This window comes from Clytia hemisphaerica, unplaced genomic scaffold (assembly GCF_902728285.1).
Source record: "Clytia hemisphaerica strain Z4C2 unplaced genomic scaffold, Clytia hemisphaerica genome assembly, whole genome shotgun sequence".
NCBI classification, from domain to species: Eukaryota; Metazoa; Cnidaria; class Hydrozoa; order Leptothecata; family Clytiidae; genus Clytia; species Clytia hemisphaerica.
The window spans coordinates 292,060-364,148 of record NW_027103283.1 but is presented as its reverse complement, the minus strand read 5'-3'; the positions used below and the strand labels follow the sequence as shown (position 1 = coordinate 364,148).

At 35.8% G+C, this 72,089-nt stretch overlaps 4 protein-coding genes across 7 annotated transcripts in view; 2 read left to right on the top strand and 2 right to left on the bottom strand.

The window, feature by feature from the left end:
• LOC136805329 (PHD finger protein 3-like) overlaps positions 1-563 on the bottom strand; it is a 13,699-nt gene extending 13,136 nt beyond the window's left edge. Inside the window, exons 1-2 of the mRNA XM_067061920.1 lie at positions 313-563; positions 2-49 (exon numbers count right to left, since the gene is read on the bottom strand). Of these exons, the coding sequence (XP_066918021.1) occupies positions 2-49; positions 313-495 (231 nt within the window). The 5' untranslated portion in view covers positions 496-563. The remainder of the gene's footprint in view (position 1; positions 50-312) is intronic.
• Positions 564-10,026: 9,463 nt separating this feature from the next.
• Positions 10,027-12,058, top strand: LOC136805081 (uncharacterized). The gene is made up of 2 exons (XM_067061648.1): positions 10,027-10,613; positions 10,726-12,058. Exons 1-2 carry the CDS (start codon positions 10,027-10,029, stop codon positions 12,056-12,058), a joined length of 1,920 nt encoding a protein of 639 aa, XP_066917749.1.
• Positions 12,059-28,925: 16,867 nt separating this feature from the next.
• On the bottom strand, positions 28,926-71,640 carry LOC136805301 (arf-GAP with SH3 domain, ANK repeat and PH domain-containing protein 1-like). Of its 4 annotated transcripts, XM_067061895.1 has the most exons (36): positions 71,594-71,640; positions 64,333-64,542; positions 59,179-59,251; positions 57,078-57,164; positions 56,496-56,530; positions 54,883-54,909; positions 54,583-54,654; positions 51,320-51,369; positions 51,112-51,175; positions 50,871-50,927; positions 50,392-50,477; positions 50,023-50,098; positions 49,709-49,795; positions 49,054-49,157; positions 48,855-48,924; positions 48,696-48,743; positions 48,449-48,494; positions 48,107-48,155; positions 47,844-47,916; positions 47,629-47,731; positions 47,358-47,491; positions 46,782-46,870; positions 46,531-46,618; positions 40,992-41,084; positions 40,738-40,823; positions 40,184-40,299; positions 39,739-39,806; positions 39,511-39,573; positions 39,087-39,170; positions 38,728-38,961; positions 34,212-34,552; positions 31,511-31,765; positions 30,993-31,069; positions 30,751-30,812; positions 30,345-30,470; positions 28,926-29,997 (listed from the first exon to the last, which is right to left on the bottom strand). In XM_067061895.1, the coding sequence occupies exons 2-36, from the start codon at positions 64,447-64,449 to the stop codon at positions 29,923-29,925; spliced, it is 3,315 nt and encodes a 1,104-aa protein (XP_066917996.1). In that variant the 5' UTR covers positions 64,450-64,542; positions 71,594-71,640; the 3' UTR covers positions 28,926-29,922. The 4 variants fall into 4 exon arrangements, with proteins under 4 accessions (XP_066917996.1, XP_066917988.1, XP_066918004.1 ...); XM_067061887.1 differs by lacking the exon at positions 71,594-71,640 and having other exon boundaries at positions 39,081-39,170; XM_067061903.1 differs by lacking the exons at positions 38,728-38,961; positions 71,594-71,640 and having other exon boundaries at positions 39,081-39,170.
• On the top strand, positions 36,635-37,991 carry LOC136805291 (uncharacterized). Its single transcript, XM_067061875.1, has 2 exons — positions 36,635-36,852; positions 37,090-37,991. The coding sequence occupies exons 1-2, from the start codon at positions 36,693-36,695 to the stop codon at positions 37,896-37,898; spliced, it is 969 nt and encodes a 322-aa protein (XP_066917976.1). The 5' UTR covers positions 36,635-36,692; the 3' UTR covers positions 37,899-37,991.
• Positions 71,641-72,089: the final 449 nt, after the last annotated feature.

The window sequence follows — 72,089 nt, the reverse complement described above, 5'->3', positions numbered from 1 at the left end:
CCTTTCTTATAGCTTCGCTGATTTTTGCAATCTTCTTCAAGGGGGATTCCTTAAAATCATTAAAAAGTAAAATCTGAAGCAGCTGTAAGACTTGTCCAAGAAAGTTGTGCACTTTTTTAAAAAGTTGACCGACTAACTTTGAGGTTGGTGAATGTCACCTTCAAAAGTTTATAAGATCTTCAGGACTCAAAAATTCTAACCTTTAAAATGTAAGAGAAAACAATTTTAGACGAAAGATTTAAAAAAAAAGGCAAGTGAGTGGTGATATTTTTTTGCAATACTTTCTTTTATAAATTCATTTGAGCATTTTACCTTGTTAGTGTTGGTTTTACCAGCAACTTCACTGTCCTTTTGAATAACTTTCTTTAAAGGGCTTTTTGGAGCTGACCCCTTTGCAATGTCCACATTGCTTTTCCTGTTCAATACTGCTTGTCGCTTTGGACGACCTTCAGGTAAAGGTTGTTGTGGAGTTCGCTTGCCAAGGGGAGGAGACATTATTTAAAATCAAATTTGCATTCTCTTTTTGCCAATTATACCTTTTTATTGTTTGATAAATTTCTATTCTGAAATGAAAAAAATTGAAAATCGATTAGAAATTAGTGTGACAAAAATGAAGGTTTGACCAGGTGTGACCAATGCCTGATTATGTGATAACTTATATTTATGTGGTTTTGTTTATTTTGTATAATGACCTGCAAAACGAGTTCAGTGTTGGAAAGAACAAACGTTAAAAAAAATCTTTTGCATAACCTTTGGGACAGGGGGGAATCTCAGGTTATCATTTTATACTGAGTTTTCAAGAATAAAATCTCTGACACAGAGACTACCCTTTTTGTCTTCTAAGGACAAATTTTGTCTACTTGCTGATTAATTGCTGATTTTTGCAGAAAATTGATTTTTTTCACAAATTTATACCTTAAAGCAATGCTATTTTATAAATTGACTGAATGCAAAATAATGTTGGAAAACATTTCAAAATGAGAAAAAATTTTGAATTTTTTTTGGAAAATTATTTTCTTGAAAACGACAATAAATTTTGAAAAAGATTCAAAAAATAATAAAAATTACTATGGCAATTACTTTTTTATTTTCTGGTTTACGGAATCGCCAACGTTTTTTTTGCAAAAATAAAATAAAAATGAAATTGAAATTCATAGAAATTTTATTTATTTTTGCACTTCCGATTCTGTTTAATCTGCCATAAAATGGATTTTTTTAGAAAACTTCATTTTATAAGAGCAGGAAAGATAAAAGGGTATAAAAACAGTTATCTCTTTTTCCCAATATGCTTCCTCCAATGGCGCTCAACACAATTTTCCAGCTGAAAAACTTTCTTTTATTTTCTGCTGTGTATGTAAGTTTCCTCAAAACACATTTTATTTTCTCCAACATTATAAAGTTTGAAAACAACAATTTTATTTTTTTTTTTTCCATCCTCCGCTCCAAAAGATCATCTCCAAATGTCCGTAAACCAGAAAATAAAAAAGTACTTGCCTATATACTAATTTTAGTACCACTATGAATTTCTCACATTTTTGTCGGAATGGTGCTAAAGAGATTTTAAAACCTTTGTGTGCAAAAAAAATCATGTTGATGCTAAATGTAAGTTTATCGTCTCCCATATATATGGAAATTTTCGTTTATCAGTACTCAAAGACCACGAGTTTTCAGCTGTTCAGGCTATTTGTGAAAAAGAAATCTCAGAAGCAGCTGCCACAGTTATTTCCTTACCTCAAAGATGAGCTGAGTTAACAGTTCCACTAGGGTTGGATATTGCTACAGGTTTACTGCATATGGAAAAGAAGACAAAGATACTTGAAAAACTGCATGGTATAGCTTTTAACATTGCTTTGCAAGGCCTACTGTACCGTTTACCACAATGAAACATCAGGTGAAAATAGAAAAACTACATGGTGTATGATTTACAGGAGGTTATGAATCTACTGCACGCAAAACATTTATATTTGGGATTTTTGAGTGGCTGTCTGGAAGAAAATATTAGGGAAAAACCCTTGTTGGAAATTTTTATTGCAGTTTTGTGTGACTGGTGAACGGACGGCAAGAGTGTATTTATGTTGACCCTGAAACATGAAATTGTTTGAAGTTGTTGCAACTTCTAAAAGTCAACATGTACCTGGGTTAAAAAAGCCATTAGGAACGCATTTCAAGCTCATTCACTTTTTATATGTGCTTGAAAAGATGGTGGTATTTTTAGGCTATGTTGTCGATTCTGGAAAGAACTCAAGATTGATAACACTCTTTTGAGGAATTTCCATGGCTATCATTTATATGGTGCTTCAGTCATCAGTTGAAGTTGGTTTTAAAAGATTCGTTGAGCAAATTTATGAAGCATCACTATTGCACCTTTACCACCTTTACCAAAAGCCATCTAAAAACATAGAAAACTGAATAAATTGTATAAACTAATTGTGACCAATTCGATATGTATAGCACAGGGGTCTGCCCTCAAAATGTTAAGATCCTGAGTGGATCAATCAAAAAATTTTACAGGTCAATTTACTGAAAAGCTCTTGAAGGCAAATTTAAGAAATTTTAACTGATGTTAAAGTTTTACTTTGTTGCACTTTATTCAGAGATGTGCTGGCGGGTGTGAAGCCTTCAGATTGGTTACACAGAAACAAGATTAACAAATCAGCCAAAATCGAAAAGGTACAACAATTTTCAATGGAGAAAAAGTTTATTGGATAATTGGCTTAAAATCAGTCATTGAATGGCAATTTTTACGAAGAGGAATCCGCTGCAATCTATGGGTGACAATGAACATGACTGATTCTCTAAAATACTGACTTGAAGAAAAAACCTTACTTTGATCACTGCTTTTTTCCTCATTATTTACGTGTAGCCTGTATGACTGGCTGGGCACACAGGGGCACATACAAGTTTTTATGTCCATAAACTAAGCAATAAACAACACTAAATGAGCCAACATTTCTGCAAAAGAGACCATGGCTGGAGGAGAGACCATGAATTGTCACTGTTAGCGCGCTCTTTTTAATTTTTTGTTTTCCTTCAAAATGATCAATGCTGATTGGAGAATTAGAGAGCACCCACCGCCAAACCGCCTTCCGCCTGAATATAATGAACAAATTATGAGGGGTGTAATTTGCTGCACGGATGATGTCATGTAAAAATACTTATATACTGAACCTGATTGAGAGAACCCCGATCTTGTCCTGCATTCAGAATTTTGAAACCTGGCCAACTATATAATGCTAAAAAAGTCTCCTAAAGGAGGGGCTCTTTCTAAAAGATCCTGAATTACTAAAAATAAAAAATAAAAACTGGCAGGTACAAAATGCATAAACCATAATGCATAACAGTATTGTGTAGATACAGAACGATTTTATATTTTCTAAAACTCTCCTTTGTAGAGGCTAAAACTGTGAACTTTTCGAATCCAAACGAAAGAGAAAACATTCTAATCATAACGGTTTTCCGTCAGCATAAATAATAAGAAGATGGAACAGATCAGAAAAGGTTTTCCCCTTTCTTTTTTCTCAAAAAAAGGTAAACACATAAACATTCAAATGTAAATATATTCGAAGTCTATTTTCTTTGATCTAGCTTTCCCATGAAGCTCTTTAATTTATATTGGCTGGATATTGGCTTATCTAACAAAAAGCATTCACATGGTTAATGCTTTGTAAGAAGGAAAACCCGTTGAAATTTATTAGCAATAGTTCGAAAAGATCTCTGAGAAAACCCAGAATAAAGATCTTGCTACAAAATTTACGTTTTCGAGTTAGAAAAGTAATATACAGAGGAGATTTTTTGGAGGTGGAGGAGGTGTTTTTTCTACACTACAGTATACTACGTTATGTAACATGGCTTCACCCCCCCCTGCTCGCAGGGGGGGGGGGGTTAAAAGGTCTCAGGGCAACTGGTACCTACAAATAGTCTTTGGCCAGGGGCCACCTACTGAGCTAGGGTGGACCTAATTTTTTTTCTTTTGTTTGCCTTTAAGTAGCTATTTTTAAAACTGTTGTATTTAATTACACTTGACAAAAAAGAAAGTTTTTCTAAAAGTATATCTACGATTTCAATTTTTAGCTGTTTTTGATTTTTGAACTTTTAGGGGCCACCTAGAATATTTTTCAAATAGGGGCCACCTAAATCCTAGGGGGCACCTAAATTCTTAGGGGGGACCTAGGACCTGCTTATAAGCCATGTGTAAAATACAACTATATGAAAATCAAAAAGGCGACAAGCATTTTCAGTGGATCATGGATTTTCTTCATCCAAAATTCAAATTTACAGCTTCCTACCCTTTTTTTTCTGATAGCAAATGGTATATTCGTTGTGTTGAAAGTATTATCTTTCAAATTATCTTTATTATAGCCTCTAAAATTGACATTTTTTTTCAAATATTATGCATTATGCATTATGCAATATGCATTATGTTTTATGCATTTTGGACCTGCCACAAAAAATTAGAAGCTGAAAACCAACTTTCCCTAACCCCTTGCAGGCAAAAACGCGTTCGTTTACCTCCCAAACAATTTTATACACAACGGTGGAGCGCACATTTTCCCGGGCCATTTCTGAGAAGTTTGAATTACAGGAAAGAGGTGTATTAACCTGCTATTAACTACATGTGGTTTAAAAGAACAAAAAATTACGCATGCAGGTTATTTATGCAGGAATTGCAAGACAAACCTACTGGCGGCTGGTGGTAGACTAAAGAGTCAAGTCACCTGCGCACGAACGGCCCCAGTAAACGAACGAGCATCTTTAAACTTGAAAAGAAAAAAAACCAAAAACAAACTTCTATTGAACTTCCTTTGTGCAGCAGAATCCTTAAACTTTTCCTTGCAACCTCTCCAAAAATTAAAATAAATGGAGCACTAGAACAACACTAAACCGATTTTGATTGAGGCCAAGTAAAAGAATTACGAAATTCGGGTAAACATAGCTGATCGCGAGAGGAAGTGTTTTTAATAAGAAAATTTGTGCAAGAAACGTTCTGAAAATGACTTTCCTCTTTTAAGAACCTGTTATCTTCCATCACACAAAATTTCATTGAAACATGGTAGCTCTTTAATTCAAAATCAATAGAAACATATCACCAGTAGTTGATATAAAAAAGGTTCCAGTCCGCGAACGATCCGAGCACCATATTCAAAATGAAGACATTGCAACGTCAAAACATTCGACAGCGTCGGTGATCTCAATTAAAAAAGAAGACACTACATTGCGGCGCTTTTCGATGAGCAAAACTTTAAAAAGAAAACAAAAAAAATGGACGACAAGAAAATATTTACAAAAAATAAACAGGTTAGTAAAACGCTAAAGTTCTTATAAAAAAGACGCTTTTTTAGTAAAAAAGCGCGTGGTTTTGAAAAGTTCAAATACCCCTGTATCATCTTGGAAGAAAGTTAAAGTATTACCTGCGATTGGAGCTCTAATTTTTTCCTTCAAAAGATCGTTTGCACACTGGTTGTAATGCGATCATTGAATGAAAAAGTTATTTCGTTTGATTGTTTTTATTTAATTATCACATAAAAAATCGTGCAATAAAAAAATTATACTTTAGCTAATTACTTATAAATAGATTACGTCATTATTCAAAGTCTCTCGGGTATTTGAGAGACTCATAAATCCGATTCACTTTTTCTGATCTCCAATCCAAGTTTTTTATCATTCTCTATGAGAGAGAAGTGCGAGGAGATGGGTTCGTATACAAAATTTCAACATCAATGAATTTTCAACTTCAACAAATTTCAACTTTCAATTTCATCAATTTTCAATTAAATTTCAACCAATTTTCAAGCTCATTCAGGGATATTCATTTGGGCTAACTTGGTAAGATTTTATTTATTTATCATATTTATCAAAAACACTTTGTAAAAATTTATTTATAGACTTAAATGACACATGGTTTTATCAATATTTCTTTTTCTGTTGAATTCTCAGTGTGCTATTTTCTTGCGAGTTCATGTGTCATTTTTTTCTTTGTGCGTCTCATTTTGCTCATTTTCTGTTTGTTCAATCACATTTTTCTCAGTTTTCATTTGCGTCATTTCAGTTTAAGTATTTTATAATTTCAATTTTCAAATTTTCAAATAGTCAATCCTTGTCATTATTTACTTTTCAATTCAATAGTTTGAACCTGTCAATCGTTACAAACGTCTCAAGTTTTATATCCCGCCACATTCAAACAAGTAGTCGATCATTCATCAAATCAATTCGTCGATTACATGTCAAGAAATCTTCGAAACGTTCCAAGGATCGACTATCAAATTCTCCACTCAACTGGGAAACGTGTAATCAAACCAAATCAAACGTCAATACGAACCACCAACAGGACAGTTAATATGTCCGTCGAAATAATCAATTCAACGAAAATCGCCATTCAAGAGGTCACCGATGTCATTGAGGAGAATCCCTCCCACCTCCACGTTGACCGACATAGATGAATCTATTCAACAACTGATGGGGCTACGTTTGCTCCTCAGAGAAAACGAGAACGCAATCCATGCCGAAAACCCAGAACACGAGCTTCTCGTCTCGACAAAAGCATCTCTTCAATCAATCAGAGATTATGTGCGTAAAATCAAAGACTCCAGAGCAAAACTCAGACAAATCGTGGACACAAAGATTCAACAACAAAACGATGGTAAGAAAGACGCTCTACTCTTCTCCATCAAGGACACTAAGTACACGAACAGTCAACGACCTTATCAAAGAATTCGAACAGAATACATCCAATCTCACCGATGAAGAGCTTATCCAGATCAAATCCAGTCTTGCCAGCAGAGATAACCAAATCGACAGAATTGCCAAGAAATATCAATCTATTCTGCTAGAAAAACCAGTTTCAACTCCTGAAACCTTATTGGAAATTAAAACATTAGGAGAGAGGTATGAACTATTAATTACAACAAAGTCAAATTTTGTCGAACACTTAACCTCTTCTCTTGGAGATCGTGATGTCTACAAACAAAAGCTCTTCTCAGCTGCCAAACTTAATATCGAAATTAGCAAATTTAGTGGCTACGATGACGTCATAGACATTTATACTTTCAAAGACAATTTCAGTAAGGTCCACGAGAAATCAACACCAAAACATTTGTTAGGAGATCTTCTAAAGAATAATTACCTACAAGAACCAGCTTTAGGTGTCGTCAAGATGCTCACCGACATTGACGAGATTTGGTCACGCCTTAAATCAACATACGGTGACGTTATGATACTACTCAACCAAAAACTCAACCGACTGGCCAATCTCGATCCTCTCTATCGGATGAAAGATCCTGAATCCACAGCCAACGCCCTCAACAAGATGGTCAATCTCCTCAAAGAGTTATCGACAACTGCAGAAACACACAAGATCGAGCAGTTCCTCTACTATGGAGGTGGTATCAACAAAATCTACTCGCTGATCGGAAATGCTAGATTATCTCGTTGGTTGACACAGATTTCAAACGAAACGTTATCCCCCAAAGCTGAATGGAAGAGACTCATCATTTTCCTTGAATCAGAGATGAAGATTCAGCAACAAAAGATGTTGATCAAAAAGCAAACCAACGAACCTCCAAAACAACCACCGAAACAACCACGTTCACATTATACTGATACAGAGGTGAGTGATCCTACTTCATCCCCACTTGACCAATCGAAATGTTTTATTTGTGATTCGTCCGATCATATATTGACTTCTGGTCCACAGGGCACAAAATTGATTCAATACTTTGTGTGCAAAAAGTTCGTCGAGATGAGACCTTCAAATCGTTTTGCAGAACTCAAACGTAAAAACCTTTGCTATCAGTGCTTATTTCCAGGAGCTCAAGCCACTACAGGAAAACATCGTGAAGGCAAATGTCAAAAGGTCTTCACATGTCAACATCCGAGCCACGAGAAGTACACAATGAAGAAGCACATTCTCGTTTGCAACGACCACAAGTCAGATCCCGGCAACCAAGAAGTACTGGAACAATTCAAATCGCGAAGCATTGTCAAACGACCCAACATCCCAGAATTTTCAAAAACGATATCGAACTACTACACGTTTCAATCTTGAAATGACGACTCAGCTTCAGGTATATATCAGCTTCAACAAATCATCAACTCAAAATCTTACCTGATCTTCTACGATTCTGGGTGCAGCGATTTTGTTGTACGTGACCACGCGATCGATCAATTGGAATCGAGAGCCCGACTTAAAGAAAAGGGACCTATCAAGCTTGGTGGTGTTGGCGACGTATCAACACTGTCATCCAAGGGCATCTACAGTATCGATCTACCAACCTTTGACGGCTCAAATGTGACACTCACCGGTGTCGCTCTCAAGAAGATCACTTCAACATTTCCAAATTACCCTCTCGATGGTCAAGTCAAAGATGATATCCATGATGCATTTCGTCGGAGTGGAGGGAATCCGTCAACTTTACCAAAGCTTCCATCATCCGTCGGAGGTGACGTCGACCTTATGATTGGCATACGATACCTACGATACCACCCCAAGGTGATCTTCCAAATGCCTTCAGGACTCACCATTTACAAATCATTGTTCAAAAATCCAGATGGCAGTCGTGGTATAATTGGAGGACCACACGAAATATTCTCAATGATCGAACAGCAATTCAAAGGAAGTGGTAAGAATACTTTCTTTTCAAATCAATTAACAATTTACAAGTCTGGTTTTAGTGTCAACCCAGACGTACCACTCCTTTGTGCAAAACCCAACAAAAACCAATTCGACGAAGCAGAGACAGCTGGTAGCATCATCAATTACCGATGTATGAAGTGTCGAGACTGCGAAAACTGCAAGACCAACGATTCCATAACAGCCATCAGTATTTGTGAAGAGATCGAACAAGATATCATCAACAAGTCAATTGACAGCCCTCGAAATTCAAGTAAAAGTAAGTGCCGTCCAAATCCGGCCTTTGGCCGGCAAAATTTTGCCGACCTAAGCTTGTTTTTAGGTCGGCAATGCCGATCTGAGCTATATTTTAGGTCGGCAAAGTTGTTTAAAGGCTACGGCAATGTTTGTTTTTTTATTTGAGTGCGATATGGTTCTTATTAGAGACTTTCATTTTACAGTTACAGTTGCTGTTAAGGTCGGCTTTGCTGAGCTAAAAGATAACTTATGGTCGGCTGCCGAGAGAATCAATGAATATGGTCGGCAATGAACTGCCGACCATACGCACTCTTTGGTCGGCTTTTAGGTCGGCACTGCCGAATGCCGACCTGAAATTCGAGGGCTGAATCGAAGTCATACCAAACGAGAAGATCACTGTGGCAACTCTACCCTTCACACAAGATCCCAATATCAGACTACATCCAAATCGAATGAAAGCCAAGAAGGTGTACGACCAACAAGTCAAGAAGTTATCCTCTTACCCGAATGACAAACGTGACGTCATCGAATCTGAGGCTAAGCTCCAAAAACTTGGCCACGTCGACTTCGTCAGGAACCTTCATCCCAACATTCAAAACCAATTGGCACACAGCCCAATTCAAAACTTTATACCATGGAGGGCAGTTTGGAAAGCAAGCTCCGTCACAACACCTTGCCGAGTCGTTTTCGACGCATCACAACCAACAAACAACGGCTACAGTCTTAACTCAATTCTCGCAAAGGGCACCAACGGTATGAATAAACTTGTTGAAATCCTCATTCGCTGGTACTGTCACAAAGTCGCATTTCATACTGACGTAACCGTAAGTATCGATCGACGTATCCGAACTAAACTTCGCCAAGAAACGACGAGGAAAGAAACCAGATGAGAAAGTTGGTATCGTTCCATCCACCCTCACAAGGCGTCATTGCGTATCCAAGGTGCACGAGCTATTCGACATCACTGGGAAGATCACACCAATCACTGCATCACTCAGGATTGATCTCCACAACATCGTACAACGTGGTTTGAAGTGGGACGATGCCATACCGGACAACCTTAGATCCATATGGGAATCCAACTTCGAAATGATTCAAGAGATAAAATCAATTCGATACGCCAGAACTGCAGAACCATTGTGCCTGATGATGCAGCCAACTTAATGATTGAGACCATCGACTTCGGTGATGCAACCAAAGAGATGGCAGCCGTTGCTATCTATGCCAGAATACTACATTTAAACGGTGAATATTCGTGTCAACTCGTATTTGCTCGATCAAAGATTTTGTCATCATCAACTCAACCTCGAGCTGAACTCGAAGCAGCTGTCCTCAACACTCATACTTCCGAAGTCGTCAAACGTGCATTGAAGTCCAAACACAACGGATCAATCAAATTGACAGACAGCACCATCGTTCTACACTGGATCAGTAATGATGAAATCTCCCTCAAGCCATTCGTTCGAAATCGAATAATCGAAATCATTCGACACACAACTCATGAAGATTGGCAACACATCGACACAAACAACATGCTCGCAGATATTGCAGCTCGTAAAGGTGCAACAATAGACGATATCAGCAGCAAATCAACATGGATCAATGGGCACTCCTGGCTCAGGGGTGACAAATCAACCTTCCCAACCAAAACTGTAAGTCAAATTAATTTTAATTCTACTGACTTATGTGAAATCAAGAATGAGGCAATTCAAGGCAGTCGTGAAGTTTACTTGGCATCAATGAAGATTGTGTCCGAAGTTCGAGATCACTATTCATGCTCCAAATATCTGATTGACCCAAATAAGTTTCGTTTTCAAAAGGTCATCAGAATACTTGCTCAAGCCATTTCTACAACTACTTAGATCTTTAGTAGCTCTACGTAAACAATCATCTGCACCAACCTACGAATTCAAATCAAATGGACGACTGACTGACGATCAACTCAAGCAAGCCGAAACGTACTTCTGGCGCAAGGGTACTGAAGAGGTGAAACAGTTCGTCAGTAAAGAGAAGTACAAATGCATATCAACAGAGATTGACGGCATCCTAACGTATACTGGTCGTATCATGCCAACAGACGAAATCAACGTGATCACTCCGATGACGAAAGTGATGAAAGATCTACATCAAACGACCTTCTGCGTTCCAATCATCAGCAAACATTCACCCATCGCCTACGCCATCCTGAGTGACGTTCACTGGCACAACAAAGTCGTCAAACATTCCGGCATCGAAGCTACGTTATGCTATGCATCCCAGAAGGCATTCATCATTGAAGGACGCGAAGTTGCAAAGACGGTCAAAGCATCTTGCAAATTGTGTCGTTTCCTCGAAAAATCGAAAGTCAAAGTCAGCATGGGCAAAACACCAAGTTGTTGCAGAACGATTGCTCCTGCTTTCTATAACACACAATGTGACCTCGCTGGACCCTTCCAAGCCTATTCAAGCCACAACAAACGTAAAACTATCAAGATCTGGTTATCACTCTATTGCTGCATCTCTACATCAACATTGTCAATCAAAGTGATGGACGACTACAGTACTCCGTCGTTCCTCATGTCGTTCACTCGTTTCGCTTGCGACAATGGGTATCCAAAGACAATGTACGTTGATCGAGGAAGTCAAATCATCAAAGGCTTCCAAGACACCAAAATCAATTTCAACGATCTACAACATCGTCTTCACGTCGACGTTTTGGTCGACTTCGAACTTTGTCCAGTTGGAGGTCACAATTACAATGGAAAGGTCGAGAGAAAGATTCATGAGGTGAAATCATCAATCGAAAAGTCGTTTTCTGGGCATCGGTTATCAGTCATCCAATGGGAAACTATCTGCTCAGAAGTCGCTAATTCAATCAACGATTTGCCCCTCGCACTCAATGGTATTGTGTCCAATTTCGATACCATGGACCTTATCACGCCAAATCGATTGAAGTTAGGACGAAACAATGATCGTAGTCCGGCTGGTCCGTTAGAAGTTACGAAAAGCTTCTCCAAAATACTCGACTCAAACACTGCAATCTACAACGCTTGGTTTGATCAATGGCTCATCAACCATGTACCAAAGTTCACTACTAACCCGATCACCATTCCTCACGGACATCTCCATTCCTCACTATTCCTCTTCTATTCCTCATCATTCCTCAGCGTTCCTCGAACGTTCCTCAGGAATGGAGATTTCAAAACTTTGTTTTAGCATTCCTCATCTATTCCTCGAACATTCCTCAGGAATGGACATTTATGACGTTATTTTTAAGCGTTCCTCACTCGTTCCTCGAACGTTCCTCAGGAATGGAGATGTTTCAACTTCGTTTCAGCATTCCTCATCTATTCCTCGAACGTTCCTCAGGAATAGACATTTCTGACGTAATTTTTACGTGTTCCTCACTCGTTCCTTGAACGTTCCTCAGGAATGGACTTTCATGACGTTATTTTCAAGCGTTCCTCACTCGTTCCTCGAACGTTCCTCAGGAATGGACTTTCATGACGTTATTTTCAAGCGTTCCTCACTCGTTCCTCGAACGTTCCTCAGGAATAGACTTTCATGACATTTTTCAAGCGTTCCTCACTCGTTCCTCAGGAATTGACATTTCTGACGTTATTTTTTAAAGCGTTCCTTACTACTTCCTCGAACGTTCCTCAGGAATGGATGACGTTACTTTTAAGCGCTCCTCACTCGTTCCTCGAACGTTCCTCAGGAATGGAGGTATTTCTTCTTCACTTTATCGTTTATCATCTTTTCCTCACACGTTCCTGAAGAATGGGCTTTCATGACGTTATTTAAAAGTGTTCCTCATTTGTTTCTCAGGAAAAAAATTTTCGGAGCTGTTAATACATTTTCATGGATAAGATATTCAATATCAAAAACTTTTATGTTGCTTAAAATTTTAGGCTCTGCCTCCCACGCTCCAGAGAAAGAGAGGGCTAGAGAAATACTTTTGTCCTTTAGAACACATTAGTAACGGAAGCTCACAAACAACTAGGGCTTTTTTTTCACCCTGTGTTTTAAGTTCATTGGAAATCCCTACAGGCTTTTTAGACTTAACCCGATGGAGGTCCTATAAATTAACCCACGGACAACGTTAGTTACCAGCTTTTCTCAAGATTTACCCATTCAAAGTTTCTGATTTTGGCACAAAGGTGCATGACTATAAACCCTCGAATGTGACAGAGCCCGATTGAATCATGATTTTTGGCACGAAAGTAGGGTATTATCGTAGGTAAAAGATGGCTAAAGCAGATTTTTGCAAAAAAGATTTTTCGGCTCATGAGGAACAATAAAGTGAAAAGGAAATATTTCCATTCCTGAGGAACGTTTGAGGAACGAGTGAGCAACGCTTAACAATAACGTCATAAAATGTCCTTTCCTCAGGAACGTTCGAGGAATAGACGAGGAATGCTGAGACAAAGTTGAAATATCTCCATTCCTGAGGAACGTTCGAGGAACGAGTGAGGAACGCTTGAAAATAACGTCATGAAAGTCCATTCCTGAGGAACGTTCGAGGAACGAGTGAGGAACGCTTAAAAAAAACGTCATGAAAGTCCATTCCTGAGGAACATTCGAGGAACAAGTGAGGAACACCTAAAAATTACGTCAGAAATGTCCATTCCTGAGAAACGTTCGAGGAATAGATGAGGAATGCTGAAACAAAGTTGAAATATCTCTATTCCTGAGGAACGTTCGAGGAACGAGTGAGGAACGCTTAAAAATAACGTCATAAATGTCCATTCCTCAGGAACGTTCGAGGAATAGATGAGGAATGCTAAAACAAAGTTTTGAAATCTCCATTCCTGAGGAACGTTCGAGGAACGCTGAGGAATGATGAAGAATAGAAGAGGAATAGTGAGGAATGGAGATGTCCGTGAGGAATGGTGATCGGGTTAGTAGTGGTTGATGCACCAACCAAAATGGTTCCTTCAAGATCGTGATATCGCCGTCAACGATATTGTTCTTTTCCCAAAGAATGATTCTGCTATTTCTTCCACTTACCAATGCGGAATCGTCAAAGAAACGCATCACGGTAATAATAACAAAATTCGTAAAGTGACTGTTCTTTACAAAAATGCTAATGAGAAATCGTTTCGTGAAACAACACGTGCTGTCAGAGAAATGATAGTCATTCATCAAACAGATGAACATGATTTGGTGGATGATCTGAATAGTGTGTATTCAGCTACAAAATAACTTTTGCATCCTGGTTGGGCCAGTGCAGTGTAGCTGGAACCTCAATATTCCAGGATTAGAAAAAGCTATACCTGTTATCTTTTTTCTTTAAAGAATCAACAAGCCATCAACATCGATAAAATTACACACATTTCTTCAGAAACTTTTAAAATCATCTGCCATTATGACTTTCTTGAAGCCGTTCCGAAATGAACCAATCGGGTTATGTATCGGAATTCCTATGGGAGTTCTTTTCCGAAATTTGTAAAATATCTAAGTCGGCAAACTTTTCCGGGGGTTCGAGGAAAAACAGAACTGCTATCATTTGTTTTTTATGTAACAAGATATTTAAATTTGGGTTCAAAAATACTTAAATAAATAAGTTAATAATATTCAATATACTATTTGTATCTCTTAGAAAATAAACACTTACAGAACGAAATCGTTTATCATTTGGAGTACCCCCGTATTTGGACCATTCTATTGTGGGCGCAAAATAGGGCGGAAACTAAGTAGCACCCTCAGTGCAAGATTGTCGCCTCATCTTTATTTGCCCGCGCGAGAATGCGAGCTAATCATTTTTTTCTCGCGCGCTCAAGGGGAAAAGGAAAGTGATCGATATTTTTCGAAGGAAAAATGTCAGAAACAAACCCAAAGACCAAAAGATGTATTTTGTTGTTGAGAATCGATCCTGTGAAAATGAAATAATCTTTACTTTGCGTTTTTTTCGGAATGCTGAAAAACTCTAATTTCGATCTTCCTTTAAGGTAAAGAGGTTGCGAGATCTGGGTTAGTTAGTTTTTATTTAATTATCACATAAAAAATCGTGCAATAAAAAAATTATACTTTAGCTAATTACTTATAATTTATAGATTACGTCATTATTCAAAGTCTCTCGGGTATTTGAGAGACTCATAAATCCGATTCACTTTTTCTGATCTCCAATCCAAGTTTTTTATCATTCTCTATGAGAGAGAAGTGCGAGGAGATGGGTTCGTATACAAAATTTCAACATCAATGAATTTTCAACTTCAACAAATTTCAACTTTCAATTTCATCAATTTTCAATTAAATTTCAACCAATTTTCAAGCTCATTCAGGGATATTCATTTGGGCTAACTTGGTAAGATTTTATTTATTTATCATATTTATCAAAAACACTTTGTAAAAATTTATACGACTCCTTTAAAGCCTTCAAATAAAGTGAAAACAAATTGAAAGAAGGGACTTCAAGCTTGTTTATGAGATGGTCCAAAAAGATTTATGTAAAAACTAAAAGTGGGGGCACCCCCCTCTAGCTACTCATATTGTGCAAGGGGGTTCCAGGTCCCACCTGAAAATTCAGGTCCCACCTTATCGTAAAATTCCCACCTTCAGCCCAGACTCCCAGATCCCAGCTAAAAACAAAAAAAATATGCTTATTCGAGGAACAAAACAAAATTTCTTTACAGTAATATGAAGACGCAATATATTACATATGATATATTAATATGTCTATTATATACATTTAAAAAGCAGATATATTAAGGCACTCAGCTTATGCAAAATAAAAGCAGCTCTATTTTACTTTAACTTTTTCCAAAACACCCAAAGTCCCACCTAAAGAAATTAACTCCCACCTTAACTTGTTTCTCCCACCTAAAACCTAGAAAACCCCAAATCCCACCTGAAAATTTTCGACCCAAATCAGCAAAAGTGGGGGGGGTGCACACTATGCTACTGTACCGTGAGATTGGGTAACTTGCATCAGTGGAGGCTAACATGCATAGCCCCCAAACAAATGAACTGGCTGATCATTAAAATACAAAGTTAAATCAAAACAAAATGGGAGACTAGAGCTGCGAGCGGAGCTGCGTACTGGGACCCCCAGGGGCCGTCTGCGGCGGTACACAAAGGAGGTCATTTTTTTTCCAATTTTGACCAATTTTCAAGCCTTTCCGCTTTTTCAAGCCTTTTAAAGGCTTCGGATGACTGATGGAGGGTGCTGGCTTCGAGGAAAAGCAAGACAGAGGGTATCTGAAGCGGTCCGAAGGGATGTGGTAGGCTGTGGGGGCTGTAGAGGCCTCGATTGGTCCCACCTGGGCTGGTACCCAAAGGAGGTCATTTTTCGCAATTTTTGCCGGCTTTTGACATTGAGGAGCTTTGAAGGACCCACAACGGTGCAGACGTGTACCCTCACATCCCCCTGACCAGTGGGCACCAATCGGACCCCCGGGACCTCGGCCCGGACCCCCAGCAGCCGTCCACGGTAGTACCCAAAGGAGGTCATTTTTTGTTTTCGAACTTTTTCGAATTTGTCGAACCTTCCTTAAGTAGTCGAACTTTATCGAACTGAGTTTTTTGTCGAATTTGTCGAACATTTCTCGTAGTCGAACTTTGTCGAACTTACAGTCAGGCACATCCTGGCAAATGAACGGGGTAAGCATTTGCATGGGGTATTCGTCACCCAGTGTAAATGAGATAGGATGTCTCAGGCTAAAAGCGTGAAAATGAATAAAAATGAACTTCAAACTGAAAAAGGGAAAAAAGGAAGAAAACTGGGAACTTTATTTTTTCATTAAAAGTTTTTTCAATCTTCGAAGACAAAATTGACCCATGGAAAAAAATTTCATCTATGCAGTTCTTTTAAATGAAGCAAAATATTTCCAACCGGGTTCAATTAAACTGGGTATTCGGCGCTATTACGTCACTTTCGTTTTCGACCCCGTTCATTTGCCAATGGTCGCAAGTGAAAAATACCCCGTTCATTTGCCAGACTGACTTACAATGACTATGTTTTGTTGAACTTAATCGAATTTTATTTTCAAGAGCAGCCACCGGCTAGGAAGTATGAAATATCTGCTCTTGAGGTCCCTTTCTCCTGGAAAAAAACATCTGTTCTGTATCCTGGGCTCTCCTCTGGATTATATCATCTGTTCTAGGAAAAAATGGGACTCCTAGAAAATGTATATCTGTCAGTTAGTCACACTAGCGTCCCGCCAAAATGCGTATCAAAGATTAATGCTGCGAAAGCGCTATATCGTTTACTTGACTCTCAAGCAAAAAACTGCGGCGCAAAACTTCTAAAGAGATTCATGAAAAAATAACCCGGCGCTTTTTAATGAAATTAACATTTTCAAAAACTTTGAGAAATTGCCTAAAATTTGAGCCATAGATGAAAAAATTTGAGCCAAGCCAACTTTGAAAACTAATTTGAAGATCAACTTCCCAAGAAAAAGATCTACGGGGGAGGCTGAACCCACCTAGATCCGCGCACCACCGGATAGGCTGTTTCCCGGAAATTTTGCCGGACCTCAAATAATGACCCATTTACATATGCGGAATTATTTTTACTTTAGCGTATAAACCAGGCCTTAAAAATTGAAACGCTATCTCGGGAATTGAATGACAAATTTTGGTTGGTTGATACGTTTTATTTTGTTTCAAACTTTCAAATTTTAATTAATTGTCTTGCGAACTTGATTCAGGTAACTCTCATCCTTGTTGTGCAAAAGCATCCTGTAGATGACTGATGTTGTTTTTTCTGAAAGCTAGATTTCCTAGTGTGACTAACTGTCTGTTCTCTAGAAATATTATGCTCCTGGAAAAATATAACAGCTATTCTCTAAGAAAGTTAAAATGCACCTAGAAAATGAGACCTTTTAAGAAAATTATGAAGCTTCCTGGAAAAAAAATCTGGCATCTGGTTGTGTTTTTCACAACTTTAGCTCCTGGATTTTTTGAACAGATTGTCCGCTGGAAAATTGTATGTGTTTTTCCTTAAAATGTGCTCCTGGATTTTGAGAACAGATGTCTTTAAGGCGGCCCCTGGATTTTACCTGGGTGTTTTGAGGAAAGTCTCTCCTAGATTTATCCATAAAATTTACTCTCCTGGAAAAAAAGAACAGATATTTCAAAAAAATCTGTCAGCGGCTGCTCTTGTATTTTAGCGACTTTTAAAAAGTATTATTAAAGAATGTAATCGAACTTTTGTCGTTCGATTAAGTTCGAGGGTCGTCACAAAATTTACTACTGTGTACTGAGCTAATAGTTTATAGCAAGCAAAAGGGTGTTTTAAGCTATACCCTCTCAAGAAAGATTCTAAAGTTTTGCAGTTTAAGGACTTTGTGTTCAGAATCAGAATTAGAATCAGAATCAGACTATAAACTTTACGAGAAGTCATATAAAAATCAGCTCCAAAAGCTCAATACCTTTTTTTCCATACATATGGTCAGTCGGCAGGTCGGGTCTGACAATAACTTGTTACCATACTTACCTGTAACAATCCAAAAGTTACGTTAACAATCAAAAGCGCCAAAACCGCAAAAAGTGGCTATACCCCAACACTATCCGAATATTTTACGATTTCGGCGCTTTTGGTTCTTAAAGGAACTTTTGAATTGTTAGAGTAAGTAGGATTCCCTAGGATTTTGATTTCCTACCTAGGGAACCGTGAGATTGGGTAACTTGCATCAGTGGAGGCTAACATGCATAGTCCTCAAATGAATGACCTGTCTGGTCATTAAAATACAACTACGCAGCTCCGATCACAGCTCTAGTCTACCATTTTTGTTATTATTCAACTTTGTATCTTATGACCAACTTAAAAAAAACAATGAAAAATGCGGCGCATTTTTTAAGGCTTCACTTTTTCTTGCCTGAGAAAGGTTAGAGATTGAACTTCGGGCTTTAAACTCAATGGTGGGACGACCTTGAATTCACAGACACACTTCGCTGGACTGCACACTGCACTGTGTAACATATGAGCTAACTTTAGTCATCCCAGGTCAACATGGTGCACAGCGTTATGACCTTATGACCATTAGTCCCGCTGCTGATACTTAGATCTAAAAAGAAATAGTGGAAACTTGTAGATTTGATTGTGCTGATTCCAAATCAAAAAAGTTTCCACGTTAAAAGTGTGTCAATAAGTCAAAAATTAGGCTTAAAGGTACCTATAATCGAGCTTTATCGAGGAGAATCGGGTTAAATCGAGTAAAGAGATGTATTAGACGGAACGGTTTCTCTGACTTATATTCGCAATGAAATACGCGCTCCGAAATATATGCAAAAATAAGTACTATTAGACGGAATGCAAAAGTGCGTGTGATTATACCCAGGCAAAAACGTTCCGAGATTTATCAAAATAAATGTAAACAAACTTTCGTTCCAAAATCGAAAGTGACTGCTGTAAAATATGGCGAGGAAAGAGACAAAATGCAAAAGTTATGTTATTATGTCTGTTATGCTGTGTTTCAGTAAAGATTCTCATACTGTTTCATCTGAATTCTGTTAAATAGATAATAAAAACAGAAGTGTGTGTTATTTTTTTCTTTCCTTAAACAAATTTTGTTAATAATGAAATGCAAATAAGCAGCTAAACATGGAAACATTTCTGATTCCTTTTATTTTGCTTTAGCTGTAAAATGAAAATAATATTGTAATGAATAATGAACAAAATCAAGATTGTGCCTTACATTTTGAAGGAAAAGATGGGCCAAGACGTTGTTTTACAGAGACTTCACTTGAAACTTTCCTTGTCAGAAGAAATGAGTGGCTAATGTTAGAAAAGGACTATAAAGACTTTTTGACGGTTGCTAGGAAAACGTTGGAAACTATACCAAGTGATGTAACAAATGTTGAAAATTTGAAAGAGAAAGACAAATACTATCATGTTTCCTGTTATCAGCTCTTTACCAACAGAGCCAAAATTGAGCGCGCCAGAAAAGCAATTGCTTCTGAGGCAGCTAGACCGAAACCCTGTGAAAGTGAGGAGTTAATCGAACAGCCACCAAGAAAGTCAAAAAGAATCGAGTTACAGCAAGAGAGACCACCAGATGCTGTACAGCCCACCTCATCAGGTCTTCTGCCTCAAATGTGTTTGATTTGTAATGAGTATGGACCCAAATTTGTTGAAGATAAAGTGGTGAGTTTTTATTTTACTTAAGCACTTGTACAATACCGTTGCTTCAGGTTACTTTCCTATCCAAGACGTAACTTTCACCACATCAGACTTTTTTTTTCTGACCCGCAATTTCATTTTTTTCTTTCAGGGAGGCAAGCGAATTCGCCAAGAGCTTTCCAAAGCCCAGACAGTGAAGGCTGGGTTACTCTACGATGCCGTAGTATACAAAAAGGATGAATCTATACTGACGCATATACGTGATAGAGATCTTGCATCAGGAGAGGCAAGGTACCATAGAAGTTGCTATTACCAGTATACCAAAGAATATGCGAATTTTCTGGCTACCCAACCAAAACTAGACGAAACTTGTGCAAATATTAACCCATTTTTTGAAAAATTTTGTAGTGAAGTTGTTGAGAAACGCTTAATTCCAGGTGAAGAAGTTTTAACCCTGAAAAAACTACTTTCGATGTACAATCTTTATGACAATGGAAATACTATGACTACTGCTCGCTTGAAGGAAAAGCTAATGATAAAGTATCCTTCTCTTAGCTTTTACCAGTCAAAATACAAAAACAAAAGTGACTTGGTTTATAATGAATGCTTAACTGCAGGTGATATACTTGATGAGTCAATACATCTAAATGAAGGCTGCTCGACAGTGGATGAGTCATCACAAGATGAGTTCTCGCAGGATGACCCGCCAATGGCACAGTCTCATGTTGAAGACAGAGAACTCTTTTACTCTGCCATGTTCCTACGCGGCATAATATCAAACATCGAAAATGATTTGCCTTGGCCACCAGATAGCAATGACTTAAACTATGAGAATGCTGTTCAAATGATCCCAGAAAAGCTAAAACACTTTTTGGCGCTGCTACTTGGGTTTTCAAATGATCCACTGTCAACAGAATTAAAAATTTCAGACTCTAACATGAAAAAAGTTGTATCCATTGCTCAAGACTTGGTCCAGGTTGCATCATCTGGAAGGACTCTAACTCATAAAGCATTGGCACTGGGTGTTACTGCCAGACAAATTACTGGTAGCCAGAGATTAGTCCAATTATTAAATCAATTTGGGCATTGCTGCTCCCCTGATTTACTCTACAAGCATGATGCTGCATTAACTCAAGCTATTAGCACAGAATCCAACTTCGTTCCCAGAAATATAGCTCCTGATGTACCATCAACTTTAGTCTGGGACAACAATGATTTCACTGAGGAGACGTTGTCGGGAAAAGGAACAACACATGTTGCAAATGGCATTATCGTTCAAAAAAGGAACATTCATGATCCGGTTAATCTACGTGATAAAGTCAACATACCCAAGAAAGCTACAAAATCGTCTGTACCTCCACCACCTATAGTGATAGAACCCTTTATTCTTGCAAAGAAAGCATCCCCTGATTTCACGAAAGTTGACAAAGATCTATTGAAGCCAGATATTCCCTTATTACACGTAGACAAAGAAACTACATACGTCATTACAAAGTTTTGCGCAAATTTGAAGAACCTCGTACTTCCATCATGGACAGGGTATAACATTAACTGTCAACCAAAACCAGATTCAAAATCAGAGATAGGATATCTCCCTATTATTGATGCACCAGTTACAGATTTGGATACAGTCAACGCCCTTTTATGGAAAAGTAAGTGTTTATATAATCTTCATTACTTTTACTAGATTTTGATAAATATTTAGCTCGTTATCTTAGATATAATCTTTTATACTATGCATTTGACTGACAGGAAATTCTCTGGATGCCTGGTATACTATATACCTAGGTGCATGTAGCAAGTTTATGCTGTCACTGATTCTATCATAAAAACAATACGAATTTCATTTTTTGTCAGGTGTTGCAATTTGTGACGAACTGAATCTTCCTGATATTACATTGGTCTTTGATGAAGCATTATATGCTAAAGCTCAATTGATTCGTTGGGGAAATGATGTCTTGAAAAAGAGACTTGTTATTCGTCTTGGAGATTTCCATTGCTGCATGTCCTTTTGCAGTGGTATTGCCAAAATATTTCAACATGCTGGCTTACAGGTTGTCTTTCTTTCATAGAAAAAACCTTCCCGACAATTGCTGTTTATGACGCTTTGAGTACTTCAAAAATGAAAGGTCCAAATTGTGAAATAATATAAGGATCTGCTATAACTTGATGACTGTAACTGATTTTAAGTATTTTTTACTTTTTTCAGGATATTCTTGTAGAGTCAGATGTTATCGCATTAGGATCGATCAATACAGTTATGTCAGGCAGACAGTACAACAGAAGTGTTAGGTCCCACAAGTTAATGTACGAAGCCCTTCAACGCCTACGTTTTCAATCATTTTACGATTCTCTTGATGAAGAGACAAAGAATTTCATCCAAAAAGTTTCCGACACTCTCACTGTTGAAAATTATACACACGTTCCTGTTGGTCTTGAGAATGTTATACATACCTATATTACATACGTCGAAATGCAATCTGATATTAATCCAACATTCCACTTTTGGTCATCTTACATCGATATGGTTCAATTGCTTCTTCTTTACATTCGTGCGACCCGAACCTCAAACTGGAAACTTCATCTACAAACAGTTCGTCTCATGCTTCCATGGTTCTTTGTGACAGACCGTACAAATTATTCACGCTATCTACCTTGTTATTTCATTGAAATGATCAACTTAGCTCAGAGCCATCCATGTACGTATATTTTGTGGATTAAAACTTCTGTACTGAATGATTAAAAGGTCATTGAGTTTGTTATACACGCATTACAAAAATATTTCACTAACTTTCCGAAAATACCTGACATACTTTCGACTATTGAGGTTGGAAATGTCAACCACTGTCAACTCATTTCACCTGTTTTGATTTCCATGATTGTGTCAGTATATAAATGATGTATAACAGGTTTATTTGAATTTCCTCTGTTCCCAGATTAGTAATAATCTCATTTGCTTTAGATACCTTTTCGCATATTGATTCAACGTGGACTGTGCAACGAAATCAGGAGTTTGGCTTTTCAAGTATAGCCTGCGACCAAACTATCGAACAAACGCTGAACCGAGACAGCAAAACGGCTGGGGGAGTTGTTGGGTTTACATTGGATCGTGCAACAATGCACAAGTGGATTGTCTGCCATGCTGAAAAAGCAGCTATTGTCAACAGCCTGGAAGAAATGACCAGCTTAGGAAAGAATAGCACAAGGTATTACTTTACCCCAACTTTATTGATGTACATTATCTCCATTTAAACTATTTATTCAAATCCAGCAATAATTTATGATTTAAGGACATTTCAAAAATTATCATAGACAAGTATTGAATGACTATCCTAAAGTTTACTGTTACCTTTCAAAATGAATTTTGTTGACCTTACTCCGCTGCTTTAATCAGTTACGTTATGACTTAAAATGTATTTTGTTTAATTGTCTTTTCTTTTATTAGAAAACACAAAGAACTTTCGTCATCACGTCAAAGCAGAGACGAGAAGGATATAACAAACATCACAAACACTATCACAAGCATGGTGAACCCTTTCAATAATGAGTACACCAAACTTGTCCACATCACGACCGGTCAGGAAGCATCACCGGAAATTCAAACGGCAGCCCTTGAGATGTGGCAAATGGGGGAAACGGAAGTCAACAATTTTCTCGACAATCTCCTCAGTGAAGAAGCAGATGTGTATCAGACGTTGAAAAAGACGAAACTTCAAACCTTTGGGAACCGGGAAAAGAACATCAATGTCAAGAGCTCTAAGAATGAAACAGTTGCTATAAAATCAACTAAAGATCTTTTCGCTAAAATGGTCCTACTGGCTCAAAGTCGAGATATCAATATGAAAGAAGTTCTTCAATACTCGTTGCGCCCTTTTCCATCTCCGCTTGCGACGTTTGACGGTAATATGGTCAAAACACAAAAATCAAAATTGATTGAAATCATCGAAAAAGGCGCTGGCATTGACTGTGTTGAGACCGTTCCTGGAAAAAGCTGTTTGATTGTGGATGCCATGGCACTGCTTCAAGCCTTGAAGGATATACCAAACACATTTGCAGAATTGGCGAAATCTATTTTGAAAAGCATCATTGCTATTGCCTCCAAATTTGGATGTAAACGTGTCGATGTGGTATGTGATCGGTACCCTGACATCAGCATCAAAGGAGCAGAGCGTGTGAAACGAGGAAGTGAAGATGCAACCGTCATAAACATATATGGTGGCAATCAAAAAACACCGAGACAGTGGAAAAAGTTCCTAAAATCTGGAAAAAATAAAGAGGAGATCATGGAGTACTTTCTTCAAGAGTGGTCAAAGCTTCCTGATGTCAGCTTCTCAGGTAAAGAGGTATACCTTTGTCACAAAGAATACTGCGATCGTTTAAAAGTGGTTGATAAAGTTGTTGTTGTCGAAAACGTTGAGAGTTTGACATGCGATCATGAAGAGGCGGATACAAGAATGGCACTACATGCGAAGCATGCTTCTGAAAACGAATTCGAAAGTGTTTTGGTGGCTTCTCCTGACACCGATGTTTTTGCCATCATGCTGCACGCCTCTACCATCATCTCTTCCAAAATTTTCTTCTTGACTGGAACGGGCATCAAGAAACGCATCATTCCAATCTCAACGGTCGGCGAAAAGCTGGGAGATCAATTATGCAATGCTCTGCTTGGACTCCATGCATTTTCTGGTGAGTTTTTGTACTCTGTTGCTTGATGATTTTATTTCCTAAAGTATCTATAAAGGCACCATAGAATTTGAAATCGTATGATTTTGTGATTCCTTTGAGGCACTTCCTTTTAGAACGAAAATATCTTAAATTTGCGGTGACTATGCTCAAATAACAAACATGGATGAATACAAGTCCTTATCACTCAATTTTCTTCTTTTTTAATTCAGGTTGCGATTCCACAAGCTCCTTTTATGGAAAGGGAAAGGCAAAATCGTACCAAACTATGAAAGACAACGTATTTTACAATCTACCTTTTATGTCACTTGGATCGTCTTTGTCTCTGGATACCGATTCGTTTAACTTGTTAAGCCAATTTGTTTGTGATATGTATGGATATCCAAACACCTCGGACGTGAATAATGTCCGTTACTCTATTTTCAAAAGTGGGAAGTTTTCTGAGGAGTCACTTCCACCTACCCTTGATTCGTTAATACTGCACGTGTTGCGTTCAAACTACCAGGCATATATTTGGAAACACGCTACGCTTCAAAACCTGCACATGCCAATCCCAACTGAACATGGATGGGTCATGATTGAAGCAAAGCTGCGAATTCATTGGATGTCAATGCCAATCGCCCCCGATAGTGTGCTATCTTTCGCTAACTGTGGTTGCAAGACAGGCTGCATCACAAATCGTTGCTCCTGCAAAAAGGCAGGTCTTAAATGCACTGACTTGTGTAAATGTTTGGACAACTGTGAAAATCGTGACAAACTTGAGACGGCTCCAAACGACATTGATGACATTGACTACGATTTAGCAATGCAAGGGGACGTCCCAGATAGTGACAGCGAAAACGAATCTGACGATGAGGAATCTAATGATGAGGAATCTGATGACCAGGACTCCATTGAATCAGAATGGGAAAGCTCAACTGAGGTATTCTCGAGTTCCTAATAAACGTACATTAAGCGAATAAACGCACAGGGTCAAAAATAGAGGCATTAAATAAATTAAATGATCTTTTCACTGAGATTAGTGGGTTAATAATGGGTATTTTGCTTTCTTTTGACGAGTAGATACAACCTCAATAGTGAAAAGTAGATACTTAGCATCTGAACTAAAAGTAGGCACTTGGAATTGAGAAACGTACATGTAAGTTTATTAGGCACCCGTGAGTATCAAGCTGAAGTGAATTGTTTGAAACTGTTTGGTTTGTATGATACGTGATAAAAATGATGTGGTTTAATGTGAACATTCTCAGGGTCAGGACGTTGTCATTTTTTTATAAGAATAGTCTTACGTTCCTAATGTTTATAAGTAGTTTTTGTTATATGTTTTCTTGTTTTCTTGCAAGAAGTGTACAATATTTTGTTAAAATTAACTTCCAAAGCCTGAGCATTCTTCAGGTTCTTCACATTATCAGGATATTTAGAACATTTTAGCCATGTAAAGCTGTATGTTCTTATAAACTTTGTTCTTATATTTAGGTCTACTTGCTACATTTATTAGTATATATCCTTTCTTACAGCACTTGCTATTTCTAAAAGGCATTATTTGAGAGAAAATTTCGTTTTTCAAAAATAGTATTCTGTATATAACACTAAGCCGATTTTGCGATGATAATTCGATGTGGTATCCTCGATCGTTCGTCTAAAACGAACGTCTAAGCAATCAAAAGTAACTGTTTTATGTAATATTAAGCATCCTATAGATTCAAGAATTAGTTTGATGCATTTCTGAGGCTGTTGCAAGGCATTTCGGGATTGTAAAAGGTTGAAATCGATTAATTATCGATTTATCTCATTTTTTATCGATTTTTATCGATTTTTTAGCATTTTGAAGGGTTACATTGTATTTCAGATGGTAGTATTTCTATTTTTATGATAGATTTTTACTAGTAGACGCCATTGGCGCAAAAAAAATGAAAAATCAAACATCACAAGTCCATTTATTCATGAAAATCGATTAAAATCGATTCGTTCGATTTTTGTCAACTTCTAGACCGATTTCCTCGATATTGACAGGGCAAAATCGTGGAAACTTTTTTGATTTACAATAGAGACATACTAATTCGCGAGTTTCCATAAAAAAAAGTTAGATCTAAGATGTGTATCACGAAAATCGATTTCTAGGCACTTTTTTCGACCTCAACAGCGGGACTACATGCCAAGTTGAGCTTCCGAAAGCCCAAAAACTGGACAAAACAGCTGTTTCTCTGGCTGAAAAACACTGAAGTGAAAAACACTTTAAGGATTAATATCTCGAGTTAGGTAAAGAAATCACTATACTATACTCGCAATATATCACTAATCTTAATTTTTTGAGAGCTTTCCAAAAATATACAACAGGTCTCCGTTATCTCAGTCGTATTTGTCCGAAAATCACACCAAAGTGTCCGAAACAAAATTGGCACCCAAGTTATTTTGATTCCCCTACCCCTTAGCTTTCCAAAAATGTATAACAAGTGCTTTGACTAAAAAAATCGAGCGATTTTACAAATTTGCCCCTACTAGGGGTGAGAGAGGGTCATGATAAAACTAAATTAAAGTCATAACTTTTGAAATCTAAATTTTTACCTATTGAGACTGATGTGATTTAGAATCTAGATCGGAAAATGCGTCGAATGGTATATATATCATTATTATATGCTGAAATCAAATTTTCACTTTTGGTGGTGACGTCATCATTTGACAAATAACTACCGGGCATGTCCGTTAAATAAATTTTCGGACGCCGAGTAAAAATTTTAGAATCAGTAGATATATGGGAACAAGAAAAATCAACTCGACGTTTGTCCCAAAGTCGTCCAGATTTTAGATGTCGTCAGCTGCTTGTCTAGGAGAACCAAATTAGTTATCACAAGTCAATATGAGCAAGCTGTGGATAAAAATCGGCACCCGTCAACTTGGTACGCAAACGGTCAACATGGTACAATCGGCCGTTCGCTGATGCTTGCTGGTTCAATGCAATTCATTCGAATCATGATTGTCACATTTCGAAATTTGAACGGTGGGAGCTGACGGCCTTCAAAACAAGTAACACGTAAGTGCGCTTACAAGCACTGTGGTATAGTGGTCATTGACCTTGGTTGCTGCACAGTCGACTGAGGTTCGATGCTCACTCGCAGCAAGCGGTTCACTTGGCAAGTGAATGAACCTTCGCCCGGGTCAACCCATGCAATGTGAGGAGAATTGGATAGTTAGTTCAAGGTGCTGGAGGGGCGCTAATAGACGATATCGGCTTTACCGAATTCTCCCCGAATGATTACCCATGATGCATTGCGCAAAAAAATTCACGGACGATAACCCAAACCCTAACAATGCATCATGGGTAATCATTCGGGGAGAATTCAGAAAGCCGCGATATCGTCTATTGAAAAGGCGAAATAGAAATGCGAGTCATAAGTACATTTGAGTATCACAGCGAGAATAAATATTTTCATTTACTGCCGCTATTTTCCCCGTAAACCGCATTGTAAACAATGAGGTATAAGCCCAAAGGGCTAGAAGTCAATCTCTTTGGTAGGATTTGAAGCCAATAAATCCTACCAAAGTTGCACGGCCTAGTTTTTGCACAAATGCCAGTGAAACCAGAATTCACTGCTAAATTAATTTCGAAAAAAATATCGCTGGAAAACAAAGGAATCGCTAGATTCAATCAGTCGTCAAAAATAGGGAGAATATTTTAAGGCTTCACTTTTTCTGTCTGTGAAAGGTTCAGATTCAGATCAGCCAAATCGTTTTGGATGTTGAGCAAAGTTTTGGAAAAGATGTTATACAGTATTTGACGATACGTATACTTTTGGTAATTTTCACATCTATTCTTTGGGTTGATTAATAAATTATCAGAATGACAAAATCGAGAAAAAAGAGCTTGCTTGAGTCCTGCAGCGTAGACTTTAGACATAATTTGTATTAAATAGAGGTTTTGTGCTAGCTGAAAACAATCCGGAGTGAATGATAGATCAAGAGGAGTCTAAGCAGCACTGTCCTAAAATTAAAGTTTCTATCACCGAAGGAAAAAAATTCTTTCATCTTCAATTTCTATTTTTTTATCGAAAATCATTATCTTTTCAACTCATTAAAATTGAAGCGTTCGTTAGAAATGGTAAGCAAAACAAGAAATTAGTATACAAGACAGAGGTAAAAAAGAAATAAAAGACACATTTCCAACACTTTCGCCGAGAACAAAACATTTCCTGAAAATTAGACTCGAATCATCATCTACGTCAACTTTGTGCATGCTAAAAGAAATATCTATTAAGAGATTTGATAACATTTAGGGTTATATAGGGAAATTTTGTAATTTTTTTGACGAGCTTTGTCAAGGAAAATAGAATGATTCAAGAGTTTCGATACAAATTCATTTCAATATCTATTTTCATAATTTAATTGATATATGATATATTCCAAAAAAAATCAAATAATTGTGACTTGGTGCTTGAATAAAACAAAAATTCTAATAGAAAGGATAATTCAAAAAGCAAAATTCAAAAATATTCATACAAAGAAAAAAACAGATCACTAGATCGATCTCAAACCCTCAAATGCAGACAGGTAATAAATTGAAAGTCCAAGTGATCCATACCACAATGCTATATAAAATTTCGTGAAAATTAACAGAAAAACATATACAATACTAATAACTAAAGCAACTACAAAAAACTTCTCGAATTTACATAGCCCACTTGAATTTAAGTTTCAGATTTGGAGGTTGGCTAAATTGGTGACCAAAAATCAGAAAATAACAATTTTTTAATTCTATTTCTATCGATAAAAATATCATTGGAATATATCTAAACAATAAGATTATCATTTTTACTAAAAACTTTACCAATAGCAGCAATTCCATATGGCTGACAAATCATCTTTGCTCTACACTGCTCACAAAGAGAATTTCTTTTATACTAAGTATACCGAAATGAAAGAATCTCGTCCACAATATCATATCATATTGAATAATCATCCAGGTTTTCTCATTGCCAACCAGTTTAAAATTTCATACGTTCATACTGACTTACTTAATTAACGACGCTGTGCGCCAAATGAATTGATTTTCCTCTTGTTCACAACAGCAATCATTGTATGTTTCATTGGTTTCCATCCATCAATTCACAGTCACGAACACACTGAATTTACACTTCTTCGGTGACTGCCATTTTCAGCACACTTTCAAAACACCAAATCGTGCTAGTAATGTCTTGGGGTTAATGCTAGTGACCAGTGCGAACTAAACTCCTTCTATATGCATGCATGAGTGAGTGAATAAGAGTGTGTGATGTGCATCAAATTCTCCATCCATCATCTACAACAAAATGAGTTTAATTTTCCGGTTCTTGAACTGCCACTAATCATTCAACACGTGCACGAAACTGATTGGAAACACACCACGACGTGTCGGATCACCTTCAATCTCACCAAACTGAAACAAAAAGAAGAGATTGTTGCATTAACAATGGAAGAGTGGAAGGCTACCTACCTTTTCTCCTCAACGACGTGTATACCATTGTAGTTTTGAGCTGTGGTGCTTCGCTATAAAGACCTTTCCCTAGTTAGGATGTCATTTTGAATAATTAAATACTCCAGCATCAAAACAATGATAAGAAAACTGCTGCAAACTTAAAATAATTATACATTAATATGTCATTGTTTTCATGCTGAAGTTTTCAATTATCTAACCTGATATCGTAACTAGCAAAAGGTCCATTCTTTCTTGGATTAAATAAAATACAATTGCGAAAGACATGAGGAGAGGATGGTTTTACTTACCCACCAATCAGGATCGGCTTCACCCTTCATGATGATAATTTCCCCTTCCACGAACGTCAACTCATCTGAATGATCAGCCTCGCAATCGTATAACGCTTTCGCACGACGGAATTTTGTCTTCGGCTCCTGAAAGTAAAGCAATCAAACATGAAGAATATATTCACGGAATTAAAGAAGTTTTTATTGACAAAATGCATGCATAACTTTCCAAAGACAAGTTGGGTTCATCGTTGGGTGTGGTTCTCACTTGTTGGTGTGATTCACCTGGCAAGAAGACTATAATTCAACAATAAACTGTGAGGGGTTTCTTGTTCTTTGGTGGTTGAGTTGACGCATTTAACCCTTGAAATGTCATCTTAAGTGCGACCAATTTCAGTCCAACTAAAGAGAAGTAATATCTAGATACCTTCCTAGAAATCGAGGAGCTCCTCAACGGCGTGTGGCTTGTGGCAGGTGGACTTGCAGGAACTAAAAAGAAAATGACGTTATCAAAATTTAATGAACGATAATCAATGATTTGAAACATGATTTGAAACATGGTTTGATTGTTGTTCAGGACCGACTCCAAACACTGACAGTCAAAAGATTATAAAGAGGTGTAAATATAATCAAGATCGTACAAAAAAACAATAAAACATTAAAACTGACCTTGCATATGATTGTTTGGACTTGGTGGTTCGTTGTTTTTCGGACGAGGTGGCGGTAAGGGCGGGGCGTCTGGATCACTAAGATGAAGAAAAGAAGAGTTTTCAGATGATTTAGGTTTGAAAAATGACATTCTAAGGCTAGGTAGACGTGCTTTAGCGTCAAAATCCAGTGGTCCCCAAAAAAAAAGTTGTCCCTATATTGTGATATGAGAAACACGAAGAAAAAGCTCTAGCGAGAAAAGTTTTCCTTGCCATAAAAACAAAAGCGGCCCTGGGAAGTTGGATAAGTGATGCAAGGACTTCTCTGCAAAGTGATATCAATTTGAATGAAACACAAAGTTGGTTATGTTATTTTTTATTTTTTTAGTTTTAAGAATTTAGAGCATCATTACATGGATGGAAACCATTTGAACCGGTTCGTGCCATTCATAAGCTAAATGAATTCAACTGCGAAATGAGCTGGATTGATATTTGTTTATGAGGAACAACGATCGATTGTAAACAAAAGCGAACACTCACAGTGGTATAGGAAATTCGATGGCCCCCGGTTTAGGCGTCACTAGAGAATTGGTGCGATTCCTTGTAGCAGCAGCAATGTCATCTAAGAAGTCTTGCTGGTTGAACAACATGCCGCCTTCTGAACGATTACGATTATGACCAGCACCCACTGAAGGAACAGGCGGGGGAGGGCGATCAGGGCGTGGTAGCATTTCTTCTGTACTTCCACGTGGTAGAAAAGAAGACGAGCGAGTGGGTGGTGCAGGTGGCAAGGAGCTGTTGATGCAATGATGTAATGAGATGTAGATTAATGATAAATCATTTAACGTGTTCCCTGTGTTATCTTAGTGTTCTTGTACACCTATATATCAACTCTTGGCAGCGTGGTCGGCTTTTTAGGGGGCTGGTAATGAATTTACATGGGACATTTGTTCTCGGCAAACTAAATCAAACTAAGCAATTTCCTACCAAAAAAAGGTGGGTAGCCTTCCACTCTTCCTAGAGGCATTTTCTCGTGTCTCTGCTGTGAAGGGCAAAATATTTTTAACATTTGAATACGGTAAAATCTCCAATTGACGGACACTCTAAAAGGTAGACACCTCTGATTAGCGGACAATTCTATTCTCCCCGGTCATTTCCTAGTCAAATCATCTAGTCGGATCCTCCAATTAGCGGATAATTGTTTTTGCACGAAATGGCCCGAACCCTACGTTTCCCTCTTTAATTTCCCTCTTCAAACTGATCACAGGCTTTAAAAAATTAGACAGGATTGATTTATCCAAACTGTTTAGTATATGTAATCACATGATAACGAGTGCAATTCGAATATAACTACACGAGTATTTTTTTGTTATTAATTCGAAACAAAAAAATCACGAGTGCAATTTTCGAAGTGTACGAGTTATTATGTGATTACGAGCTAATCGCACAATGGCTGTCACTATTTTTTCCCAGTTAGGAAAGTAAATTACAGAAATTACACTGAGAGTTTTATATTTTTCTCTTCTCTTTATGTATTTCTTTTATTGTTGTTTATTGATTTTTTTTCTCACAAAATAAATTTCGAATGCAATTAAAACGTTCGATGCAAAAAAAAAAAATGTAAAAAAACACGTGAAAATTAATTTTGTAAACATTGGCGCTGCATTGGAGAGTGTGATTAATTGCTCTCTACAGGATGCAATTAACGGTTAATTGCTCTCTTTGAGGGCGTTCCAAATAAGAAAAAGTAACCCATCGTGCGATTATTTCTTAAACACTTCAAAGTTTCATTGAACAAATCGTGTAGGCGTTTGGAACGCTCCCCTTATTCAGTCGTTGAATTTGTTTAAGTCAAAAAAATGATAAATTACAGGGACCTCAAGACTACTTTGATTCAAAAAAAGTGAATTGTTGCATTTGAATAGTCATTCTTATGGGGCGCCATTGTGGACAATATTCGAAGCTCGAATTATATATGCTAAACTCCATTTCCGTGGTCATTTTTTACATATATATTTTAAACTCTCAAACGTTTATTCTTTGTTTAAATGGGTAATTGTTTTACAAAAATATATATTATATAATGCATTGCGCGAAAAAAATCCCCGATTTTCCCGATTTATTAAAAAATAAATTCGTCGGTTCCGTAACTTTGGTAGCTAAATTCTATCTTACCCAGGCAACCGAAACAAACGCCTGTTAATCGTGGTTTTGTCGAAGTTGAGTGAGTGTAGTGAGATTGAAGGCTGAACTATAAATGATGAAACTAGGCGAAGTCTAACTTCGATAGTTAATTCAGCAAATTCTTCCGCCATATTTTCTGATTACTGATTACATAGCTATGACATAATCTTTATTTGTTTGCGAAAAGTACCCGGAGGCCGAGTAAAGATCGGGGAAATCGGGAAAACTCCGCGCAATGCATTATGTAATGAATATTTTGAAACTGAACAAAGATGAACAAATCATAGCATTATTTCATTTGAGAGTTTATTATCTATATCGAATAGAGAGGATTTGTTTTTAGACTCAGCATATATATATATTTCAAACTTAGAATAAATATTTGAAAGTTTAGAATATATATGTAAAAAATGACCACGGAAATGAAGTTTAGGATATATAATTCGAGCTTCCAATATTGTCCGCAATGGCGCCCCATACATTCTCTTGTTCTTCCATGTCCTAGTGTCTCTAGAAAAGCACTTCAGACCAAAATTTTATATACTTAACCCTTAGTACCTTATACAAAAATTAGAGCACAAAACTGAGAAGTTTCTAAAAGTCAGACATTTCTAATTAGCGGACACTAACCCTTTTCCCCGATGGTGTCCGCTAATTGCAGGTCCCACTGTAGCTTTTAACTATATTGACGTTGTTTTATCCATTCAATGCAAGAGTATCTTACATTTTTCAAACTTCTACACTTGTATTTTCGTTAACATCATCGAGAAGAATTTCCCTTGTATATTCATTACCAGTCACGAGTCGGGTTTATTCTCCAGAGTGAAAATTGGGACGAAAGCTCTGGTTAGAAATCTCATCTTATCTAGTACACCGAGACGAAAAAGTAATATAACGAGTAATAAGCTATAACGAAATAGCTTGTGATGTTTATGTTACTCAACATTCAGTACCATGATCAGAAGGCATTTCTGTAGAAAAAACGAATACACGGGAGGTTCATTTAAAAGACTTAATCTCAAGAGTTCGTTACAAATGGATATTTTAATATGCTAACCTTTTATCCACGAGTGTAGGATGTGGTTGAGTGGAGGGATTGTTTTTGTTGGCCGCTGCGGAAGCTGATTGCTTTGCAGTAAAGGTGGAGAGGGAGAGAGGGACACTAGAAGCTGTAAGGTTGGTCATCGTTTCTTTCGGTTGCGTCACGCCCGATGATGTCGTGTTGATGATGGCTACTGTGGGACCAGTGGAGGAGGTGGTGGCGTTAACGTCTGTTGGTTTTGGCGCCGTGTCAGGTTTAGGTGGCGGCACTGGGCCTTTCTGTTTGGTGGTTGGTCTTCTTGAAGGAGGCAGTGGGGGAGGAAACTTGCCATCTGTCTGTCCTGCTGAAGGAAGAACCTGGAAGGGAAGGATTGGTAATGAAATGTAACAAAAAGTTTCATAAGGAAGTAGGATTCATGTATTCATATTTTATTCGTAAGTGTTCGAAATACAGGTAAAATTTCATACATGAGCATGTAACATGTATTTCGCGGTTAGTGTAAAACGCAGGTCACAGGTCACAGGTCACAGGTCAGTGATGACAGGTTGACTCTAATCAATGTCATTGCAGAGGAAAATGTTTGGAAAACACAAAGAATTATCAAAAACATAATTATCAAGCAATTTCATCCATATAAAACCATTTCAAACATCAAAATTTAACCATGTGCTTTTATCGATCTTTCGCAGTTTGCGCCGTGTATAACGCAGACCAGAAAATATTTGAAACCATATACCATATACGTACAACAGGTATATTACATATTGTAATGTTTGTAATGTTATATGATGGTTACATACATATAATAAAACACATCGCTCTAAAACTACCTTCTCAGAGAACTCACGAGCTTCTGATTGGTGTAATTTTATATCCAGCCATATTGTTATCATCACATTCGGTATGCTAAATATTTTTGGTGTTTTTCTCTTGTAAGGCATGATATTTTGTGATTCTGTCAAAATTTTTGTCAAAAATTGTCATTAGGTCATTAAAATAACAAATGAATGATTAATTAGTTTCATCCTTCTAAAACCACTCTCTTAGGGACCTCACAAGCTTCTGATTGGTGCCGTTTTATATCCATTCACACTATCAACATCACATTCTGTATTATAAATATTTTTCGTGTTTTTGTCTTTTCTTGCATCAAATTTTATGATTCTGTTAATATTTGTGTCAAAAATTGTCATTAAGACATTAAAATAATAACTGAATAATTAATTAGTTCCATCCTTCTAAAACCACTCTCTTAGGGACCTTGCAAGCTTCTGTTTGGTGCCATTTTTTATCCATTCACACCATCCACATCACATTTTGTATAATAAATATTTTTCGTGCTTTTGTCTTGTTAGGCATTATATTTTATGATTTTGTCATTATTTTTGTAAGTAAGTGTCACTAGGTTGTTATTCTATTCAATTGTCATTTTATAATATCTAAATAACATGTATTACTTTTTTGTAATTTAATGCGTTATGTATTGATGTTATGTTATGTATATGTTATGATCTTATTATCTTTTTTCCGGTCTGCACTTTGTTGACCTGTGACCTGTGACCTGTAACCTGTGACCTGTGACCTGCGACCTGTGACATGTGACCTGTGACCTGCGTTTTACACTAACCGTGTATTTCGTTACATTCACAGAAATGCAGAAATATGTTTTCACAATCTTGAAAATGTAATGGTTGAAATTCAGATAGCAAACAAGTTTTTAGAATGCACGTTTTTTTTATAAGAAAATCCAAAATCTTTGAAGCCTTCGGATTTTCTTAACTTTTTGGTTTTCAAACCTAAAAATTCTCCTGTTCCTGCTCCTGTAAAATATTCTTGTTTTCACCATTTTGTATAGCCATTTTTACCTTTATTCCTAAGAAATCGGCTGTTTTTGAGTCCTTAAAGCCTTAAAATGTTCTTTACATTTTTGCCCGTTGAAGCCTTATGTTCTTATAACAAAAATGTGTAGATTGAGAGGAACAGGTGCGCATTATGAGCATGTGCATACAAAAAGTCAGTTATGTTTGAAATGCTACCAGCAAAATGCTACCAGCAAAATGCTACCAGCAAAAATGTTACAGTACAACCTCTCATAAAATTTTCGTTGCAATTTTTATTTTTGGAAAATTGATGAAAATATTACGGAAATATGTGATCGCGATCTATAATCATACTGTACATGGTCAAAGAAATAGTACAGACATGCATTTAAGTATCGCGAAAAACATCTGTCTTTCACGATATTTATTACACAACAATAGAACGAGAGAAAAATTTTATAGCGCTATAGCCTATCGCAAAAGGTTTCTTTTTAACCCGACAATAGAGACATCTGCACTTCTTTTATACTACTATTTAGATAAGATCCAATTACATAAGATGGAAGAGAATAAGAGATAAATTTATTTTACGATAAAGACACTTTCTCACATATGAAAGAATATTTTACTTTTGGTGTGGAGTCTTCTGTAGGGTTGGATCATATTTTGTGTTAGCATGCCAAGAGGCAACAAGAATTTAGATGAAGATAAAAAGCTTTTTGAAATCGTCAGGAAATACATATGCTTGTATGATAAGTCGCATCCCGACTACAACAATAAACTATTCAAACAAAAATGTTGGGGTGAAATTGAAAATGTTCTTGGGATGGATAAAGGTAAGTAAGAATATAACTAACAGATTTGTTTGATTTTTGTTAGTTTAAGTGTCAGGAAAATTAATCCCGGAGCTGCCCCTCAAAAGGGCTTTATCTTTCCAATCTCACCCCCTAAAGATACAGTGTAAACGAACGATGTACGAAGTGGGAAGTGTCAACCACTGATGATACTGATGACACACACTTCGCCTTTAAAAGGGAATGAGATCTAAATGAATGAACATTGTGATATTTCAGATACCGCTGAAAAGACCTTTGTCAACGTGAAGAAAAGATATTCCAAATTAACCAACGCGCACCGAAGAGCAGTCAGCTCTCAAAAAGGTGTCAGAAAAGAAGAGATCAAACTCAAAGAATATAAATTTTTAGCGTGGCTCGATCCCTTCATAAAATTAAGGAACGTGCTAACGGACGAGGACGCGCCATCTTTCAGTCACAACTTCATGCAAGGGCATGCAAATGAGGATCACGTGCACCATACAACTGAAGAAACATCTGAAATAAAAGACGATGATCATATTTGCGAAGAAGACCAACACATTTTCGAAAGTTACCCACCCATATCGCCTTGCTTAGTCAGCACAGGAGAGAAAACAACTTCACGCATCGTTGATGAAGCTACTGATCACAACAAAACGCTCGCCTCTTTAACTTGTGGAAAGGACTACACTCAAAAGACAAATGAATTCAAAAAAAATCCAGTCACTGATGGTGGCCAACGAAATCATGTAAATAAATTGAGGCCGAAATTGACCAGAAAGATGACTGGCAAGGAAAAGTTGAACAAAACTCAAGTCTCTAATGTGGAGGAAAAGGTTTTGCCAACCATGGGAGATTCCAATAACCAGTCAAACAATAAACCAGTAAGTCAACATGACAAAGAAAAGAACGAAGACGATCTATTTGGTGAACTGATCGTCAAAGAACTGAAAAGATTATCACGCCCCTTAAAGTGCAAGTTCAAGCACGAAGTAAACAATCTGCTTTATCGAGTTCAACTCGAACAATTGAAAGGCGAAGAGGCGTCAAATCAAAGTCAATCTTGAGCCCTCTATTCACTTTCAAGGTTATGTTCCATAACGCAATTTTTTCCAACCAACAAAAACGATAAGGACTTTCAGTGCAAAGCAGAGCTCAGCCCAAACAATTTTTCTTTTATTATGATTTTTCAACTGACATTTAGTACTGTTACACATGGAAAATTTTGAATAAAACTTTAATATTTTTAGGAAGTTTTTTTATGTACGGTTTACGAGATAACAAAAATAAACATTCTTTAGAAGTTAAAAGAAATGTAGCAAGTGTTTTGAGTTCGTCATATTTCAAACGTTTTCATTAGTTTCCAGTGCGTCAAAAATATTACTACTCTTAGGTGCCAAATAAACGGGGGGTTCGAATAAACGGGAGGGTTGGAAAAAATTTTCAAATTAAATAAACGGGGGGACCTAATTACCGGGGGGGTTGGAAAATGGACCTTAAAAAACCTAAAGAGGGTCAAAATAGAGGCTTTTTAGAGTAAAACAAGGGACTTTCCTTTTTATAGCTGGGAATTTTTTCCAAAATTAATAAACGGGGGGGGGGTCCTAATAAGGTCCGGGGGGTTGGAAAAAAATCGAAAAATTAACAAGCGGGGGGGGGCGTTTATTTGGCACCTAAGAGTACGCGATTTGCAGTTTTGCGAGCTTCCATTTTCCTTTTTTATGACAATGCTTGCTTATCGTGCTGAAAGTAACCTAGTGGAGGACAGCAGGCTTACAAGGTACCAGAATAACTTAAATAGTGTCGATTCGAGTTTGATTTCCACAGTGTCCTCCCATTTGGATTCAGTGGTAAATGGGTTTGGTATTGATGAAAAATAAGAAATATAAAATTTACTTGATAATTATGAGGTAATGCGATGCTGTGACGTGCTTGTTGTGAAGAAGTGTTAGCTGTGGTAAGTGTTGTGATGTCTGTTGTCGTGCTCACCACTGGTGTGTTCACCGTGCTGCGCGATTTCGGTGACGTCATCGAACGTTGTATTGGGCCCTGGGTTGCCAATCCTCCATGTTGCGGTAGTGGCTGCTTGACGGAAGGTGAAATCGTAGTGTCTTGTGCTACTGGTGTTGACTAGTAGTGAAATAACGGGATTATGCGAGTGTGTAATGCTTAATACAATAACGAGTGTTTACTTACGATTTGAGTGCTATGATAATTGATAAGCATATTAACAAATTTGCAGGTATTACCTTTACCTTTTGGTCATAATCTTTGGGTGGGTCCTCAGGACGATCAGAGGTGTTGATCAAATCGAGTGGTGTCGCATATATGTCTTCCGTCTAAATAAAGATAGACAACACGACATTAGCAAATTGATTAACACATTCACTGCCAACTACGAGTATACTGGTAGGTAGAGCGGTTGGAATACCGGCAGTACTTCAAAGGACCGTTTATTTTTATACAGAAACTTTTGCTCTTTTACTGGATTTTCGGAATCAACGTGAAGTTCTGCGTCGATTGGTATACAATTTGAAGGAATTTGAAACGAAATTTTCGATAAAATTTTCAATTGTTGAAAAGGTTTCGGCAAAAGAAAGCTGTCGGTCAGGCTTCTAATAATGTTCAAAGAACAATCTTAAAAATCTCCCAACGTCATCAAAATGATTACAGTGTTACCTCGTGAAGACCCCAGTCGATCTTAACATGATCGAATTTGCCAGTCTTCCCATCATCAGATAGCTGAAAAAAGTGTAAATATTCATATGTTTCCGTGAAAGTGGTGTTAATTGTCCTGTACAGTTAAACTGTAAAGTCAAAATATATGTTAAAAAGCATTGAAAAAGCTAAAGTAAAAATAAACTCGACCGTTTAAGAAAATCAAACGTGACAAAGTAAACACCTTACCAGCTCAATGATTTCAGTGAATTTGTTGTGTTTTGCGATCTCCAATGCAGATTTTCCTTGTCGATTTACTAAAAATAGAGAGTAAAAATTTTGTCACCTTGACAACCTTGATCTTCTTTCAACAAAAACTGGCCCTGGCCTAAAGTCCTGAAAACCTGTAAATATTTTCACGCGAGAATCAATTAGGATTGGATTTAAAAATTTTCTAGATAGCTTTGAGCTTTTGACTGTGACTCTTTTTTTCAATCAATCACTATAGACGTTCGGTTAAAAGTATGTTTGGAAAAAAAGAACGAAAACCGCTTTTTTATTGCGTTGTACTGGCTAAGGAACATCGGGTGATTCGGACTAAAATCTGGAAACCCCTCTATGGGTCTCCAAGACAACATCAGAGAGAGATTTTCTTCCGAAAGTCGAAAAAATCAAACAATCTAGAACAACTCACGGGCTTGTAGATTAGCACCATATCTGACGAGAAGTTTAGTGCACTCAGGTTTGTCATGCATGGCAGCTATGTGAAGTGCTGTGTTACCCTCTGTGTTCATCGCGTTCACGTTTTTACTGCGATAAAAGAAAGAAAGAAAATCATGAAGGGGCTTCGCTAGAACGACGAGTTGCAAAACGGACGCTTAGAGGCGAATCTTTCTAATCAAATGCAATAACTTTGTCCAGGCGGAAGCGGGGAGACTGGGGAGACTCCAGCCTCCCCACTTTTGAGCAAATGAGACTTTTTTCACATATCCGTAGCGAATGTTATCTCATTTTGGGCCTTCAGCCTCCCCACTTTTACAGTTGTTCCGCCGGGCCTGTTGTCTATCTTCTGCCGATTGTTTTATCGAGCAGTCAGTCGATCTTCTGATTGGGTCTAAGCAAATGATGGAAGGAGCAATTTTTCAGAAAAATTCAATCTACAGCTCCCCCTTAAAACAATGAATTGCCCGAAAATTGGGCCATTGTCAGAGCTTACGAGAGGACTAGCATGAAAACCTGTCCACTTACCAGTTTTGAGTGATAAAGTCGACAATATGTAAGCTTGTCAGGTCTTCTTTCTCAACGCAATAATGTAACGACGTATCGTTGAGATTCTAGGTTAGAAAAAAGAGTGTAACAAAATAAATAGGCTATCTATCACAGTTCAATTGAAGGAAAACTGAGTGTTTGGAAATTGAAAAAGAGAAATGATAAAATAATTTTACTTTTCTTAGGTTGATCTTTAAAAAAGAGCATAGGAAGAAAAAAAGGGGTGAACATACAGAATCAGGAAGGGAAGAGTTGAAATCCACGCCATCTGCATATAGTTGAAGAACGGCAAGAATATCATGATGGTTGATCGCCCGTTGTAAATCCTGGAAAAAGAAAGTGGAACATAGTATGAAATGAAATCAAAAAATATCAAAAATTGAAAATGAACGAAAAAATTTGATCGGAGTCAATCTAATCTCAGTCCAATATTAGTCAAATTTTGATTATAATTGATAGAAAATCAACCAAATCCGACTGTCCACAAGCGGTGAAAATATTCGTTCGACACACGACCCATTTGTATTTTCAATGGCTTGGATTAGCTTAGTACTAAGCATTTAAATTAAAAAAGGAAACAAAAAAGCTGCATTTCTTGATAGAGTAAAAATGAAATTGCAGTTTTGTGCTTTGTTGAAAAGATACTCAGAAGTGAAGTATTATCAAATAAAATAGTTAAAAAAACATCAGAAAATGATGACAAAAATAAAGATGAAAAAATAAATATCAACTTCTTGGGAAACTGTGCTATAATCACCATTTTCACTTGAGTAGTTCTTATATCTGAAAACATAATCCCGTGAGAAAAAAAAATGTAGCCCAAAATTTATCAGATTGGCTTCAATAATCATCAAAAAACAACTAGTCAAAAGTTTTTCTTGGCTGAATAAATATTTCTTATATTCATACTGAATAAGGGTTTTTTCACAGTGATGACGTCCATCAAGAGTCTTTGAAGATTTTTTATGAAAATGGTGATAATAACACAATTCTGAAAGAGCTTGCTTTTTCCATCTTCATTATCATCTTCATTTTCCAACTTTTTTGAATTTTTCCTGTTTGATAATACTCCACTCTTGAATATCTTTTCAACGAGAACAAACCGTTGTCTAATCCGAACTCTATCAAAAGTTACAGCATTTTTTGTCTCCACTGCAGATTATATTGAGGCAGTATTTTGAGCTTAAAATCGAGAGGTAGGTTTGTAGGATTAAAATTCGGTTGTGGTGATATTCACTATCACGCCATGGAATAGTAATCAGATGGTCCAATTCTTAAAAAAACTCATCTCACTGTTAATGTTTTCAAAAGAAACAATGAAAATGAATCATCTCGCAAACAAAATCCCAGATAATCTAAAAATCTTTCACAAAAAAAGATCAGTGTCAATAAAAGAAAATTAAGAATTATTTGGGCGATTCTACTCAAAGTTGTACATGTCCTTTCCGCAACAGGGTACCAAAATGCCAAATTTCAAATTGGTTTAGGAACTAATATTTTGCCCTAAAAAGTTAGTTATAGTGTTGTCTTTCTTGAAATTGAAGTCTGCCCCAAAGTTTTCTGATAATTTTAAGTCTTTCCTTACCATTCTCGTAGAGTCATCAATTTTTGTTAAGAAATTATTGAAACCAAGAGTTTAGCTCATTTAAAATTTCCTGTTGAATGGGGAACATCAAGACTGGGTCAAAATAAAGACCAGCTTGGTTACCAACTTAGAACAACTGTTTTCTGCTCTTAAAACTACTTATCACTATCAAAATTTACCAAACTGTTGCGGAAAGGACATAATCTGAAATTTTAAGTATGCAACTGTTTTCAAAAACTGTCAAGAAAGCAATTATTCATGGTTTAAAGTATTTAGTATTCAATTTTACACTTTTAAATTGCTTAAAAATCATAAGTATGACTTTTTATGTATTCCTAAATAAAATAAATTAGTTCTCAAATAATGTTGCGGAAAGGACAAAAATTAGAGCGAACAGACTCTTGAAGGTTACACAGAATAAGAAGATCGTGAACGGTGTAGACTGGTTGGTCTGGATTGGATGATAAGATGTCCTTAAGAGCTTTCTTTACTGTTGCCCCAATGCCATCTGGGATACCTTTACCATGTCCACTTTCAAGCCAAATCCATTTAATATCAATTTTATTATTCAGAATATGAATGTAATAACCAGCACATGGTTCTGTTTCTGTACTGAGATGTTGGCGAATCAGAAATAAAGCTTATTTTCTTAGCACCAGTCTTCACTAGTTCATCAAGAATTGGTTGAATGCTTGTCATGACTGCAGGAGCTTTATGGTCAGTGCAATCACTGATGCAGCGCAACGATATCTGCTTATTTCGAACCATATGTACATTGGGTGAAGGCAAACTGTATCTTCATGATAATACGCTGACTTTTCTTCACGGCTTTGTCGCATTTTGGCATTTTCTGACCAATCGAGCTGAATGGTGATAACGTCAGACTTAGATTGGGCCTCTTCTCTTACAAGTTTAAATGCTTTGTATTGCGAGTGAACACGAGACTTGTGGTCATGCATTATTTTCAATTCGTTGAGAAGTCTTTTTTTGAATTTGGTGAAACTTAAAGTTACTAAAACTTTACGGCTAACTTTCTTTAACCTTCTTTTTTTTTCTTCGTGGTTTCAATTTTCTGCCATTCTGAAAATGTAATAGGCGCACTGAAGTTAAGATCCTTAACTTTTCTGACAAGCTCATCAATATTGCGATAATCCATAGTGTCATTCCATCTTATGTCAGTGCGTTTTGTGAATTTGCTTAGTGCCTCAGGTTTTATTTCGGGATTCAAGCACATTACACAAGGACAGGTTCCCCAATCGTTTGGGTTAGGCTTCACGACATTGAAAGGGCAATTTTGTGAAAAATATGATAAACTGCCCTCGTTGGAGTTTTTAGCCTTGAATTTCTCAAATAATGAAGAAATTGAACACAAACGATATCTGAGGGACAGCATCTCGTCGGGATCTGCAGGGTTTTTCTTCATTTTTTTGTATCCGTACACATACGTGAGACATCATCTCGTAGAAAAAACTTTCTTACTAGTTCTTGTAACTCAGTTAAAGCTTCCTTTTCTGAGTTAAATGAAACGTTCATTATTTGATGAAGATGACTGCTCACCAGTGCTTGTATTATTTTTTTCCATAATATCTTCTCAAGCGTCTCATCTTATTTTTTACAATAGATTTTTGTGGAGTGGAAAAGTGTTATCAGTTCTGGTTTGCAACCTTTTCAACTCTTTCTGTTTTGCTCTATAGTTTTTCTTTGCCAACCCTAACCCTAACCCTAACAACCCTAAACAACTTCATTCTCGTTAGATTTTCTGTCTTAAGCTGCCTTTCTGTTTGCAGCATTCTTTCTTTCGCGATCTTGATCCTTTAACTTTCCATGTAGCCTTTTGTTCTGATAAATGATTGCTCTTTTTTCTCTTGATCTCTCTGTGCTAGTTCTACCCATTTTACTATTAGTATTATATCTAATCTAAAGAAAAAGATACACTTTTAAATATGAAACAATTTGTGTTAGGCTAAAACCTTTAAAAAATTACTTTCATCTACTTTCAATAACTATCATCACAACATCAAATTTCATATTTGATTGTTTACAAAAAGTTATCTCTGCACGCCAAACGTTTTCCATTCAAAATTGAATGTTTACAAATCAGAAAGCAATGCAATGTCTTCATGAAAAGTTAAAAATTAAAAGAATAACATTGGAAGAACTAAAAGTAGTCCAAAAAACCTAAATACATTGAAAAAACATACCAAACTAACTCAGAAATTCAGTTTTAAAAAAGTGTCGCGGAAAGGACATTAGTGTTGCGGAAAGGACATCATGTTTGAACCTTGATTACTTGTGGACAACACAACATTCAGAAACCAAACTTATAAAAATAATTTCTTTATAAGAACGCTAGCAAACTGAATAAAGAATTCAAGCCCCGACACCCCATGGAAAAAAATTGTGTACAAATGTTTAGCGTTGCGGAAAGGACAGATTTTGGGACCATGGCTTATTGACATCCAAAGATGTATGAATTCTAGATCAAGTACAGCATCATTTTAAAATTAAAAAAGATTCTGTCAATGCTAGATAGAAGAGCTTTTAAAAAAAACCTGTTTTGGGTGGAATAGCAACAGTAGAAACAATTTTCTGACTCAAACAACAAAAGTGTTGCGGAAAGGACAAAATTTGGAGCCATAAATGAAACCTGAAGTAAATACCATCATGATTTTATTAGAAGCAAAGAAGGAAAAAATCATATAAAAATTTACCTTCCCCATACCTTTAGAGTATGAAATCAAGTCACTGTAATGATAGAACCCTTTATAAATGGTACATTTCAGTCTCGGTTCAAAGGGCACTTTTTTGAAAAAATGCCAAAAATTGGCTTTTTTCAACTTTGGACTCAAATTTTTGAAAATGACGGTCCAGGTGCCAGCTTAAACTGAATTTCCCATGGGGGCACATGTAAAGTAGAAGCTTTAAGCCAATAAAACCCCTGCCAGATCGTCTCCTTGAATAGCTATATCAAAAACTGTTGCGGAAAGGACAATGTACAACTTTGAGTAGAATCGCCCATTTGAACCCAAATAAAACTATCGTTTATACGATTTCGGTCGAACGTATCAAGATTTGAGGTTTCCGTATATATTTGACCTGAACAAAAATTGAGGGATTTTTTGACTGAGTTCTTAGCTTGAGTGGACTGGTGTAAGAAAAGATTAACATTCCTTCGGTTTTCAAGAGGTTTTTTGTCATTCGTGTTCAATTTCAAGCGTTAATGTTCGGTCAGATCAAGGTTGTCATCCTGATCGATGAATATCATTCGACAAACAAAAACTCCATTGTTAGAACGCGTTCATTGATAGGGGAAAAGTGCTTACTCACAAGACTTATTATTAATGTGTACACAACGTAATCTTTTATACGGAAATTCCCGACAAATATCAGTGATTTGCCACCAGTTTTTGAATTTGAAGCCAAGCCAAGCTGTTTGCAAACAAGTTTCATTGTTTGGGGCCTTCCGAATAAAAGATTACGTCGTGTACATCAAGAATACGTCATGGACATAATAAAAACAAGAAACTAAAACAAAGTGTTGAAATTTATTTCAAATAATGAAATAATTACCCAATTATTTACAAATGCTCTTTATAAAATAAAATCAAAAATATACTACAACTCTCCCGCCATTTTACAACAGCTTTTTTGCTTGGTTTCTGCAACATCTTTGTTGCAATCATTTTCACTGCTTTCAGGCGCACATGCAGCGCTTCACGAAAGGCGAGCAGATATGTACTACTTTTATCTCGAAAGATACCAATTTTCATTTTAGCGTGAAAAATGTTTTCCGGATAATTCCTATCAACTTCCGATGTAACTTTAACGATGTAATTTTACAATGAGTCTTCCGGGATGCGTCACTGTGCCCAAAAGTAAACAACTTAGCTCTGCAGTATTTGCTCACACGATGACCCAATGACCCGTTGTGGTCTCGTGATCACCATCTTGCTAAAAGTTCTTTTTCATAGAAGTACTCGAGATATTTTGAGATACTTTCCAACCATCCATTTCTTTCGTAGCCTCTGTCCGGAAAGAAATGCCAAACTTTTAAATAACTGCATTTTTAAATGGCTCATTAGATTGATTTTTATCTACTGGGGAAATACTTGATTTACCAAAGCATGCAAGAAACGCTAAGAAACGCGCAAAGAGAAAGGACATTAAACTGAAAAACAGAAGCAAACCTCGATGAGAATGTTGGGCTGGTGGCCAGATGGATTGATGAAGGCTTTCTGAACATACTTCTGCGTGATAAACTCTTTTCGTTGATCCCTTGAAAAACAATGGTGGTTGATTGAGATTAGACAATTCACTCGAACCATGCATAAAACAAAAACTGACAAGTGGAAAGTTGTGTAGACCACTATTAGATGTCCTATTTTAAAGTATTTCAATATGCTATTTGGGGTATTTGATTCTGACTTAAATTACTTACATATTACTGCCAGCAGTAGGTTTGAGAGAAGGATCCAGGCTAGCTTCCATAATTTCGTTGAAGTCACTGTTCCCTACTGCTCGCGCCAGCTAAAAAATGAAAGTCTTTTACATTATCGAGCCTAGTTCATCACCCTCAGCTTTTCCTTTGTTTTGACTTTAACTATAACCAGAAACAAAAGTAAATACCAACAGGTTCAATGACAGGCTTGGGCACAGACCGGGCGCACGACCGAAACTTCAACTTAATTTGGAAGTTATTGAAGAGACTAAATTATTTGACTCGTCTTTCTTTTTGCGAACCTAAAGAGAGACTTTCGAGGGTCTTGAACGGTCTGACTTGAGGACATGGGTAAAGATATCATTAATACATCGCCAAATACTATTTTACCAAAAAGCCTTCCAAAGATATTCGTTTAAATTAAATCCTGGATAAGTAGGAATTCACTTTAATAGTAACCAAACTGGTAGGGGCAGACGGTAAGGGTATCATTAACACATCGCCAAATACTATTTCACATAAAAAGAGGAAGAGGAGCAGACGCGTTATTATAAAACCAAAGATTACAACAAGTACCAGTAGTTCAGCCGTTCCCAGTCTGTCCAGCGTCAAGGATCGAATTCTTGAGACATGAACACCTAACTCACGATGAATACCAGAACATTCGATACATACTACCACACCAAGATTCGTTGATAACCAGGTCGGATCTAGAATATGAAAACAACAGCTTTGTTGGGGTAAACTCCTTTCGCTTTTCAAACACTTTCTTGATTTATGAGTGTACAATATCTAAATGGACGTAGATAAAGAATTATTTTATCAAACTTTCAAATGGAAGTCTTACCATAAGCGTTACAGTCGATACATTGATTATTTCCCGGCAGCCTTCGCACCTCCGATATGATACCTTGCGTTAACTCTTGTATACTGCTCACTGGTTCTTTGGACTGGAAAAAAGGAGAAGAGATTGGAGTACATTACGGTTTCAAAGAGAAATGTATTAAAGTAAGGAAGAAGCTGGGTGTAGGAGGATAATATTAAAGCGATATATGAACTTACCAGCGCGTCTTCGCCTTCACCGAAAGCTTTATTTAGTGCTTCTTCCCTCGCGTTGCTCAATACTGAAATCCAACTAAAAGAAAACAGTTCCAAATAATTTTTTTTAAACATGAAATACGTGAAATACACATTGAAATCTTAAGAAATCATATAAAAACTATTCAGCATAACTGGCTGAGATTTCTTCCTATACGAATGCATGTGATCCCTTTCATTAGGATGTGATGGTACATAGGAAAATGGCAGGTGAAATGTTTACTAACGCTTCATAATCTGCTTCATCTTCAGCTTGGAACAAATACGTTCTGTTGTCTGTAAAAAAAGATTGTTGAGAAGTACGTTTTACACCTGACTTTCTTCTAATCATTCGTGATTTAACATCAAATGCACAGATAATCACACGGCCTCAAGATTCATTCATTCTTCGGGATTGGCTGACAAAAGCATTGCTCACTCATATTGAAGAATGTAAACTGGACGTTACGGATGGTTGGTAACACATGGTCAGTTCATATCAGTTTTTTTATATGCTGTCTCTTAATGTTAACACCTGGTTTGTACGAGATTCGTAGTTGATCATTTCTTGAAAATACAATTATACTTACGTGCTACCAAAGCGAATTGTAGCTTTTTGTCCTTTTCAGCCATTGGCTAAACGAAGTGAAAAAAATAAGTATTGAGAATCAATGTTTTTGGATCGGCCAATCAAATTGAAAAGAGAGTTTTGTCTTGTACGCATTGAAATATACAGTAAGTAATTACTTTTATGTTTTTAAAGAAGATATTTTGAAGTTGATTGAATTAGTTCAACTTTTTTTTAACTTGACCCACGACAATTGGAGTTACTTTTACCTTGACTTGGCAGGTGAGCAGTGGTAGTGTTGCCGTCGGTGCACTTTGCTGAAAAAAACAACAAAACTCATGACGTTAGTTTCCTTTCACGTCAGAAAAGACTGATATGAGAAAGGGTATAAAATGTTAACTTTCCATCAGAAGAACTATCATACGAACCTGATTATGTGCCAGTGTGAATAGACCATTGCTGATGACGCAATACCGCTTCTGCCATTGTTTCCGTACACTGAATGAAATGAAAAAGAAAGAAATCAAAATAAGCACTTCTTCTGAAATGCAACCTTATTTTATTTAAATTATAGAATTTGAAAGGATAAATTGAGAGAGAGGAGATAAATAGACAGCAGAAAATTACCCTTCAGATCGTTTGTGAAGATGTCCTGATTTGGAACCACCGAAAACTTTATCTCCTTGTTGGCCATGAATCTTGTAGTTCTGACGTCCACTGCTTTTATCAACCTGTAATGAACAAAAAATTACGTTGAATTCTTATGACAGTTATGACACAAAGTTGTCTGCGAAGGTTTGTATGGTGCACGTCAACTACTTACTGTCAATAAGCGACGTTGATAGCGAGGACTGTTCATAGCTACCGTTACCATTTTGTGAGAGTGCTCACCCAAATACAAAGCATCGATTCTACGCGTCAATGCTGGTGTACCCACCATCGTCCTCATCTATCATTATATCCTTGACTGAACTTTCTTTAAGAATTGTGTCCAATGTTTTGGAACAAACGTGTCTTGTATGGAACAAGGAAGGAATTTGAAAACTCAACACGTTTGTTGAACTGTGTTAGTAACAAATGACATCAGTTTTCATAAGGTGAATCATTTGTTTAAAATCAAAATGTACTAATCTAAAGCTCCAACACAAATATAGAAATTGACACAATATCCTTTAAACACTTAATTGGCTTTATTGTTTCGAAATCCCACATTAATATCAAATCTCTTAAATTAGATACGCAAAAAAGATTTCTCGTCTATGACAAGGATTAAAGAATTTACCTCTTTTGAGTCCAACTGAAGAATAGTTTTTAGATTGGACTTTATGTCACTAAGCTCCTTCTTTTCCTCCTCTTTCTCCAATTTCCTCTGAAAAAAAAATTGATTACAATTGATTGAGACATGAAAAATGTTAGCTTTGTTTGTTAGAAAAACAATTTCCTTTACGTAGGCATAAGACAGGGCTAACCCACACCTTTGCTTTTTGGGTCATATTGAAATGAATAAAAGATTACTGATTAACTAAAATAGGAAAGTAGATGATCTCTCATTCATCAATAACACGGACACAAAATATAACATGAACTTATTGTTACCTTTTGTAGTTCGTCTGCTAGCCCTTCGAAATAACTTCTCATTCCTTCTAATAGCTTGATACCGCTGTTGAAATACCTATGGAGATTATGAGGGGCAAATGGGATGATGCAGCTGGCACCCAAAACCCTTTTGACATCTGATGAGGTTGGCTTTAATGACCAAATAATATGTTTGTGCTACTTGCTACTAGATCTATATCACATGAAATCAATTTGAATTCTTTTGCAATAAAATTCAAAAGATATTTTGCCTTAATTAGGAAAAAATCTTTATCCCAGGCTGCTAAGGCTAACATCTTTAAAAATGTGAGCACTACATTGTCAAAGAGAATAGAGAATAGGAAGGGTGATTCATTACTGCAATCATACCTTAGTTGTGCATGATAGTGTTCGATAAGATGTTGAACCAGCTCCACACCTTTCTTCATTTTGATGTCGTTCGCTTTACTCAAATACTGGGAAGAAGAATATTATAATTTAAATATTGTGAACTTATGATAATGAACAACGCTCCTTTTGGTTTATCCTTGGGAGCAACACAACATAAACAAACAACAACACAAACAACAAACTTATATAAGCGAGTAGATTTTGAAGCAATATACAAAAAGCAACACAATAAAACAAAGACAGCCTCCTTTTCATGAACCATAATATAATTTTATGAGTGATATACCTGCAAAATGCTGTTGTTAGTAGATCAAAGATTATTTTTTGGGTTAAATTGAAAACTTTATCTATTACTGGATTGCAAATAAAGTGGATAAACTGAAGAATGATAAAAAGTGTTCAAAAAATTACGACCTGTAGTATTGATTTGTTTAACTACTGTAATCGGATGAACTAACCTCACTAGTATGGTACATAAATGTTCTTCTTTCACGTTCTGACCCTTCTGCAGTTTGCTTAAAAAAGAAACAGAAGGAGTAACTACTTTCTGCTGGCCAATCACAACAGAAGACTAGTAATTGTAGAAGAAAATGCTTTCAAAATTGCACTTTTTTAAATTTCATCAACATCGTCAAAAATCTAAAAATGAGCTAAATTTTTAAAGTTTTCATTTCCAGCAAGTGAGAATATTAGTTTTACCTCAGGTTGGTCAATGCGATAAAGAATGATTTCTGATGTCTTTTTGCGCTGCTCTTTCTTTATACTAAAGTGAAAATAGCATAAATATCTCATTTAGGGTTCATTATTGAAACATCACACTGCAGTCAAGTTATCTTATATATAAACTTTTTCAGAAAGTCGTTTTTGCGTGATATTTTTGAAAATGAACAGACAATTGTCTGCTTACCCTTTAGATTTGTATTCTTTCCAAGCATCATCCACCGGCCTTTTCATATCCTACAAACAGAAAGAAGTTCATAGAGCTTTACATTAAAAAGAAACATAAACAAGACGCCTAATATTTAGAGTGCATGGGAAAAACAAGTAGTTGAGATGGAAGCTAACTCAAAATCTACTACTACAAAGAAAAGATTGAGAGTTTTTGGTCATAAATTAAGTAAGGGATATATTGATTAACACAGCCTATAGATATTTACTTTATTTCACTTTCAATAAATGCAATCCATATACAAATTCAATAAGATCTTCATGGATGCGACTCGAGTCAGGGACTCATTTACCAAATTTCGGTAGATTTTTTTGGTTGCATCAAAAGGAAAAAATATATCCAACGCTCGTGTTTAATCTGCACGATGGTATGTAACTATCTGTTAAGAGTAATTTATTCAGGATAGACTAGTCGAACGGGAAGATCTGCCGGTTTAGGAAGGTTTGATTTCTTCAAAACTAGTCTAGCAAGCTAGACGACTAATTTATACATAGTAGAAATAAAGCAAAAAGTAATGAATGGAACAATTTTAGTCGTCTAGAAACCTTTGTGCACTAACTTCAAACAAAAGAAAAGTGTCAATATTGCAATTATAATTTTTTCCTGCTCAAAATAATTCTTGAGAAAAAAAATATGTGTGGATTTGTGTATTGAAAGTTTTTCATTTGAGTTGATTTCGTTTTGAGAGTTTGTTGTTGCTTGATAAATTGTTTTCTCTCTACGCAAGTTTCTGCGTAGCTAGCCGGGGTATCTTTAAGGCTGGAACACCGGATTCTTCCAGTCGTTTATACAAACTAAATCCCGTATTATTATCATTATTAGTATTGGTATTATTAGTATTACACGCATTATAAACGACTCCAGTCTACTTCAAAACAGAAACAGGAAGATAGAAAAATGTAAACAAAGAAACATACTTCTAAAATTCAAAAAATCGTCGCATCAACATGAAACACTTCATTTCTCGTTTTTCAATCAAACTGTTAACATGACAAATTTCAGATGAAAATATGTTTTAGGTATTTGTTAACAAGTCTTTCGTTATCTTTCGTCAAATTTTATCCTCTGATTTTTACTTTTTTCCACTTAATACCAACTAGAAGAACCATCATTTTTCAACAGAAACAGGTAATGTTTTATAAAATGTTCTGCAACTCTCCCGAAGGAAGGTCCCTCTCTTAAATAAATTATCCATTTTAGAAGTGTAAATTATGACTCAAACTTGCCTTTTTTTGGAAAGGAGGAGAATAATATGCGTAAATATGCGAAAATTAGATGACAAAAAAGTTGTTTAAAGGTTTGAGAAAGATAATCGAGTATAATTATAGCTTTATTGGTCGAACTTCTCAACTCAAAAATATCACCTTAGTAATTTATTTTCGTGTTATTCAACTCGCGGCATGGGTTGTAGCATGGGATTTTTATAAAGTGGATATTGTGCCCATCCCTTTTTTACTTTGTAAGAACTAATAACTGAAGGGTATATTACCCGCCATCAAGAGTTATTGATTTAATTGTTATAAAGCAGATGCTTTAAAGAAAATAAATATACTCATATTTTGCGCCAGCCCGTGTTTACTTTGTAAGAACTAATAACCTAAGGGTATATTACCCTCTACAGCCCTCTATCAATAGTTATTGATTGATTTTATTCTCATAAAGTATATGCGTAAAAGAAAATAAGAAAATAATCCAAAAGTGTGAAGCTCATGATATGTAATAGTTATCGGACAGTTGCGAGTACAATATGAGAAATATTTTACGAGTTTCGAGATTTTTCCGTACAATATTTTCCGAGCCTTTAGGCGAGGAAAATATACGGAAAATCCGGAACGAGTGATAGTATCGGTATCTTTTCTGTCATTTGTTTTCGGTTTTACACTTAATAATTTTCAAATATTATATTTCATATCCATTTCTAGTCATCATCATTGGTCTTAATCGTCTCTAATCTTAGCGATTTTTCTATAAATCTACCTGAGATTTTCGTATAACGCAGAGAACCAAGTATTTGCAAACAATATTTTATAGTCAGTTTTTGCCATCTTCATCTCATAATATCAAGCAGTCAATTATTTTAATTATTTTATTTTAAAGGACACTTATATAAATCATTTTATAAATTTATTGTTTATTTTAAGTCAGGACCAACATAGTTAGTAATATCATTTTTTTGTATAACTGTCTGCGTTATCCTGTAAAAATATTCAATAAAAAAAAAAGATTCAATTTCTAAGGCGAAAAAGATTCAATTTCTAAGGCGAAAAAGTTTTTTAGTGAAAATCTGCTGTTGGTACCCTACTTTCAAGCAAAAAGTCAGGAAAAATTATGATCCAAAGTGGGAATTTGCTACCAAAAATATTTTTTCGAAAATTCCGGTTTTGTCACATTCGAGGGTTTATAGTTATGCACCTTTATGCAAAAAATCAAATGAGCCAATCTCGAGAAAAGCTGGTAACTAACGCATCACATGATAACGAGTGCAATTCGAGAATAATTGCACGAGTGATTTTTTTGTTATTAATTTTCCGAGTCCGAAAGGACCTGAAAGGACGAGAAAAATTCTAAACAAAAAATCACGAGTGCAATTTTCGAATTGTACGAGTTATTATGTATTTACGAACTAATCGCACAATGGGTTTCACTACTTTTTTCCCCGTTAGGAAAGTAAATTACATTGAAAATTTCATATTTTTCTCTTCTCTCTATGTTTTTCTTTAATTGTTGCTTATTGATTATCTTTCTCTCAAAAGGAATTTCGAATGCAATTAAAACGTTCGATGAAAAAAAATGTAAGAAAAAACAATAAAATCAATTTTGTAAAAATTGGCGCCGCATCGAAGGGTTAACAATCAATTGCTCTCTACATGATGCAATTAACGATTAATTGCTCTCTTTGAAGGCGCGCCAAAAAAGAAAAAATAACTCATCGTGCGATTAACAGAATTATCACAAACAAACCTTTCAAGTCTCAAATTAGTGTTTCAGCATAATGCCAAAATAGAGACCGCCATAGCTCTTAACAGCTTGATTTTAAAAACCACATTTAAAAAAAACCAGAGAGAGTAATGATGTTGGCTACTAGGTAGTATATCGTGCTGGCAAGGGGTAAGACCTTGAAGCTGCTACATTGACAAAAAGAATTAGCTACCCCTCTACTTTTTTACTCTGAAATTAGCAGTTTTCTCTTGAAATAGAATGATTAAATTCTGAATACTTACCCCAATTTTATTCATATCTCCTTTCAGCAATGAGTTGATTGGGAACAGCACCATGTTATTGAAATTTTCACACTAAATTTAAAGTGAAAGATTTTTCAAAAACATTACCCTAAAAGGGTCCTTAACCATGTGGTCATCCAAGAAATTTAGCTACTATGTCAGAAATATTCATTTGTGTATAAAATTGTGTCTCCAAAGAAATCTTAATACAACCTCATTCTTTATTCAAGACGCTGATAAAAGGGGATATGATGTCCATGAGATAGGGTTTTATAACTTTGTTTAAGTAAAAAAACTTACCAAGATTTTCCTATGGTTGGCCAGCTCCTGAAAAATTTAAGTGATTATTAAAGGGTATATATAGTCTAGATTTTATAAACTGAAAAAGAACTTTTGCGAAGGAGAGCCAACACCATGCTCTGTTAACAATTATTTTGAACAATTATCTGATTTCATGCCTTCTCTGCGTAATGAACCTTCTCACTCCAATTATAGCTTTTAAAAGTCTGTCTCGATAAACTGTATTACTTGGAAAAAACGCCCTGTGCGTTTATTAAATTTTTTGATTTTCAGGAGGGGCGTTTATTAGAGGGGGCGTTTATTAAATAATTTACTTTACGTTTATTAAATGAGCCACTTTAATAATGCGAATTGGAACTTTATTTTGCCTTTTCATCATTACTTGAGTATAATATGTCGATTTAGGGATATAGAAACGGGCCGTACTCAGTTCGAATTCTAAAAGAATACAATAATTATCGTAAATATAAATCCTCTTTTATATTATACTTCCTTACAGCTATGTTTATGTTTATGTTTCTTTTCTTTAAAGTTGATGTAAAGTAGTACAATGTGTACTTAGCTCGAGGCTAATCAATATCAACTCTTAATCAAAAATCTATCTAGAAGGTTGAAACTCAAGATCAATTATTATTTACAAATTAATTTAAATTCAATCGATAAAACCAACGCTATGGATAAAGGTGTGACAGTTTCGGAAAGGACAAGTAGTTGGCCTCCATTGCTTGATTTATTTTTTAAATTCATCTAGGTTTTAAAATTTTTAAATTAATCGGGAAGGGTAGCCCAGATTTTAGGTCGCAAGAAAGCTAAGGACGATTTTCCATTTATTTCACTTTCAACTACTCTACTACGACGAAAGGAATTCCTTTTTCTCGTTTTGAGAACATTGGTTTTTGAGAAAGATTTTATTTTCTGATTCATTGAGTTTTGATTTAAATAGCTCTGTGGATAAGGATTGAATTGCTCGTTGATGAAAAGTGGAACCATTATCATGGTTCAACAGATCTTCGTATGATGAGTTGTAGTCTGAGTAAACGATTCTCAGGCATCTTTTATGTAGATTGTTGATTTCATCCTCTAGAGCTCTGCTATGAAACATCCATATGAGTTGAGAGGACAGTAATTGAAGTGGCATTTAATGAAAGGCTTTAAATTTCAATAGAATTCAAATTAGATAGCGACTCTGTGCTTGTTGGAAAGATAATGAGTAGTATTATCATAAAGAAAGAACTGGAACAATTTTGAAGAATGAAGATGAGAACTATTTTCAAACAAACAAATCTTCCATCTTAGAGCGTCATCACACATTTTCAAAAGATATTTTATTCAGTCAAAAAATAACCTTTGTCTGGTAGACTAGAAAAAGGACACTTTTTTGTTGTTCTTTGAAGATTTTAAAGTCGACAATCTTTGGGTTATATTTTTGATTGAATTGAAGTTTTTGAAAATTATTTTCACAGTGATGATGTTCTAAGACCATTTATAATATTCCACTCCTGAAAAAGTACAAAACCTCTATCTAATTCAAATTCTTTAAAAGTCTGCATCCTTATTTTGTTCATGCGACAGCTTTTTTTGGGGACAGATTTTAAATAAGTAATGCTTTTTACCTTTGTAATTACTGAGAGCTTCAGAAATGCAGTTCCTATAATGAAAAAAAAGTTAACAGTGAGTAACAAACTTGATGCTAAAAGAAATTAAAGATCACATAAATCGTTGCATCGGAATAAGAGTATCCTAAGTTCATTTTTGTAGTTTTGAGAAAATTAAGTTTGAAGGTTTGTAACAGATGCCATGTTTGACCGTTTTAGGCTAGCTAGCTGCTTATTTGATATAATTTTAACTAGATAAAGATCTTTCAAATTCTGAAGACGAGATGCTCAAATAATAACTAGTCCCGAGGCCCCAAAAATCAAAATCTTTGAAAAGAAAAAACACCTCTAGATATTTACCCAAGGAACAAATTTCAGCCAAATCCAACCATTTTTGGTCTCCAGGCTGCCCTAAAGTTTTTGCAACACACTGACACACATTGTCAACTTCTAGCTCAACTGAAGTTGAATTGAGATTTTCTTTTGTTTCAAAGGATGAGTTAGCAATCATAATAGAATATTATGCATCCTTTGAAAACAGATTGTGGTAGACCACGCCAATAATTATCTTAAGCACACAATAAGTGGTTTGATACCTACCAATGCCAGTTTCAGCTTCTCTGGAGAGTGCAACAGACCCTAGCTTTTCCATACTTTCTGCATATGTCACCTCATTTTGAACATTTCCTGTAACAAAGTTAAACCACATAACTTACTAGATAATCAAGTAAATTCAAGATTTTAAGAACTTCTATGTACTTCAACTTTAAATAACATTAAAAAAAGCCAAGAAAATTCTTTGTGCGTTTGAATATAGGACTTGATGCAGCAGTTTATGTTTTGCTCACTATTTCAAGCTCTTTCTGAAGATTTCAAATTAGAATTTAACGTCTGCTAGGCAGCCGATATCAGTCAAAATGTCTTAAAATACTTTATTATTTCGAATAACATTTTTTATTGCACCCTTAAGGTGGTAGTCATATGGATTTTTGAGGATGTTATTTTTTTACACTTTTTGCAATAACTTGAGAAGTTTTTATTATTTCACTTCAAAACTATTAAGAAATAAAAATATAATTTTTTTTTTAATATCAAAGACGGGGGTTTTACGGTCCAGGGGGTAAGGTATGGTAAAAATATGGTATCATATTTTTCTTAAGATCCAGAAATAATTGACAAATAAAATTTGGCATACAGGTTTGTAATTAAGAAAGCTAGAGGATATATGGAATTGTTTTTAAAAATCTCTCACCAGGGGATCTGGAACCTAAAAAGACGATTTTTTGAGATTAAAAATGAGGAAATGAGATTTTTGAAAAATTGTTATATCCTCTGCCAAATCACATAAGGAACATTTCCTGAAAATTTCATGACCATAGCACTTGTCAATCCTGAGATATATCCGATAAGGCATGTGCAAACCCCCTTGAGCGCGTTTTGAGAAAAACGGCTTTAAAGTCAAAAGTAACTTATTTTTGGAGATCTTATCAAGAAATTGATTAAAAAACTAGAAATTTTGATATGATTTGATGTTTCTTGCAGAGTCGTATAACTACAACGCCCACTTTAAAATTTATATGCCCGTGTTTGTATTGACGCATTTGTATCCCGCCCGAAACTAGGGTGTGAAAAGAAAGGGCGGAAAGGGCGGAAACCGGAAAATTTAAAATTTCCGTCAGGTCAGCATTGAGCTGCTTCTTGCGTTTATGAAAAAGTACCATATTGAACTGTAAAATTCAAAATCAATATAGAGGGACACCAAAACCCTACTTAGACCATTAAAATCTGGTAATCTGGTAAAAGGTCGTAATCTACTGTTATTTCTCAAACTTTAGCTTGGTTTTGCTTTAAGTATAGCTATCTGAGAAAGTTTCTTTCGGTATATTGTGTTATTATGTATGTAGTACATCAGCTATGAACCAAAAGGTGCAACTTACAGACACTTCTTTCTCACCCAGAAGGGGCTTTAGGGGGACTTCTCACTCTGAAATATGGGGGCCTGGAAACGAGGGAAAATTAAAATCAGTGAAAAACTGAACTTGGGCGGTCATTTTCTCAATTTGACAAAATATCTCCATTTATATAAATATCTCTTTATATCCAGAAAGTACAGCTTTCCGAAAAGGTACAAAAGTGGAAAATTTGAAGACCCCTTTTTTGGGAAATCAAGCCTACAGTAGAATCATCCGGTAAAGATTTTTTGGAAAATTGAAAAATCAAAATGGTGGAATTCCTGTTGACCCGAAAAAAAATTTTTCATTAAAAACTGAAAGATAGTACCAAAATCTACCAGTGTGCAAAATTTCAGCTTAATCGGATCAAAATTGGCCTAGTTATTAAAGTTTTAAATTCTGGTAAGTAAATTACTGGTCTGTAAATTACATTTTCGTAAATTGGGCATAACTTACCAACCGTTGTTGCTAGAGAGCTGAATTTTTTTGTGTGTGATCCACCCAAGATATGTGACCTTGTGTCAAAATTTCAGGAAGATTTGAAGACCCCCATGATCCCACTTTATATTGAGCTCTTCTGATTCTTAGCTGCATCTGCTCTTAAATATCAAAAAATCTCAATTTTGATAATTTTGAGAATTTTTCTCAAAAATCCATATGACTACCACCTTAAAATTATGTCACAAATCTTGAGACATGGTGCTACAGAACAGTACAACTGCCAAACTGAGTAAAATAGTTGAACTAACCTTGAGCAGCAGTTTGCAAAGTCTTCATAGCCTTCTTTAATTTGTGTGTTGAAGTCTTGTCGGCCTCAAGTATCTAAAAAAGTGTTTTTCCAAATGTGAAACAAAATAAATTACTGGCAATTGCAATGATTTCCAGCGAAAGAGTTAAATCAGTATCCTTTTTTCATATGTTAAAAAAAGCAAAGATGTTGAACCTAATCCACACTGAACCCACAAGAAGCAAATCATTCAACAAAAAAAGTCAAGTCAGCTTGAAAAAAAGAGCTTTTTCATTTGGGAAAGTTTTCCATCGTTAACCATTACTTCAATTCAAATACTATTCCTTCAGGGGGGGGTCTTGCAGTTACTCCTTGACACTATGTGGAGTAACTGCAATTTTGGACATTTTCTACAGACACCACCACCCTTGCAGTTATTCCATAGTGTACTAACTGATTTTACCCTCAAAATTGGTGTATACCACCCCCAAAAATACCAAATTTGGCAATATTTTCACTGAATTCCTCATTTTTGAGACCATTTTACTGGGTTTGTCTTATTAACGACCGTTCAAATGTTAAATATCTCAATCATTTTCCAAGTTTGTTAAAAAATCTTTCATGCCTTGATTGAAGAAAAAATTTTGTGATTTTTTTTGACTTTTGAAAAAAATGTTTTGAATTTTTTTGCTTCCGGAATTTTTAAAAACCTAAAATTTTAAGTAAAAAATTGAAAAATGTGCTCACTTAGTACACAATATCTTACCAAAATCGACAATTTTGGGTTTTCCCAAAATTTGGTTTATATACCACCACGGTAGTAATTGTCATAGTGTTTATATAATAACTGCATGACCCCCCCCTGATTCCTTTTCTAATTCAAGCTGAGTAAAAATGTTATATCTTGGAGGTCATTATTTCAAAATCTGAGCAAGAGCTTGTTTCCATGTTTATTATGTAAAACTAGTGGTCCCGCAGCCAAAGACCTGAAGACTTGATGCAGCGGTCAAATACTTTAATGGGATAAACTTTCTCTGGGATTAAATTTTGCGGATTTTGCGGATTTGGGTGTCATCCGCGAAATTAAGTCTCATTGGAAATTTGGAAGAGCCTCAGCCTCAATATTTCTAAACAATACTCAAAATATGTAAAATAAATACTTTTTGAATGGTTACTTGCATCAAAGAAGCGCAAATAATGTGTATTTCAACAACCAACATGCATGATTTGACAGTAGAAGTCAAAAAGCTTGCGCATCAAAAGCCCTTAGGATGATAAAGATGGTATTGCTGATGCTCTCTAACTTTACTTTTAAGGGAATTCGAATTAGTTTTCATCAACCACGGGAGTATATCGAGTAGTAGGAAGATTTCTCGTAAATCGCCGTGTCAATTCAAGACAGCCTTAAGTCCATTTTTTCCATTTTGAGATAATTGACTTTAAAGGTTGAGATGTGTTGGACTTAAGGCTACACATTTTATGTCAATGCTTCATAGAAAATAAAATTTGCACTAAAATTTAGGACTTAAGGCTGTTTATGGTTGATATATTATGGAACTTTCTAAATTCTTATTTTTTTTTAATTGCAAAATACACCTCTTTCCCATTAGAATTCTGTGGACTTAAGGCAGTTTTTGGAAAGCGCGCATGCTAAAATAGGGGGTTATGGTCTTAAGTCAATTTTCGAAAAAATGGACTTAAGTCTGTCTTGAATTGACACGGCGAAATATAATAAAATACCTTTCTATGCTTCAAATTGTAAGTGAGAATATGACTTGAAATCTTCACCATAAAATTAGCTTAGTAAACATTAAACTGTCAATTATGAGAGTTTCTTCCAGAAGTTTGAAGGCGATTTCAATTTAATCGAAAACGGGAACTTATAAAGCAGTAAAACGTCAAATTTAGAGAGTCAAATGTATCATCAGTGCATAAGAATGGAAAAGAAAATAATGCTGTATTTACGAATTTAAGGGCAAAATGACGCGCATTAAAAGACCAAATAATAAATACTTTGATTTCAAAACATCATGGATATATCCAAACTTACGGGACAACATTTTATATCCACTTCTACTGTTTTTTACCTGCGCATTGACTATTTAAAAAATCTAATTTTACTAACTTTTTCGTAGAAAGTGCCACGCCTTCTAAAATTCGAAAATTTACGTCACATGATTTTTGAATAATTGACATCAGAATTATTTTCGTTAAAAAAGTCACTGCAGGGGCTTCTTCGATTCGAATGTCAAATCCTTTTAAGGTAGTGCTAGTTTTTGCGCTAAATCATAGATGAAAATTAAATTTTAAGCACAAATTTAAAACCACGACGTATCATCAACTACTTTTTCGAAAGACTTTCATACTGGAATCAACCCCTTGGCAAAATTTGAGAATAGCAGCTCAGCTACCATCTTGCGTTACACACATTTTTCATAAACACCGTCACCCAGCGTCGCACCCGCTGAGTAGGGTGTTGTTGAACACATCAAAAGCCCTTTGGATGGCGGGGGAAGGTAATAAGCTTGAATTCAAAGAACGAAATATTATCACTTATAACTGATTGAAGCTTGAGAAATCGCATATTTAATGTTTTGTGACGTCAAATGTGACGACATTTGGGCTCTAAATGACGTCATCGAAAGGTCAATAAATTGTTTACTTCACTGAGATCAATTTGTCATTTACCCAAAAGATTCTCTCGATGATTTCCGATCCAATGAGGGGTTATTGCTTAGTTCTCAAACTCGAGATATTGAATTTTTCAGGTTTTGATGACGTCATCGGACCCAAAATGCCTCAATTTGAATATATTTATTTTCGAAAGTTTCTATATACCCAGTGTTACCCCTCCCATCTTATTCCCCATAGAATTTCCGATCCAATGAGGGGTCAAACATCTCCTAACTCCTTTCCAATCTCGAGATATCGCATTTTTTCCTGTTTTGATGACGTCATCGATCATTTGAAAACACCTAAAAATTCAGCCAAATTTCAAAGTTACACTCAAGCCTCATAACCCCTCCCAACTTATTCCCCATAGAATTCTTGATCCAATGAGGGGTCAACGACCTCCCAACTCCTTCTCAAACTCGAGATATCGCATTTTGAAGTTTTTCCCAAATCTGTGACGTCAATCGCCTAATTTTGTCAATGGTCAATTCGCGAATTTTGGAATTTTTGCCGTCAACAGGTACCTTGTGCCCCAAGGGTCCCAAAAAAACAAAAAACATCAATTATTTCCACAGGAAAGTGGGTTTTTAAATTTGCGAAAGATTTACACTGCAACGACTTCTCCCCCAAAAAGCTAATAGATTACCTATATCCGTATTAGGCCAAAAAAAAAAGTAGTTTTGTTTCCGGAAATGCGGGTGACGAAAAAAAATCTCACCCGGGCGGCCGGAAAATATTTTTTTTTTCAATTTTCCTAGAAAAACTCTAATTGACGTGTACGAAAAAATAATCCAGGTTCGATGTCTCTTTACTTGAAAAAACGAAATTTTAAGAAGAAGCTGTACTCTAAGGTAATTCTATTCACAACAACATAAAACAGGAAAGTAGAAAACATTTGTGACAGAAGATTTTCTTTTTCAAAACACAAGTGACATACGTAAATCTTTGAATACAATCGTTAAATGGATTGTAAAATCGTAAAATGGAAAATAAACTCTTTATAAATCTTTGAATACAATCGTTAAATGGATCGTAAAATCGTAAAATGGAAAATAAACTCTTTATGTATCTTTTTAATTGCGACGAGCTCGCTGATTTTTTCTATTTGCGGCCGGGTGAGATATATTTTTTCCAAAAAAAAGTTCACCCGGCCGATTTCCGGAAACAAGACTACTTTTTTTTTTGGCCTTACTCTTAGGGCTATCTGGGGCTATGTGAAGCCCGTGATAGATAGACGGAGATGTCTCTTAATGCTGGGCTAGTGTTACAAAAAAATTTCATAAACTCATTTAGTATAGTAAGAAACAAATTAAGTTAAAAGATTTTAAACTAAAAAGAATGAAAATTAATGCCATTAACTCGTTTCGAACTACCCATCCTTCGTCTTCGATTCGATACCACTGCACTAACCACTGAACCATCGCAACTGATGCCTTGCCGAGTGGTTCAAGCTAAGTGGCTAGTGGTTCTTATCTATCAGGTATTAGACGAGTGACTTGCTAAATCAGGTCTTCGGCCTTTAATTCAGGTCTTCGGCCGTTAATTCAGGTCTTCAGCCGTTAATTCAGGTCTTCTGTTGAAGGAAAGTGTCTTTGAAATTTCAATTTCTGCAAAATTTCTGAATGGAAACATTGAATACTTGCACTATGGATTATCCTAATGGTGAAATTCTAAATAGAATCTAAATATAACATTAATTTCATTAGAAACATTAAATCACTGTTTTCCACTTATTTAAATGTTATTCTTATTCTTACGTAAAAAAAAACAAAGAAAACCTTTTGCCTTCAGCAAAAACTTGTTTTAATTATATTTCATTCAATTCATTCATTCAAAATTTTTGAAGAACCAATTCTTATTTTAATCGGAAAGAAGAAAGATAAACTTAAATTTTGATTGTTTATTTATTAAATTTGGTTCATTAGATCAAAAGTTATGCTCAATTGGATGAAAAAAGTTACTTTCAGTATATCACATTTATACAGGAACATAATACATTAGTAATTTTGTTTCAGTCATTAAAATGATAATTAGCTGTCTAAATGACCAAATTTGTTGGAAAATGCGAAAAAATCAAAATACATCAAATACGGGTTTCAAGGAAAATCCAGGATTCCATAGACTGTATCTAGTCTAGAACCAAAAATCTGAGGAAAATTTTGATAAAAGTAAATGAAAATGACTTTAATGAAAATTTTAAGCCCTTTTGAGCCTTACAGTTTCAAATTTTACGTGTTCAATTACTAACAAATGTTCTTAATCATGTAAACGCTATTGCAATTGTCAATTTTAATATAAAAATTTGATTGGGATAGGTCGATTTTCAACGTTTTTGAGCCCAGTGAGATAGTATAGTACATTAATATGAATAGTTGAAAACTGTTGCGGAAAAAAATAAAATATAACCTTCAGAAAAAGATATACAGCAGGCTAAATTTGCAGAAAAAGGCTTTAGACAATAGTATATACTATATAAAGAAAAGTAAGAAACAAAGAAAAATACCTCATCTTGAGCAAAAACCATATTTTTGTACATTGCCATATTTCTTGGAAAGATATGGCGCTGACCAGATAGGTCTTTTTTGCAATCTTCTATGAATGTGTTGACTGTCACAGACATGATGGCTGATCTTTATCAATAAACAAAAACTCTTTATGGATCTTTCTGAAGCATTGTTTTATTTTGACTTCACTTTACAAAAGATTATTTTTCCTATAAAAGATATCAAACCTTAATTAAACTTGTATTGCATTGGAGCAACCAATTCCTTAAGAAACATGGTGGTGGTACATATAAACTTCTTAGGAAGAAATTTATAAATATTTTTATGGGTCAAAGAATTTGAGACATTTAGCAAAGAATACAAGGGTGTATAAATTGTAAATGACATTTGTTCTAAAGCTGTTTAGAGCTATATGTTCCTAAAGCAACATTGGCTTATTTTCTTGCTGTCAATGTCTGTCTTGGTTGATTCTATGTGTTTTCCAAAATTCATAAGGTTGTAAAGTATCCCTAATGCTGTAGTAATTTCTAACTTCTAATTCTGGATATTTTTCAGAAAATACTTGAGTGATAGTAGTATCACCTCTAAACCCTTGCTAAAACAGATGAAGTCATTTGTAAAGATACAAGTGATTTTCTATGTAAGCTAAATGATGTAAGTTTGCTTTAAGGATGCTATTTTATGCACAATAGATGTTTAAGGGCTGTATTCTAACAATGCTTGACAAGATTACCAAAACTTTTAACATTGGTTCTCCTTTCCACCACATGCAATATTATCTTTAGTAACATAGTTTCTACCCCCCCCTCGCCTGCAATTAGGTGGGGGTTCTTAGATTTTTAAGAAATTCAGACAATGGTGTTGTTTGAATTTTTTAGGTGGTGTAAAAAGTTTGAGCTTCCTAAGGGGTATGGCAATGAAGGGGGTTCTTCCTATCCAAGGGGGTGGTCTTCATAAAGTCATGTACATATAAACATTTTTAAAATGTTTTCTTTTTCAAAAAGAAAATTGCCCATGACACTATGACATTGCCTTTTGATTTTTTGGGGGGTCTGAATTTTCAAATGTATTTCCAAAGGGGGGTTACAACTTAAGGAATGGTCTTCCTGAAAGGGGGTCTTGACCCATCTAGAAACTATGCAGCAATAGTTTAATGATTCAGAAAGTAAATCTTTCACAGAAAAATGCCCACTGAAATTGCAGCCAGGAATTTATTGAAATATTTCACTAATTGAGCATAAAACTTCGGTTAGTGTAAAACACAGGTCACAGGTTACAGAGGTCATATAAATTACAGATCAGAAAACTGTAACGCACTCGTAACATACAACTCATAACATACAACTCATAACAGAGGCTACGTCATATCTTCCTTCCTTTCGAGCTTAAAACTCCTACTCTTTGGGATATGAGCACTGCTCTTGTTTTGAATATTGAAATTCTCCGGATAAATCGCATGCGCACTGAGGTTTTAATGAAACAGTAGAGAGTTTCGAAACCTAAGCCAATCAGCTATGTTTTAAACATTCTTTTATTTGAAATCTTTATTGATAGACATCTTTTGTGAAAGTTGTCTATTATGTTTAAACCTTTTAATAAGCAATTCCCGGTGGGGGTTACTATTGGCCGCCTATAGCAGTGCCTACAGACCAAGAGTAAGGCCTAAAAGCCTGGAGCTGTCTATTGTGTAGACTACTCATAACATAAGTTCCTGAAAATATTATATAATGGAAATCTAATATCAAAATATGTTATTTGAATGAAGACTTTAAACGACAAATCATCAACCCCAAATATTGACAACAAATGACACTTAAAAAAATTATGTAAATAATGGTGTTATCTCAAAGTATGAGGTTTTGTGCACCAATTAACAATAAAATATTCTTCATGCAATAGGATGCTGACGCTCCACTTGAAGTGTCAGTATCCTATTGCATAAAGAATACTTTGACAGGTTTTGAAAACAACAAATACTCCAAGAGAGCTGTTTTAGAAATACGAAAATAGTGAGGTCATTTTATCAAAAATACAATGCAGGGGATAAAAATATTGAAACATTTATAAAATATAATCCCATTGACGCTATTCTCATCAATTCTTGTTATCATACCCAAGGTGATGCAGGAGATAAAATGAGATTAATTTAAAGCAAAAGGTGAGATCAATATTTTTTTAATACGTATTCTTTGTATATAACATACGCAACATGCATATAACATTGAAAAGATGTGTGATATAGATGTAATATATAAGTTACAAGTATTACAGGTCCGTGTTATACACGGCATAAAACTCAAAATCACGTGGTAAGCACGTGGGTAGATTTTTAGCTTTAAAATAGTTCTAGATCAATAAAATACCTTTGGAATTATATTTTTGACATTAACAACTGCTTTACAGCAGTGTTAATTCTTTGTCAGTTCTTTGTGTTTTACAGTACAGTAATTGAAGCTGACCTGTCAACACTGACCTGTGACCTGTGACCTGTGACCCCATGACCTGTGACCTGTGTTTTACACTAACCGATAAAACATTTTGTTTTTTGTAAATACCTTATTGGAACTAATTTTCTTGGGAACTAATTTTCCTGGTTGAAAAAAAATATCCGAAAAATTGCATTTCGCGGGTTTTAATTTTCGCAGGTTTTAATTTTTCGCGTTTTTTTTTATTCTGGAATTTTCGCAGTTTTTAAATTTAGCGGTTTTGCCGGACAAATTTCTTTCATTTTCCTAGGGATTTTTTTCAATTTTCAAATTAATTTTCGCAGTTTTTAACTCTCAAAATTTTTCATGGGCTCAAATTTTTGCGATTTTGACGAAAAACCGCGGAAAAAGAAAGATCAGAAATCAGACAAGACTATTAAAAAGATGGGGGCGTTTATATATGTGATATAAAAAATATATCATCACCAAAGTTTCAGTAGATTTTACTATTTAACATGCTGAATATTTTAAAGATAATGTCGAGCAAACCATGTCAATTGTTTATTTGATCACTTTGTTTTATTAGCAGGTGGTGAAAGGTTGTGAAAGGTCATGTCTGTCTGATATAGGTTTGAACGGATTATCTCTAAAATAAACTTGTTCTTTTCAGTTGTATATAATTTGAAAATATTATTTGTTCCCGATTGCTGGAAAGGGGTTATATACCCAATTTGGTAAAACTTTAGGTAGGTGATTGTGTAAGAATAAGGTTGTAAAATTCCAAACAGCCAAAGGGACTCCTCAGTCTCAGTGCTCAGTGGAGAATTGTTGATTTCAGGGCTCGAAATAACGATATTTAGGTGGTCAGACACATTGTCCGATCAAAAATTGATTTGGGTCGGACATGTCCTAAGGCTTTTAAAGTAAAATGGGTCGGACATGTCGATAAAAGCAAAAGGTTTCTGTACGTAGCTAGTACAATGAATCATCTCAGACATAATTGAATTTAATTAATTAATTTTAAGCCTCTATCTCCAAAAATCATGATCGATCATATAAATACTCAAGAATGCTTGAAATACTAAATTTCCTTATGAGGAAAATCATAACAAACGATCCCGATTTATTTGAGTGAATAGGAAAAAAGCAGGTGCCTTATTTTGTTTTTGTGAGCTTACATAAGAATAAACCGAAAGTGTGCGGAGCCACTTCAATTTTTTTCTTTCTAAACAATTTTCTTTTAAAAGGTGTTACCTATTAAATGGTAATTCAGTTTTGTGTTTACCGATTTTTTTCATCTTACCGCATTTTTCTATGAACAATTATGTACTTCCAAATCTATATACTTCAAGTCTACTACAAGCTTCTGATAGAATTTCAAATTGATCACGAAGAAGCTAAACAAATGCCAATTAATGGTCAGAAGCCCATGATTTTTAGTTGAAGCATGCTTTCATTTGTTGAGAAAAAGCATCACACAAAATGAATATCTAACACTAATTATCGCAACTTTGAGTTTTTTTTGTGTAAATAAAGAAGTTACTAATTCTATGTAAATTGTAATTTCTTTAGGAAATTTCACAACGCCTCTGACAAATTTTTTGAAGGCACTGAAAGTAATTGGGTTGGACATGATGTCCGACTAGAATCGATTTGGGTCGGACAATGTCCGATGTCCGACCGTTATTTCGAGCCCTGTGATTTTTTAGATGTCTTAGTTTTAAGTTGGCTGTCAGACAAAATATGATTCATCAAAGATTACGGACAAAAAAAAAGCAGTCGGATGGGGAGTAGACAAACTTCCGCGTTGATTCCATTTTGTCTGGATTCGGACTGTTTTGTTGTCAGACTAAAAAGTGTCGGATTAGTGAGATGCACCCGCTTGGCCCAGGGATATATAAAGGTCAGTGGTTATGTCTTAGTATACTAAGATTGCAGCAAGGTCTTAACTTTTAGTATTTTACTACACGGTCATCGAAAAATTGTTTATTCGAGTCACCTGCCCGCATCAAATTTTCCGCTGATTTTCCGGTGCGGAGATGCGGAAAAAAATCTGGGAAAAGCAATTTGTTCTTTTAAAGTATAGCTTTTTTCTCAATTGCTCTGACGACCATTGAAAAATTGTTTTGCTTGCATTACCACCCGCCCCTGAGTTACTGGCGTGATTAAAAAAACCTACGTGCCGTCCGCCCGCATGCATTTTTAACACCCGTTGCGCTCCGTTGCGACGCGAACAGAGCATTTTTCCGATGACCGCCTTTATACGGTGACTGAACATCCAAAATTGAAAATATCCAGGAGATGTCAATCGAACTCAATCGAATTCGATTTGGAGTCGAACAGGGGGGGTCGGTACTAAAATGTCAGACATATATGAGTACTAAAAGGATTTTCAAGAATTTCTTGCATACCACCACCTATTTTTCGAAAATGTTATTTTAGTACACATGTACTAAAATTATTTTGAGCAATTTAACATAGATACCACCCATTTTTTGCCCTTTTACGAGTTTAAATTTACCAAAATGGGGTCATTGTTACAAACCTAGTCGAATTTAGCGCATCAATCTGCGAAATGATATAATTTTATTACTAAACTGTGCTAAACTGTACATAAAAATATTTTTAAAAAAATATTTAAAAAATTGGAAAAATTTTGAAAGATTTCTGAAGATTATTTCGAAAATTCCTGAAAAAAAAAATCAAATTTTTTCCAAAATTGTTAAAAAAATGCTCCATTTTGGCTGATTTTAGAACAAAATACTAAGATTTTTCAAATATTTCTTTAAGGGGACCACCTTTTTGGTATTTTAGTACACATGGTACTGAAATTATTTTTGAGCTTTTTTGCAGTACCACCACGTCACTAAATGTCATGATGTCTGAAATTTTAGTACCGACCCCCCCCCTGAGTCGAATCGATCGAATTCAATCACGACCCTCGACATGGCCCGAGAATTCTCGGGCCAAAACTTTTATTGGAATTCGCGTCAAGCCCGAGTATGGCCCGAGCTGGCCCGAGAATTCTCGGGCCGTGTTCGGGCCACACGCGGGCCACGCACGGGCCACGCACGGGCCACACTCGGGCCAATTTTTGAAAACATGATTTAAACAGGCGTGTAATTTCAGGACTGAATTTTTTAACATTTTCTTTGACAGTTACATCAAAATGCCTCAAAAATGTCAATATGAAAATTGCGTAATCAGAGAACGTATGTCTCGCTCATTATAAAAAGGCCGAGACAAACTTTCAATAATTGGATTGTAACATCGAGTTAAGTCTCTTTTGTTAAGTCACCAGGGGGTAAATAAAACAGACCTTGATACATTTATCATTTGTTTCAACTTGACCATTTGTTTAAAACTCAGCCTCCTAAATATTTGGGGTAGGTAAAATATGTACAAAGAAATTCATACTTTTCCAACCCGGCCAATCTTTAAAAAAGAAGCGAACAATAAAATGTAATTACCCTTTCCAAATAAACCTCTTTGGTGGCGAGCGTAGTCTACTCTGACGTAATTGTAAAATTTATGTAATGGGAGTTTGACATAGTAATGTAATGTGGTTTGGGGAATTATGAAGTTCTCTGGGATTTCGATTGCATTTATTCAGGTTGATTTTTTATGACTTCTAATGGTACTTTTTCTAACGAGTTTGATTACTCTGTTCTCACACATATGTCTTTAATTTTTCGCGTCCTTTTCCGTGATTACTTTTATTTATATTTTTAAAGACAGGTAAGAAGGCATATTGATGTAACTGTTTGAGAAAAACTTGGTTTCTTTTAATTATATTAAATATATGAATGTTGTACAAATTCATATAAATATTAAACGTCTTATTTGGTATGAAAACATAGTTATAAAATATACTTAGGATGGAAATATTTGCTAGTAAACTGGTCCTGGTTTTAAACTGAAGTGTGTCCACGGGAAGCTCGTAAAGTTTTTTTGGGGGATATAAACATAACAGACAAATCTTATTTTGTACTATTTTGTACTGGACATGGCTGAATCAATTTAACATTTAACATGGCCCCAACATGGCCCGAATGACTCGGGTCATGCTCGGGCCAAAAGAATTGATAGGGTCTTTCGGCCCGAACATGTCCCGAAGAGGCCCGAGAATTCTCGGGCCATGTCGAGGGTCGTATTCAATCGAAGTATATAAATCGAATTCAATCAAAATGGGAAAAAGATGTAAATCTTCGATCGTCTTTGATTGGATTCGATTTTCGATCAATCATTCCGATTGGTTTCCATTGTTTGATCGATTGGTTGATGCTGGATGTATATATTGACTATGATGTGTTTTTTTAGTAGTTTTAATTAAAAAAGCTTTTAGAACTTTCTAAAGAGAATTTATGGTAGGTTAATAGTATGTGCCCGAGTTTGAAAAATAGTTTTTGAGCATTTAAGTCATTATTTGTACTCAGGCCAGACCGTACTAACCAGAGGATGTCAATCGAAAACTTAGATTGTCGCACCAGCAATCGAATCTAATCGAAACCAATCGAAGTGATTGACCCAATCAATCGGAGCCAATCGAACCAAATCAATCTTAAAATGATGTAAATCTTCGATTGACTTCGATCGTTTCGATCAATCACTTCGATTGGCTTCGACCGATTCGGTCAATCACTTCGATTGATTTAGATTATATTTGATTGGTTCGACAATCGAAATTTTCGATTGTCATCCCCTGGAAATATGCAACACAGACTGGTCTCTTTTCTTTGTAGTCTACGGAATGACCTTCACCATTATGATGGTTCGATTTTACAAACTTTTTTATTAAAACACAAGCAAAACCTTCGGAGAAAGAAATACTTACCTCTAAAGACAAAAAGCTGCAGAAGAAGAGCAGTGCAAAGCCCATTTTTCGCAAAATTTTCTGTTTTTGCTCTTGGTTCGAAAACAAAATTTGCGGAGCGAGCGCAAGCGATGAAACAAAAACGAAAGTCGCCCTCTTTCTGTTGCTCTTTTTGAATTGCGGTACGAAGTAGCTGCAGCTTTTACATCGAGACGTTCCGTACGCGAATAATATCATGTTTTTTTGTTTCATGTTTTAGCTTCTAAACTTTTTCTAACTCCTCAGATTCTAGCACAACTGACTGACTGAGGTTGAGAGTAAAGGGGAAAAATCGATCGGTATCGGTATTTGAGCGAAAAATTTATCAGCATTTCGGAAATTGGGGTAAAAAGTGATCGGTATATCGGTATTACGAAGTCCCGCCGTCATTCTTCTAATTTAATCCTCCGGAAAAATAATTATTTTGAAGGGGTCGTACTAATAATAAGAGGAAACAAGACGACTTGAAGTCGAAAAT

Excerpts from the sequence above, each read along its gene's own strand:
- LOC136805081 (XM_067061648.1), top strand. The coding sequence starts at position 10,027 with ATGATTGAGACCATCGACTTCGGTGATGCAACCAAAGAGATGGCAGCC. Across the intron at positions 10,614-10,725 it reads TTGGCATCAATGAAGATTGT|ATCTTTAGTAGCTCTACGTA; the intron begins GTCCGAAGTTCG and ends ACAACTACTTAG.
- LOC136805291 (XM_067061875.1), top strand. The coding sequence starts at position 36,693 with ATGCCAAGAGGCAACAAGAATTTAGATGAAGATAAAAAGCTTTTTGAA. Across the intron at positions 36,853-37,089 it reads TGTTCTTGGGATGGATAAAG|ATACCGCTGAAAAGACCTTT; the intron begins GTAAGTAAGAAT and ends GTGATATTTCAG.
- LOC136805301 (XM_067061887.1), bottom strand. The coding sequence starts at position 64,449 with ATGTCTGTGACAGTCAACACATTCATAGAAGATTGCAAAAAAGACCTA. Across the intron at positions 48,925-49,053 it reads CTTCACAAACGATCTGAAGG|TGTACGGAAACAATGGCAGA; the intron begins GTAATTTTCTGC and ends CATTTCATTCAG. Across the intron at positions 31,070-31,510 it reads ATCGAATTTCCTATACCACT|TGATCCAGACGCCCCGCCCT; the intron begins GTGAGTGTTCGC and ends TCTTCATCTTAG.